General features: G+C 42.5%; 1 protein-coding gene across 1 annotated transcript; it reads right to left on the bottom strand.

Annotated features, from left to right (window-relative positions):
• Positions 1-15,257: 15,257 nt before the first annotated feature.
• PAH (phenylalanine hydroxylase) lies at positions 15,258-68,167 on the bottom strand. The gene is made up of 13 exons (XM_059681821.1): positions 68,009-68,167; positions 61,105-61,212; positions 49,678-49,861; positions 36,969-37,057; positions 28,938-29,005; positions 25,949-26,145; positions 23,908-24,043; positions 22,770-22,839; positions 20,543-20,599; positions 19,662-19,757; positions 19,008-19,141; positions 16,971-17,086; positions 15,258-15,868 (listed from the first exon to the last, which is right to left on the bottom strand). The coding sequence occupies exons 1-13, from the start codon at positions 68,069-68,071 to the stop codon at positions 15,825-15,827; spliced, it is 1,362 nt and encodes a 453-aa protein (XP_059537804.1). The 5' UTR covers positions 68,072-68,167; the 3' UTR covers positions 15,258-15,824.
• Positions 68,168-72,089: the final 3,922 nt, after the last annotated feature.

Below are 72,089 nucleotides of genomic sequence, written 5' to 3'. Positions count from 1 at the left end.
GCTCCCCAGAGGGAGAGCTCGAGCTGGGCCCATTGTCTTGAGGCTTTTATCTGTCTCTTGTAGGCGGGAATCTTATGGGAAGACTCAGGGGAGGGTTTCAACAGAATATTCATCAGTAGTTTTCTAAGTGTGCTCCTTCAGGGTCCAGGTCTTTAATGATTGGTCAGTTCAGGGTTGGGAGTTGTTATTCATTACAGCTGATCCTGGTGGCACCCACCTGGTATTGCTGCTTTTCTGGGCCTGGAGCTGAAATACAATTGAGGCCTAGATGTTATCTCTAGGGAGGTGACCTTCTGTATCTGCTGTAAATGTATTTAGCTATTTGTCTCCATTTCCCTATTCCACTTGTCCTGGCCTACTGGCCTGTCTCACTCAGAGCTGGTAGAGCTTAGGATGGTGGGGGAGTGGGCTTTATGTGAGGGAAGCAGATGATCTGATTCAAGTGAGGCTTGGGAATGACTAATCCCCAGACCTAGAGAGATGAAGAGCGCCAAGCTACAGTCACCCTCCAGCTCTGCCACATAATTTGCTGTGTGCCACTGGATACATCACTTAACCTCTCTGAACCTCAGTTTTCTCAAATGTCAGCAAATACACCTGTCTCATGTTTTATGGACGGATTCAGCAAATATTTACAATGTCTGGTAAGACACATAGCAGCAAGCCCCTGCCAAATATTTGGCCAGACTATTGCTTTGGAGAATGTTATTTCATTAGTTATCGCCCTAGGCCACAGCTTCTTTTCATTTAAGTTTCTGCTCAAATATCACCTCAGACAAGAAGTCTTCCCTGCTCCGCCTTGTAAAAATCAGTATTTTTTTCTCTTTATTCTTTACCCCCTCTTTATCATCCCTTTTTTTCCATAGCACTTATTGTTATCTGAAATTCTTCCATATATATCTTTTTATGTAATTAGCTTGTTCTTATTTTCTGTCTCCCCTAACTAGAATGTATGTACCATAAGAGCAAAATGGTTTTGCTCATCATTGTATCCGCAGTGCCCACAATGATGCCAAGCACATAGCAGTTGCTCAATATATATTAGTTAAATCAACTAATATAAGTATTCTTAAATATTATTATCATTCCCTATATGTAGCCCAGAGTATGTATTCTGGACTAATTTAGTAATGGGATCTGAGGTTAAACCTAAATGTTCATAAAAATGCTCCCATAAGAATTTGCCAGAATAGGTTAGACTTGTAATTAGAAGAATGCATATTCTCCCTTAATTGCCAGGGCCGACCAGCAGACCCTGAGCACAGATGAATGAATTACTCTGACACAATGTTTGCCGTGAAAGAGAGGGCTAAGGGACTGCCTGGCTAAAGGAACCAGACAGCCTCGATTGCCTGCCTCATTGGGCTTTTATTGTAGCAGCAGTTTGAGATAAAGTTTATCTTTTAGATACAATCAGTAGGGTAAGTAATATTGGGAGGACACATGTGTTTGTAATGTCCTTTAAGCAAGGACACCCAGAGATGAAGTATGAGGATTTCAGTAAACACTGGGGGGTCTGCACGTGCACAGACTTGTTTGGAAAGGTCAAGGAATAATTAGGGGCACTACCTTCGGCACTTCCCTAAGTCAGAATTCCGATAAACAGGGCAGGCTGGCTTCTGCACACTTCTCTTTTCTCGGAATGTCCTCCTTACAAACTTTCCAACTAAGTCTCATTGTGCTCCCCAACACTTAATGTCCACAAATGTCACTGTCTTTCCGCAGGCACCATTCTATCTCTATCCCACTAGTGTACCGCCATAGTTTGTTTTAGCCCTGGGGCAGTTTTGGAAGTGACTATTTTTAAAAATATATTTTTATTGATCTCAGAGAGAGGATGGGGGAGGGAGGGTTAGAAACATCAATGATGAGAGAGAATCATTGACTGGCTTTCTCCTACCTGCCCCCTACTGGGGATCAAGCCCACAACCCTGTCATGATCCCTGACCAGGAATTGAACCATGACCTCCTGATTCCTAGGTCAATGTTCAATCACTGAGCCACACAGCTGACTGGAAGTGAATCTTTTTACTCTGGGAATATGTTTTTTCTTTGTATGGGCTGGTAGCACTGCAGAGGGACACCCTGCCCTCACCCCTGTAAAAGCCCTTAAAAAAAGGTTGCAGTGGTCTGCTCAGCTCCCTGGAGGCTCTGCTGGAGCCATCACATCCATGAGGTCATAGATGTTACCCTCTCACATAGCCAGATCACATGAGAGCTAACTTGAAGAGAAAATTTCGAGAAAGGGCTGATGTAATTGGCCCCAGAGGTCCCTGGGTGGGGCCATGTGAAGACAACCTTTTCACTGGTCTGGCATAGCCTAGCTCCGAATTACACAAGAATTGACTGGTAGAAAGACAGGGGCACAAGCACCAATGAAATATCAATGTAGATGGTACCCCACCACTCTCTAAGACCCTTGGTGCTTCTAGAGGGGCTGTGCTTAACTAGCAGTTAAAATAAGAAAATAGAAATCCAGAGAGGTGAACTGCCTTACCCAAGGTCACACAGCTTGTTAGTGGCAGCGCTGGAATTAAATTCTTGTTTACCCTGTTCTGAGCTAAACCTTGAGCATATTTAGGACAAGGACTGTCTGATTTTCTCACCGTGGATTCCTCAGCACCTAGGACAGTGCCTGGTGCTTAGTATTTGGAACATACTATATATTTTACACCCACTATTTTGGATTAATGTATTTAGGGGGAAAAAGAAGTTCATAAGGCAAAGAAACCAAAAGGTTGTGTGAACGAAAAAAGAGGTTCTATGGAAAATAACCTCACAGATAATCTGATCATAAATTCCTATCAGGGCAGGTCATGGTGAGTCATTACACCCCAGGCTATTTTTTGTCAGATTAGCAAAAAAAAATCAAATATGTTGTGGTGTGCCAATTGTAGTAATTAGCTTATGTGTGCATGAGATGAAAAAGTTTGAAAATCACTGGTCCAGCACATAAAATTGACCAGTATCACTGAGGTATACAACTGGCTCTCTTTGATCACTTAAGATTATCCATTTGTGATAGAGAGTAAATATTTTATTAGATTCAAGCCTTGGCTTCCCTATTCAGTTGCTGTTAAAAATGCCAAGGGAATTATAGAGCAACAAATTCCCTAAACCTGCATGGCTTCATCAACAAAAAGTTATACCAAAAATACATCAACAAAAAGTAATACAAAAAAAATACCTCCATGATGATTTTAAAAGTCTCTTCACAAATTTCAAGAGGGGAGGAAGGAAGGAAGGAAGGAAGGAAGGAAGGAAGGAAGGAAGGAAGGAAGGAAGGAAGGAAGGAAGGAAAGAAGGAAGGAAGGGAGGGAGGAAGGAAGGGAGAAAGGGAGGGAGGGAATTAGATCACCAACTTAAGATCTCCTGGGGTATGTAATCCACTCTTAGAAAGGGGTCATATCTTGGAAAGCAAGAGAAGAGAGAAAACACATTTTGCAAATAGATTCTCACTTTCTGGTTTAGACTGGTTTCTTCCCACATGGTTACTAGAGTTAAGTATACATGTGTAAGGATTTCTATGTACCTTAGTTTCTGGATTACTGAGCAATGTTCTCATGAGGCTGTTTTCTCACTGATAAAGCTTTACAACACCAACAAGCCTTACCCAGCTGGAATCTGAGCATGAAGGCAGAAACCATGTCCACCTTATTTAGCTCAGCATCTCCAGGATCCTGCCAAGAGTAGGCTTTCAAATACTTTTTCAAATGAATTAACTCGAGTTGCTTTCGCAATTTTTTTTACTGGTAGCAAATGATAATAAAGATAATAATAGAATATAAACCTATTAGAAAATCTGAAAATGACATTACTGAGTGGGACAGGTATGTGATTTTGACAATATCAGGTTAGCTTTTGTTCTATCTATTTGAGGTCCAGAGAGAAAATAATGCAAAATGTATACATTATTCAGGTAAAGTTATGGTTATGCTATTAGCTGATTTGCATGTGACTATCATTGCTCATGCTTTGGGCTTGGGCTATGGCAATTCCAATTCAATAGCTACCTGTTATATATAGAGAGATATAGAACTTTTCCATCATCATAGAAAATTCTATTGTATGCTGTTGCTACAGAGAATGTCTCTTGTTGTTATCAAATAATCTGCTGGTTCATAGGTTGTTGGAACAAATTTAATCATTTGTGTTTCAATTTCTGTGTCACACCCCAATACGGAAGGATGTTTGGTGCCATGGGTAATCTATGAATTGATGAAGTGGGCTTTGAGTGTATTAATATATTGTTAACTTGTTAGAATAAAAGGTAAGTTTTTAATCGTTCAGAATTGATTTCTAAAGAATCACAAAACTGCCATTTAAATTGCCATAAATAAAATATTCCACAAATGACCATTCCTTTGGTTTGACAATTTATATCAAACATATTTGAAATTTTTATTGAAGTTATTAGAACTAAGAAAAAGATCATCTGTTTATTAAATTAAAGTAGATAATCACTGTATTTTTAAAAAAGAACTGATGTTTTTATTATTTTAGTTGATTTTTTTAATCCTCATCCCATGATATTTTCAAATTGATTTTAGAGAGAGAAGAAGGGAGAGAGACAGAAACATTGATGTGAGAGAGAATCAATCAATTGCCTCCTGTGTTCACCTCAATGGGGGATTGAACTGGCAACCTAGGTATGTGCCCTGATCAGGAATCGAAGCTGCAACCTTTAGGTGTATGAGACAATGCTCCAGCCCACTGAACAACCAGTCAGGGTGAACAACTGATGTTTTTAGAACAAGTTATGAAAAGACCTTGAAATTGTTCCTCAAGGAAGTGATACATATATTTCATCTCTTACTGTTAATATTATTTTTCAAATTTATTTCCAAGTTCTTTAACTCAGTCTCAATTCTGCCATTTTCTTTTTTCACAAGACTGGCATGTTTTTATCATTTAGAAAAACATTTCCAAAGAATGGTACACATACTAGTTTTAGGTGGAACACAGACAATGATTTCTTTACTTTAAAATTTATAATTAGAAAAATTATCTCTTCTCAACCATAACTTCTCAGATATTAAGCTTTTAAAAATAAATTTATACAAATGTGTAAGACAATTTATAGGGAATAATAGATAAATAATAGCAGTGTTATCTTGATAGGAAAAAAGTCATGCAGTTAGTATATAAATGATTAAAGTTTTAAAAATCCTGCTTAAAATAACCACCAGACTTATGGCATCTGACCTCTTGGAAGATGATCCCTTAGCTGCTTGAACTTTAATCTAAAAAAAATCCTTGAGTTGGCCAGAGGCACCACTCTTATTTCAGTCTAATTCTTCAACATTATTTAGAATCTCAGTCTTATTTTTGGATTCTCATGAAGAGGTGAGCATTTCTGTATTTTTCCAGGACATTCCACACTATATTTAGCTTCCCTGTGGAAGCCTGTGGATTTTTAGTCTTACTTCTCTACTGCATACGTGTATGTTTCCTTCCTTCCTTCCTTCCTTCCTTCCTTCCTTTCATTAAAAATCAATGGAAAAATGTCCTCAGGTGAGGATTAACAACAACAACAACAACAACAACAAACACTAAAAAATAAAAAGGGATGACATTTGTCATCACATTATAGAAGTATTTCACACAATGTGCTCTATTAAACGCTGGTCTTCTGTGTCAACCGGAAAACCAAAAGAGCTCCAAAGCCAAATATATTTGGGGAACACTGACTATTAAAATCCCCTCTTGGAGTCTCACGTGGCAAAACATTACAGTGGAATGGTCAGATATGCAAGTTCTGTGGTTGCATGGCCTAAGTTTGAGACTGAGCTCTGTGCCTGTTTCTTCATCCGTGAGCTGGAGAATAGTAACAGGCCTACCTCATGGGGTTTTTGTGAAGATTAACTTGTAGGTAATACACCCAGCACGGGCCCGGGCACAGTGTGAGCAGACCCTAATGTTGGTTTTGTATCATGAAAGCATATTACAGATTCTGAGAAGTCCTGCAGGAAGGACACTTCTAACTTGGCTTAAGCCCGAGTTCTCCAAACTTATTTGAATGTGGAATTCTTTCTTCAAGTATAATATTTTAGTATTAATATTCATGGCGTCAACCATTTGGGAAACACTACTCCCAAAGCTTATGTTTGAAAGTCCGAAGCTTGAAAAGCCAGTTGTTCCCATTGAGGTGCTTCTGTAGGTAAGGATCTGCTGCCCCCAGGTGGACAGAAGGGTCTTGATCACAAACCTAGACTCTAAGAGCCAAGCTCTCCACAGGTGTAGTTGCGTGTGTGGAGGAGGGAAGTGGGAGGAAAACAGGGAACATCTGTAATACTGTCAACAATAAAAACTAAACTTAAAAAAAGAGTAACTAAACATATTAGCCTCACATGCTCATGTGAGCGCGAGAAAGCAACTCACAAATAAGGTCAGGGCCATTATTTCTTCTATTTTAAGGCCAATGGTTTTCTTCTTTACCCAAAAATACCAGAAAGACACAGCAACTTTTATTAAATTTCCTTAATTTAAACCTCTCTTAATTTAATGTGGAAGAAAAATTCCATGTCTGTTGTCTTAATAAACCTTGTGAGAAATTATTTTAGATTACTGTGATAGCACATTATTGTACAAGTAAAAATCTTATTTAAATACAAAAAAGAGTAAATTAACATACAAAGAAATAATTTTTCTGTTAAGATGTGTTTCTTTTTTTTGGGGGGGGGGGGAGTGGGTAATGTTTTCTTTTCTTTTCATTTTTTTAGTTTTTATTTTTTTTTAAATATATTTTATTGATTTTTTACAGAGAGGAAGGGAGAGAGATAGAGAGTTAGAAACATCGATGAGAGAGAAACATCGATCAGCCGCCTCCTGCACATCTCCTACTGGAGATGTGTCCGCAACCCAGGTACATGCCCTTGACCGGAATCGAACCTGGGACCCCTCAGTCCGCAGGCCGACGCTCTATCCACTGAGCCAAACCGGTTTTGGCAGTTTTTATTTTTCAGTTACAGTTTACATGCAATATTATTTTGTATTAGCATTATTTACACTAGCCAAGATATAAAAGCAACCCAAGTGCCCATCAAAAAATTATTGGATAAAGAAAATGTTGTACATACCTACAAAGGAATTTGTCTCAGCCATAAACAGAATAAAATCTTACCATCTGCAACAACATGGATGGATCTAGAGTATATTATGTTAATATGCTTTAAAATGATTTGCAGAAGAGCTCTATTAAATACTAAGTATAAAATAGATACTACCAGGGAGAGTGAGCAGCAAGAACTAAGGCTCTGCACCCATGAAAAGACAGTCTTTTCACTTTATATGCCTTGAGGAGACCACTGCTCAGCAGACACACCACCACCTGCTGGACAATTCAGGTCTGGAGTATGGATGTCTGTGCTGGCTTTAGGCTGGGGCAGTGTTTCTGGATCCAGAACTTTCCCTGGAAAGAGAATGATCTCCTCATGGAAATTTTTTTTTTTATCCTGCAAAATGAGGTAGCAGGTATTGTTGTTTTGGGGAAAGAACGGCCAAATCTGCATTGAATGCTCTTCTGAGGACTCACTCTCATTGTGTTCAGCAGTAGGAGGTGATTAGCAGTGGAGAGCTGTTCACATTTCATATCTAAGATGTTAATGTGAGTTGATTTATAACTACTAAGAACCTGCTTCTTACCTGCCACCGGGCAGGGCAGCAAAGTCATTGTGATCCCCTTTCCTTGCCTCTCTCCTCCCCCCCGCCAGTGCCCCAGTGGGGACATTGGGCCAACATGAGTGTTTCCTGAACGTCTGTATTCTAAATCTGTGTTTTCAGAGAAAAAAATAAATTAGTTAATGAGGATCCATCCCTGGGACATGGCCCCATTTGTTCAGCAAGGATTTTGTTTTCTCTTTCTCCAAGAGAAGCAGTTACGTCAGCCCCAACACTGAGGAGTGTCGTTAAGGACAGGCAGCATGGCCCAGTTGACCAAACATGAGCCCTGAAGCCAGAGAGTCCCAGTTTGAACCCTAACTCAGTCAGATATTAGCTGGAATATCTTAGGAAAGTTATTCATCATTTATGGGCCAAAGGATCCCCATCATTAAAGTGTGTGTGGGTGGGTGTTTTCTATTTTCATCAGCAAAGTAAATAATCGGCTTGATTCTTAGGGGGATTAAGTGAAGAGAAGCTGTAAAGTGCCTAACACGGTGCCTGGCACACTCAATAAAGACTGGCTTTTATTGGTTGAAATAGTAGTAGTTTTCTACTTGTTAATGTCATTGTCTTTCCTGTAGGGTGATTCCAAACCATCTCACAGACCCATAGAATCCGAGCTGGAAGGGGCCAAAGGTCCAGCTCCTCGAACTTGTTCATCTCCTCATCCCCATGCCAAAGAGAACTCTACACAGCCAAGTGAGCAGAATGTAGGGAGACTTCCCATTGGCTGAAAGTTACACAAATAATAGTCCACATTTATTGAGAGTTCACTCTGTGCTGGGCACTATATTAAGACCTTTATAGGCATGAAGTTAATTCTAAGTTAATCTTCAATACAATCTATGTTGTAATTCCTATCATTGCCCCCATTTTACAGATCATGAAACTATTCATCAAAAGGGTTAAGTGACTTTCCCCAAATCACATAACCCACGAGTGGACTCAGAACTTGACCCCATCAGCCTGACCTCAGAGCCCCATTTCTAACCCTTCCATTGTGCTGCTCAATATCTGGTTGAAAGACACAGCAAAACAAAGCCACAGGCTCCACATGCCAGGATGGCTATTTGGATTGAACTGTTGAGTTAATCAGCAAAGCAAATGATCCGCTTGATTTCAGCATGCTGCATCCATCAGCGATGTAAGTATTTTACAAGCCAGAGATTCTCAACCCTGGTGGAATATTAGAGTTGCTTGGGAAGATTTTCAAAAGTACCCATGCCTAGACCTCACTGAACATTTTTTTAATTGCTATGGAGTGAAGTCTGGATGTAGAGGGTTTTTTTTGTTTTGTTTTGTTTTGTTTTAAAAAAAAGAGCTCCCCCACGTAGTTTTAATGTGCAGCCAGTATGGAGAACCACAGGGGTAGATTCTCTCTGCTGTGGATGGTGCCACTTAGAGAGCTTCTTGAAGTCCTTTCGGGATTGTATTTGTTTATCTTGACATTTAGTTCAGAACTAATTAGCGATCCTCATCCATTAGGCAATAATACCTTGTGTAAACTCTGACTGAGGATACCACTTTGCATAGAAATATGAGACTTTCCAAGGAGAACATTTTTCTTAATTACTACATGTAGTCAAGTTTTCTTTGGAAAATGGCAACATCCAAATCTTTTCCTACTAATCATGTATTACAAAAAAAATTTGCCTTGAAACATTGCAAGGCAGCCAACACGATTCAGTAAATTACACCACATAACCGGCTTAGGCCTCATTAGGCTGTTCTCTTTGGCTTTGTCAAGGGAACAGCCACTTCCCTTTGCAATCCCTCAAGGGGATGGATTTCTTCACTCTTCCCTGAAAGATCTGGACACCCCCCTTTCCCTGAATCCTTCATCAAGTGGTGGCAGCTCAGCCCTGTGTTATCTTCTTGTGCAGCTCCCTTGAGGATGGATTGGATTTTACTTACAAATAAGAGATGTCTGCAACTTTAGATCATTTGAAGAAGAAACAGAACACTTTTCTTTTGAATGAGGATACTGGGAGTGCATCTTGTTAGGTACCTATCCAGCATTCCTTTCCTCTTTCCCACCAGGACACCATCTTGTTTAGATATCACTCCTCTCCCCTGTGCAGCCCAGGCATGACACTGTTTCATTTGCTTCACCAAATGAGGTGTGACACTCTTCATTTGCTTTCTTTTTCTGCACCCTGCCCCAGGCCTGGGTGTCTGACCTGGGGCTGGGGGGATACCAATGGCATTAATAACTCCCTTCCTCTGTGGTTTTCAGCAAGTGATAGAAAAGTATGGCTGGGGCAGGGGGGGTGGGGGCTGTTTTTCTGGTTTCCTTCATTGCTAAGTAGCTGCAGTTGCCAGCAGCTCTCTGGGAATGGTCAGAGATCGTCTGGGGCAGCACTCTCCCTCCCATGCCCTGTGCACACCTTCTCAGAGAAGCTCCCCGGTCCTCACAGTGAGGATGGTAATAATGGCTCCTTGTTGTTTCTACCTCTAGCCTGCACAGTCCCTTGTTGAGTTACCCAAACTCTGCCCACAACTTTATAGTCCCTTTAGTAAATTCTCTTCATGTGTTTAGGTTTGTTGTTTTTTTTTTAATGTATATTTTTATTGATTTCAGGGGAAGGGAGAGAAAGATAGAACATCAATGATGAGAGAATCATTGATCAGCTGCCTCCTGCACACCCCACACTGGTGATCAAGCCCAAAACCCGGGCATGTGCCCTGACCCCGAAGACCTCCTGCTTCATAGGTCGAAACTCAACCCCTGAGCTACATTGGCCAGGCTATTTAACTAGTTTTAATATGTCATCTGCTTCATGCTGAGACCCTAAGATAGCATGGGACTCACTCCCAAGTTTCAGGGCCTAGATCTTTGTTGTTGTTGTTGTTAATCCTCACCTGAGGATATTTTTCCATTGACTCTTTTTGTAGAGAGTGGAAGGGAAAGGAAGAGACAGAGAGAGAAACATTGATGTGAGACACATTGATTGGTTGCCTCCTGCATTTGCCCTGACCAGGGCCAGGGATTGAGGGATTGAGCCTGCAACCGAGGTACGTGCCTTTGACTGGAATCAAACCCGGAACCCCTCAGTCTGATACTCTATCCACTGAGCCAAACCTGCTAGGGCAGGGCCTTGATCTTGATTACTCTAAACTAGTCACAATATTGCATTTGCCAATAATCAGTTCAGACACCCAGGGTGAAGGCAATCTGCGTGGTATTTCCTTAAGCAATGTTTATGATACAGAGATGGGCACCTGACTTAAGATGACCAATTAGATGGAAGATATCTTAGTCTGTTTGGGCTGCCATAACATAATACCACAGACCGGGTACCTTGTACCCAACAGTGATGGAGGCTGGGAAGGTAAAGATCAAGGTATCAGCATGGTCAAGGTGAGGGTTTCAACATATGAATTTGGGGGGGGCGTCAACATTCAGACTACAGCAAAAGGGCAACACCTGGCTTCAGCTCCTGCCAGTAGCCATCCCATGAGCACGAGGGAAGTCACTGTGAAGACAAAGACAGCACACTCTTAGGACACAGCCCAGAGTAATGGCACTGGAGCCCTGATTCTGACATCTATGGACTTACTGTTATGGGCAATAATAAATCTCTTCATAGGTTAAGCTCATTTTATTGAAGTTTTTTGTGGGGGTTTTTGGGGGGAGGGGGCGTAGTTTGCTGGTGAAAGAATCATAACCAATATAGTTTTATCAGTATTTTTTATTTGTGTAGCAGCCAGAGGGTTTAAAGCATTTCTAATGCTTTTAATGTTCTCAACAACAGTTATAGCTAAGGTAGTAGTGATAATAGCTATGTGTCAGACACTATTGAAAGCACTTTATTTGTAAATATTAACTTGGTTAACCATCACAACAACTATTCAGTAGGTACTATTATTCCTATTATGTAAGTATCAGATGACAAACAGAAGGCACAGAGAAATAAAAATTATTAGCTGGTCCAAGGCAGAGCTGGAATTTGAACCCAGAGCCTGTGTTCTTCAGCTCTATATTCTACCACACTGTGAATTGGATAGGGCAGGTTTTCTTTGCTCATGTTTCAGGTGGGGCCACTATGGTTCAGCGAGCCAAAGAGCTAGTTCAGAGGGAACTCAGAACTCACATGAGATCTAGTGCTATTTCCATTGTGCTGCATTTCCGTCCCAGTGAGCTTCTGATCCAGGGCCTTTCTAGTAATTTATGGAACAATCAATGCAAATGACAGCTCTCCACTTCTCCAAATTGTTCAAGTAAAACTGGAGCAATGTGTGAGAAGGGACTTCCTGTAGGGGGCACTAAATACAGTGCAGCCTATAGTACACACCTACTATCCAAACTTTTTTCATACCCATCCTGTAAGAATTTTATAAAACTATACACCCCTCATATATTTGTAAGTTACCATCTGAAAATTTTTATCATATGTTGCAAATAATTTAAGTTCTGGTGTATTAAAATATTGACATTTTATATAAAACTGTAGCTCATTCTATAGGTTTCCAAAGAAGTCTGAATTTCATTACAACTTGAGATTCATCATTATCCATTCAAAATATGTGAATAAGCACATACTATTATATTCTCAACTTACTGATGAAGGAACAGAAGCAGAAGGTGGTAAATAAATTGCTTGAGGCCATAAATTGCTTAAGGCCATATATTCAGGGAATGGGAAACTTGGGATTCAATCCAACTTCAACTTCTTTGATTAATCACCATGTTCTGTTGTCTCCTTCATCAGAAAATTCTTCCAAGGACAAAGTTTTGAAGATTCTGTGGCATTTAACTATTCCAAAAACTGCCTTAAAATGAGACGAGGTTAGGGCACCCAACTAATCCAGGGAAATGACAGAACTTCATCTCTATGCAGTTTTGATTCAGAAGAAATAGGAGAATACAACTATAAGCCTCTTTCTTCTGAGCGAATATGTATATCTCTGAGCTTTTGTTCTAAGGCGTCAATAAACAGGCTGACACTGGACTTGGGAAGGTCATATTCATGTAAATTTCTACTTGGGACCAAGTACCCTTGGTCTTGGGAGCAGGTTTGGGTACCTGGCTCAAGGCAGGACTCCAGGCTCTTAACAAGACACCTGGGAGGATGGAGAGAGCAGAGCAAGAGGAGGCCTATCTGGGGAGCCACACTCCAGGTCATCTCCAGTGGAACTGGAGACCGTCCAGGGCCTGGAGGGGCAGAACTGGGGCGGGAGCTGTCCGTGGTTCTGGCTGAAGTCAACTCGTGGATATTGAAGGTCAAGAGCAGCCAGCCCATCTTCCCCTAAAGTGGATGGAGGAGTCTGAGGTTTGGGGGGCAGGAGTTGGTTTTAATTAACCTGCTGGCTGAGAAGGAAATGGAAGAACCCCATTTCCACACCCTCCAGAGCGTATGTCATTGCCTAAGCGAATCTGACAGTTTCTTTTCATGTTCCCCCTCAGTGTCACCTCCTGTTTTAGACTTAAAGACTTTAGCTATTTTGATGCCTCTCACCCTTCCCTCTGCCAGAGTCTCTTTCTCCTCCAGCTCCCTCCTCTGCCCCACCTCCAGATGTAGGTGGAAAAGCACCAGGTGAGGGCTTCGTAGGCACATGGCCATTTTAATTTTTACTCCTGGTAAATCCAGGACAGGCTAATACTGGGATTGGCTGAAAACCCACTGCCATGGCCTGTATGTCCAGGAGATGGAGCTTTTAATTTCACTAAATAGAAACTGGATCTTTGGAATGCTGAGGTTTGAGTCTCTTAAATGGATCTTGTGTTTGTGGTTCCATCTGAGCAAATTCTGAGCCAGGACTGAAAAATGGAAGACTCTCCGTTTTAGTTCAGAGAGCCCCAGGGTGGAAGAGGAAAGGAGGTCCAGGAGTGGGACGGTGCATAGATGGAAACAAGGACCTGCTGAAACAAGGCGCTGCCCCACAGCCCACCAGGTAACCATGTTAATGAGCCTGGTCCCATTAATGAACTGGCAAGGAAATAGCTGGTCAAATAAATATTTGTTGTTTTACTGAGCATTCAAGAAAGTGCAATAAACTGCATTGTTACGCATTGTATATTAGTTGATTCTTACTTCTACAGTTAATGACTAATTTTGGTGGCATTTATTTGACAATCCTTTAATGAGTAGGTACTATTCCATTCACATATTTTGAATGGAATGAGTGGTGACAGAGCATTACTCTTAAAAGAACAGGATGCTTTCTTATCACATCCATAGTTGAGGGACTAATTTGTCCTGCTTGGTTTTTCAAGAATTATTTCTAAGGTTGGCATTGGAATGCGGTGTTCAGAGCAGGAAATGACATTGATCATGGTATCAATGACTTATTTTATTTAAAAATGTTTTTATTGATTTTAAAGAGAGGAAGGGAGAGAGGGAGAGACAAAGAGAAATACCTATGTGACAGAGAAACATTGATTGGTTGCTTCTTGCATGCACCCCGACCGGGAATCAAACCTATATCCTGGGCATGTGCCCTGACTGGGAATCCAACTGGTGACCTTTTGGTGCCTAGAGTGATGCTCGACCAACTGAGCAACACCAGCCAGCATAATTACCTTTATTTTAAAAATTGGTCTCGACTTCCTGCCCCTAGAAAGACAAAAAGTTTGACCACTTGGGCAGGAAAGTCTTAAAGTTGTGCAGGAAAGCGAAGTCATGTTTTCTTGTGTTGAACCCTCAGTAAAACAACATGTCTGGAGAATGATGATGTTTAAATCAATTTCCTTTATGTTAACTATTTCATAAAATGAGCACAACACAATATTTCCAGATGAAAAAAAAAAACAACTGTCATTAGCAGCAGAGTGTTGACTTTTTGGAGCTTGTGATTTAAAACCGGTAATGCTACAGCTCTAGAAGGAAAAGGAAGCTTCAAAATGGTGTGCAACTGTCAGAAATGGGAACAGAGGAATGAAGGTCTACTGCCTTCTGCTTAAAAGAAGAAATTTCCATTTCAATCTCCAAAGTTATGTTTTTCAAGATACAGGTTTAGCTTTATGTTGATGAACATGTCATTATTTTATTGCTTACATTAATTTGCATGTATATATAGATTTGGACTGTGTTGAAAGGTTTAAATTCTGTGGTGTGAGAATTATTTCAAAGCACAGTTTTTAAGGCATTATAAACCTCCCCACTTTTCCTCAGATATCCAGTGTTCATGTGAAACGTACAATCCACAAAAGTCTAAGTCTATTGACTATCCATCCAGATATGACATAGATGATCACAATGAGCCCCTGCAATGGATTGGAAATCAGATTCTTTGACCGTTGTTTCATGTCACAAGATTATCCAGCTAATATATTTCTAAGGCAGTGAGAGAAATATTTCATTCCAAGAAACACTTGAAAATGGAAAATTTTGTAACCACTAAATATTTTTATCATAATTAAAAATTCTCATTTGCTCTTTAATAATGTATTTCCTTATTCATTCAATGACTATTTACTAAATATCTACCAACTAGGCTTTTAGTTAACATCTAATAAATCTTAAGTGTCTTCAAAATATCTCCCAAAACAAACTTTGCAATGATTGGAAGATGATGCTGCAAGTTGGAGTCAGGTGGGGAGTTGTATATCTTCCACAGCAGTATTTATGGTTACAATAAAACATACAGAAATGTTTTGATATTATACTATGAATTTTAATGTTTCTAACCATTTTAATAAGGTTCTGAATTAAAGAAAATGTTCATAGGCAATACAATAAAGAAGTTATTAGAATCATAGTTCAATGAAATAGAAGATGACTTTTGTAGGCTAAGATTTATATTAAACCCCAAAGTTCAATTCTGATCACAGGCTTGTGTTTTACATTGAGTGATACATACTCCTTTAGGAATTCTCTATGGTAAATATGAAGCTTGAATGAAGCAGGTCACAGATTAATTAACTTAGATGAAAAGTGACATTATTCATTTTAACTCAGTTGAGAGTATGCGATTGTCATCTCAAAATCAAAAGATGACCCCAAAAGATCCACCATTATGCTTTGGGGTATGTATTAATAGGCTGTCATTTCAGATTATTTAGACTTATTTGTTGCTCCTTCACCTTGTTCAAAAAAGTGATTTAAGGCTGTCATTTCTAATTAAGGTTTGATTTTCAGACTTTCTCAGATAAAATAAAAGAAGTAGTTGGATTTCTATCAACAGATTCTCAGTTGACAGACCCATTTCTGTCCATGGCTTCACTTTATTTTCTGGAGGGCACTGCAGAGGATTCCAACTTCACCTAGAAAAAAAATAGATGAGCCACTCATATCATGAACACACACCCTTCAAGTGTCCACAATGTGTAAAGTATGGGGAAATCATCGGGATGCACCCCAACCCTCAAGGAGCTCACAGTGATAGAATCTGGGCAATCATGGCTTAGGTCAGTGGTTCTCAACCTTCCTAATGCCTCGACCCTTTAATACAGTTCCTTATATTGTGGTGACCCCCAATTTCATTGTTACAAATTGAACATAATTAAAGCATAATGATTAATCACAAAAACAATATGTAATTATATATGTGTTTTCTGATGGTCTTAGGCGACCCCTGTGAAAGAGTCGTTCGACCCCCAAAGGGATCGGGACCCACAGGTTGAGAGCCACTGGCTTAGGTAGTTTCAAGTTTTAGGAAGTGAGAGAGCTATTAATATAATTGGCTTCCTCTTTCCATAGACTGCTTCTCAGGAGAGGAGTTAACAGTTTTCTCCCCCGGGGAAAATCACCAGCTGTTCTGTTTCTCTTTTACATGACCATCCATTGATGCTTGCAAGAAGCTAAGCCATTGAACCTAAAAGTGTGGTTCATACAAACCTCCTGTGTCAGAATCACCTGGGACCTTATTACAAATACAAACTCCCAAGCCTCAACACATATTTTGTGAATGTAGTCTGGGGCTATGACCCATGACTACTCATTTTTAACTATCACCCCAAGTGATTCTGATGCACACTAGGTTTGAGAATGCACAGTCTAAGTAGATAACTCAGCCTAGACCACTGGACTAAGAAGGTCTGATGGAGCCACTCCCATTTATGCCATGTTCTTACCAAGCTCTGAGATGCTTGGCAATCAGTGCAAGGAGGGGAATACAGCTCTCAAGAATTGAAGAAAATACTACATTATGAGTAAAATTTAGCATGGCTCCCGTGCCTCCCCTGTACCAAGAACTATGTTAAGTTCTTACTGTTCTATAGTCTGTATAGTTCTCATTCCTATTTTAATCTTCATAAGAACGTGGCAAGAAATTTAATAAATTTCTTACTGTTTCTATCGTGAAGATACAAAAACACAGCTCTCTATTTCTGGGAAAGAGAGTAGCCTCAAAGGTATGTTACTTACTGTTGATGGAGTCAGCCAAAATCTTAAGTTGCTGGGTATTGTCCAAGACCTCAATCCTTTGGGTGTATGGGTCATAACGAACTGAGAAGGGCCGTGGGATTGTAGCAGCGAAGTTCCTGAAACCAAAACCATAGATCTGCGTGAAGGGCATCATTTGGGGAAAAGGTAATTCTGAAAGATTTCTCAATGGCCTTTCACTTGGCTATTAGTAACACAGAAAACGCTAGACCAGGAGGTTTAGACACAAGGCTAAGAAGTGTAATGGAGTTTTAGTGAGGTCCTCTTGGGAACCCTTTGTTGTTTGTGTGTCTATGTGACTATATAAACACATGTATGCACATATTTATTTGGTCACCTACTTCCAAAAAGAACAGAGGAAGCTTACAGTAAAAACCCAGGTTACAATAAAGCCAAAATTCTCATGGATTAAATAAAATAAAATAAAATAAAATAAAATAAAATAAAATAAAATAAAATAAAATAAAATAAAATAAAATAAAATAAAATAAAATAAAATAAAATAAAAAGAGTAAATAGAGCCCTAACTGGTTTGGCTCAGTGGATAGAGTGTCTGCCTGTGGACTGAAGGGTCCCAGGTTTGATTCTGGTCAAGGACATGTACCTTAGTTGCAGGCACATCCCAGGAGGGGGTGAACAGGAGGCAGCTGATCAATTTTCTCTCTCATCGATGTTTCTAACTCTCTACCCCTTTCCCTTCCTCTCTGTAAAAAAATCAATAAAATATATTTTTTTTAAAAAGAGTAAGTAGAATCCAGCTACAGAGTGTTATAGAAAAAAATAAGCTCTGAGATGGTTGGCAATCAATGCAAGGAGGGAATACAGCTCTCAAGAGTTGAAGAAAACACTACATTATGAGTGAAATTTAGCATAGCTCTAGTGCTTCCCCTGTACCAAGAACTATGTTAAGTTCTTACTGTTCTATAGTCTTTATAATTCTCAATCCTATTTTAATATTAATAAGAACTCTAGCAGGAAGGTACTATTATTTTCCCCATTTTACAGTTGAGAAAACTGAGGCTTGGAGCAGCTAAGTGTCTACCAAGGCCATACTGGCAATATATTGTGAAGCTGGGAAGACGAAGGTAGTCTGACTACCTTCATTAGTCCTAGGTCTGGGAGGAATGCACATTAAGCAATGTAATTAACAAGATATTAAAAATGATCTATAATATGCAAAGGTATCACAAATGATATTTCTAAGTTGGCTTCTGGTGAAAGTACAAGCTGCCATAATGAGAAGACAATTATAAGGGAAGCTAGTAGGGCTCTCCAAGTTTATCGAGTCTGGTGGAGTATAGTGGCTGGATACCCAAGTTCCAGAGTTGGAACTCCTGGGCTCACTCACATCCTGAGATTGGTGCATTTGCTAATTACTTGTTGAGTGCCTACTATGTGTCATGCAATGTTCTAAGGGCTGGGGGAAGAGTAGAAAACAGAAATGATAAAATGTCTATCCTCATGGATCTTACATCCTACAATATAGTAGACATTAATAAGTAGAAAACAGAAAAATAAGTCATAGAAGGGGGTAAGTAGTGCTGGGGTCAGGCTGAGTAGTGATTTTAAATAAGTTGGTTAGAGAAAGACGCACAAAGAAGGTTAAATGTGGGTAAAGATGTGAAGGAGATCAGGGAGTGAGTTCTGTAGGTGTCTAGGAGAATAAAGTGAACATAGGTTATAAGATTTCAAGGACTGATTTGGTGGAGGGACTTCTGTGTCTACTCTTCACACAGGAAGGTTCAATCTATGGATTTGGTGGCTGTATTGAACAAGGATCAGGTGGCTAGGTAGTCTGGAGGGATTGGCATGTGAGGACACTAGCTATGAAATAGGGTCTCACGAAGGAACCCCTCCCAACAGAGAGTGGGAAGGGACAAGGGTGGGAGGCTCTATCTGCTGCACACTATTGCTGTGGGCACTGGAGTCCACCTCCTGGCCAACCACCCACAGATCAGTGGCAACAGAGCAAGTAAGGAGGTCCCAAGAGCTGCTGACTTGCCTTAGTTGCCACCTCACCTTACTTTCTCCTTGGCATCATTAAAACTCTCAGCCACGTAATACAGGGGCTGGAACTCTGTGATCGTGTACTCCTGGATGGCTGTCTTCTCCAGCTCCAGCGGGAGGAGCATGGGCTTGTCCGACAAGCAGTACTGCAAACACCAAGTGGAAAAACTTCACAGTTAAATCAGGGCCAATGGTCCCTGCTGCCTCCCACAGGCCATTTGTGTGCCTTCTCCCATCTCACCAGGATTCCTTCCACACACCCCAGCCCAAATGAAGTAAACTGAATTATTTTACATCTGCTACATTCTACCCTTTATAGCTCATCTAAAACCTACAGTCAAGATAGAAAGAAGTAATGCACTGCAAACATTTTCAAATAAGGTGATCAACAGATGAGGGAGCCAACCACATTTGCTGGCCCGTGTTTTCATACATCTGTATTCACAGGAAGCCCCTCTGTCCTGGAGACCTGTGAACTTATAGTTCAATTAACACCCACTCATGATCAGATCATAACTGCTAAGGCAGCAATCTCTTAAGGTTAATCCCCTGGGTTGAATCACAAAATGAATGTCAATGGGGTTTCCATAGCACCAAGAAAAAAAAAGAATGGTCAGCTATTTCCACCACTTTCAAATCTACTGTTAGTTCCTGTTAGAGTCATACCTGTAATTCACCAAAGGATGACAGGAGCCCAGCGCCATATGCCTTTATGGAGTCTCCTTGTTTGCAGAGCCCAAACTCCACAGTAAACCAGTAAATCTGGAATGGAAAGTCAAGTTGAGAGCACACCACAAGGGAGGTAAAGGCAGCAGATGCCCCATGATCAAGGACAGGACTGCCCAGGTAAGAGTTTGTGCAGGTTTGTTCTCTGAATCAGCATGACCTGAGGTCAACTCTCTGTCTCTTGTGTCTCACCCTAACCAATCATCTGTTGAATCAAGAGTTGACTGAATGCAAGGTGAGACAGGAAGCAGTGACAGTGGGGGAGAATATTGAGGGTCCCCTCAAAGTATACCCTTAACAAATTGTTCTCTCTAGAACAGGAACTCCTCCACCACTTTTGCTTTCTTCTTCATGGAATCAACTAGAGTGAGATGTTCCCTTTATGTTGTTTGAACTTACCAAACAATCCCATCAGGCTCAGCAGTGGGAGGCAGGAGATTGGAGGGTGATAGAATCAATGAAGGGCCATCCCCTCATCTGTGCTAAACTTGGAATTTCTGAATGACCCCCCTATCAATCATTGCTTCCACATACACACATACTTTATGCTGGAGAAATCTCAAGGGCAATTATTACAGCTTATTGATATTTTCAAGGCACTCTGTTTAGAATCATATGTAAACATCTGCATGCAACTGATTTCAAAATCCAACCACTAAGGAGAAATCCAAGTGAAAAATTATACTTGTGCAAATGTAACCCAGTGCATTCTGGTTTTCTTTCCAAATGACCTGGCTTTCAGGGGAAGAACAAAGCTTCAGAGACCTGAGGGCTGTAACCCATAACACTCCCACTACCCACCACAGAAAGACAGAATTTACCGTGGCGAGTTTCTCGATGTACTCATCAGGTGCACCCAAAGAGGCAAGGCCAATTTCCTGTAATTATGAAAAAAACAGAGTCATTGGCATGACAGGGTCTGCCTATTTTCAACCTTTATCCTCAGTTAAAGATAAAGGTACTTGATCACAGAAGGTGATGGTTGGCTAGATGTCTTCAGAAGAGCTCAGAGAGACCCTAATTGTTCTGTCAAGTCTTCCTTAAGCACACATCATAGAATCACAGATCTCTAGAGTCGGGGGAAACTGTTCCCTAGCTGGTCAATCACCTGTTGAATCAAGAGTTGGCTGAATGAAAGTGTTGGCTTGATTCAACAGGTGTATTTTTTTACAGAGGAGAAAACTGTGGCACAGAAAAGGGAGATGATATGCTCAAGGTTACACAGCACTTTGTGTCTAAAGCTTCATCTCTTGATTCCAATTTAGTAATTATTCTTCTACACCAGAAGGGGAACATTTCTGGGGTACTAGATAAGTCTTAATTATATGCCCTGAAGAAACCACAGAAGTGCTTGACATCCATCCAGGTATATATAGTTGGAGAGTCTGAAATGTCATGAACCACTTCTCATCACAGCTTCAACTGCGAAATTTCTCTAGCTGTATTTTTGTCTCTCTTGCAGCATTTGCTTCAGTCTGCCTTGTATCAGTGTGTGTGTGTGTGTGTGTGTGTGTGTGTGTGTGTGTGTGTGTGTTTGTCTTTCCTACTGTATGCAAAAACATTGCGTTCTTCTGGAAACATACAAAATTGAAAATTTCCTTTATCTCATGGTTTTTACTTTTGAGTAGGTAATTCAGTTGGTTCAAGAAATAGAGAGGGGCCAGTGTGCTTAAAGCAGAGTGAGAGGATGGGGGGGAGTGACAGATGATATCAAACAGGAATCTGGAGCCCCATCATGTAGGACCTTTTTGGTTATTTGGGGCTTAAGATTGTCCTCTCAGTGAAATGGGGAGACATTACAGGGTTTTGAGCAGAGAAGTGGCAAGATCTGATTTACGTCTTCAAAGATTCACTCTGGCTTCTCTGTGAGAATAGACTGTAGGGGGTCAAGAGTAGAGGAGGGGAGACCAGTTACGAGGCTACTGCAGTCACCAGGGTGAGGAATGCTAGTGGTTAACACCAGGTTGTAGCAGTGAATATGATGGGAAATGACAAGATTCTACATATATTTTGAAAGTAAGCCCTTAGAATTTTCTGAAAGATATGGTTGTAGGTATGTAAGAAAGAAAAGTCAATGATGTCCCCCAAGTGCTTTTGGCTTGAGAAACTGGAAGGATGGAATTGCCATGAACTAATATAGGGGGCTGTGGGTGAAGAAGGTTTGAACAGGAAGATAAAGAATTCAGTTTTGGACAGGATGAATAAAGATGTCTATTAGACATCCAAGTGGAGATATTGAATAGGTGGTTGGATATTTAAGTCTAAGTTTTAGGATTAAAGTCTGGGTGGAGATATAAATGTGTTTATTATCAGGTTAGAGCTTGTATTTAAAGCCATGAAATTGGGTGATATAACCAAGAAATTAACGTAGATAGAGAGAAGGACTAAGAATTGGGCCCATAATGAAGCAAGAAGTTACATGGTCTTCATCCCTGTATTCCTGTCTAGGCCAAATGCAGCACCTGGCCCAGATTACATACTGAGAAAACGCTGTCCAGTGGCTTGGTAGGGCCTATGCATGCATTGTCATTCAACAATCTCATGATCCAATGATGGTCCTAGGCCACCTCTCAAAGCCTGGAGAGCATTAGTAGAATTCTTTCACTGATCCCCAAAACATTTTTTGAACATGGTCACCACTGTTATAGATTAATCAAGATCTAGCCTGCTATTTTGATAATAGTGAAAAAACATTAGGCTTATTATTTTTTGCCAACTCTGAGTAGGGCTATTGGTATTGGATTCTTGGCAAATGTCATCTTACTTAGTGAAAACATATACCAAATGACTGCTTGACAAGGTAAAGTCACTTCTACATGGAACCAGAGAGGTTTTTCATGGATGAAAGGCTAATATACCACCCCTGGTAGGACAAGTGAGATTAGAAAATTCAACAATTTAATTCAGAGGATGAGGAATTCACAAATCAAATGTTGTGGTCTCTAGAATGGGTATCTCCATAGGACCATACACCCATCTCAGGTGGTGGCACAGAACCGTACCTTCCAGAGACATGAGGCTAGAAGGCTAAAGATATGCATTCCTCACCTGGGAAAACTGGGCAAAACTGCGATCTGAAAACAAGGGCACGTGTCCCAACAGCTCATGGCAGATGTCACTGAAAGAGAGAACACAGAGTTTGGGGGTGAATAAGGGTTACAAGCAAGCCCGACTCAGTCTTACTACATAAGGAGTGGGTGGGAAGAAAGGAAGTAATTCCTTTAGGCTTATGCCCTCACTTCCAAGAATAAGTGGTATACAAACCTTGGGATCAGGTGAGGCAGAGTACAAGAGAAAAGGAAGAGCGGAAAGAAAAGTAAGGGACAGGGCAGGACACAGCAGCCAGGGGGTCTTAGGTGTATGCCCAGTGGGGTGCAGAAGAGCCAATATTTCTGTTGGCATTCCCCCAGACACTTGAGTGAGCTGTGGATCATGAACACTTCCCATCCCAAGTCCTCACCTTGGCATTGACATTGCTGGGCAGATACAATGTGCTCAGTTATTCTCCACAGGAAATAAAAAATAATTTTTAATAGAACTGTTCCTCTCTTATTCTAGAGTGGGCAGCAGTCAGTCAAGAAAGAAAACTTACATTGATTTAACATTATGTGCCAGGTCCATTACGTATGGGTCTTTTCTGATTTATAATAATAAACTTTGTAGGTAGGGAAAGACCATTTTGGGTGTCCTGCTGAATTTTTGTATAAATTTCTTAAGTCCTAGCTGCCTAAGGAGATAGCTAAATGCAAAAGTAAGCAGCATAGTAGCCAGCCATTTTCTACTTTCAGTCAAAACACAATCTAGGCAGAGAAAGCTTAGAGTCATGTAGTCATGTATTTATGTATTTAGGAGGTGTTGAGATAGCTTGCCATCTCTTTTTCCTGTTCCCATTTGGAACTTTATAGCTCTGACTCCTACAATCCCTTTGGAATTTGAATGTGACCTCTCATTCCCATTGTCAGGGAAGGTCTGAATCTTTTATTCAAAAGATCCCCATATCTCCAATTAGTATGGTCTATTTGAACAGAGAAAATCCCCAGAAGCGATGAGTTTTTCTCTTAGCATCAAACAATCCAGGCACCTTGTTCTATGGATGAGTCCACAAATAAACCAAACCTCATTCCTGGATTAAAGAGAGGTGGCATACACTGTTGCTGGCAACTGGTGGAGGGGGGATAATACTTACGGTTCGGGTGTATACATGGGCTTGGACCCATGTCTGATGTACTGGGTGCAGTGGAAGACTCGGAAGGCCAGGCCACCCAGGAAATCCCGAGAGGAAAGCAGGCCAGCCACAGGTCGGAGGCGGAAGCCAGTGCAACCTAGGAATCAAGAGAGGAAGAAAACTCAAAGCCCATCACAGCAGAGCCAGAGGGCTCTGAAGACTTTTAGGTAGGGAAGCAATATACCCTGCTGTCCAGGAGATGGGTGCTGATGCCAGATAGACTTATCATCTTCAAATATCTACCCCAATACTTTCTAGCTGGGTGATATGGGACAAATAAGTTCAAGTCCCTGAGACTCAGTTTCCTCACCTGTAACATGGGGATAAATACTTCTTAGGATCATTCTGAAAATCAAAAGAGCTAACTAAGTACAGTGGGGCCTTGACTTACGAGTTTAATTCATTCCGTGACGGAGCTCGTAACTCAAATTACTCGTATGTCAAATCATAAAGTGAACGAGTGAGACACGTGATGCTGGGCTGATGTTGAGGCGTTCACTGTGACATTCGCTGTGCCAACTAGCGGTGGGGTATCTGAAGCTGGCTTGTAACCCGAATTTTAGCTCTCAACTCAAAGCAAAAAATTGGCCGAGAGATGGCTCGTATCTTGAAAAACTCGTTAGTCGGGACGCTCTTAAGTCAAGGCCCCACTTTACTTTCACAGAGCCTAGCACTTTGGAAACATCCAATAAATTTACCTTCTATTATTATTTGTTAGGTTTAAATGCTTATTCCCTACTCCTTGTCTTTCCAGAGTACAGATAAAATTTTCACGGCACTTCCCAGGAAGGAAAAGATGAAAGGAGCACTCTGGTTTCTCTATTGCACCTCACAGAGTCCACCCCATGAAGACCAGTGACTTCCCTGATTCGAGCCTTTGGGAAGAGGAATGAATATTCTCAATTTCACACTTTCTTCCCTTTCTCTCTTGACTGTTGGTCCATAGAGGAGCACACTCTGGTCTGCTCTTGGCCATGGAATGGACTACACACTGTGCCAATGAATTGGCAAGGAAGTCCATGGTGGCTACACATCTCTACCGCATTCTCTAAGTAGCTTTTATTAGTAATAAAGGTGACATTTTGTTCTCCATCTCTTTGGTTCCTCTATTTTCTTCTCAATTTGTTTCAGACTTAGGAGGAGAATAATAACAGTGGGCATCTAATGCTATACATTACATACTATATGTCAGACACTGTTCTAAGTACTTAATACATACTAACTAATCCTCACAATCCCCCTATGAGGTAGATGTTTTTACTATCCCTACTTTACAAATGGGGAAGTAGGTGTTTACTATGGGTTAGTTGATTGTTTTAGTTTGGTTTTGCTGAATTAACACCACCTCCTGGCAAAGAGGAAAACCCTTATCTCCTTGGAAGTGATGTCACCCCAATGATGTGGCTCCCCACTAAGATACTGAGTCCAAGTTAGCCAAATGCACTGAGCATCTACTGTATATGTATCACTATGCTGGTGATTTCGCATGCAGCATCTTATTTCATTCTCACAACTGCCCTCTGAGAAAGGCTAACATGCTGACACAGACTCCACTGGACAGATGACAAAAGTTAGGTAGGTTCACCCAACTAGAGAAAGTCCAAAGCAAGATTCATACCAGATGGGTGTATAGACTTGGAGTTCAGGCTTTCTTAGCACTGCCCACAAATAATACATTTCTTACACACAGGCACACTGCTGCCATCTCATAACATAGCAGAGCTGCAAGGAAAACCACGACTGGGCAACCTGGGCCTTGAGTATGAAAAAAACAACGATTCAGGGGCATTGATAGGCAAAACGCATGCCTTGTGCCTTTAAGGGGGGAGACGATGAGAGTAGATTAACAGCGGAGGCTGGAAGTGAGGCAGAGCTCAGCAGTGACATTCCATTTTTCCTGGGAGAATCAACCTGCACGCATTGCCATCGGCACACTCACACTGGCCTCCATTTATTGCCCTCTCCTCCTGTCCTTTTACCTTTGACCCTGATGTGCACTTACTCTGCAGAAACTGAGACACCTCCTCCAGCTGGGGAATGTTATCTTCACGGAAGCCACAATACTTTTCCAGAAGTGGGAAGATGTGGTTGTGCTCATAGCAAGCGTGGGTTTTATACAAGGACTTCAGGGTCTTGAACACCGTGCCCCAGGTTTTCTTTTCCTCCTCCGTGTATTCCACTCGAGGAATGGGTTGCCCACTAGAACACAGGCATGAGATATTTGTCTCTGGCAGGGCCAGTGCATGAAGGAGTGTTAGCAGAGGTGCCACCACCTGGACTCCAGTGGATTATGTAAGTTATTTGAAAGAGGAAAATTCCACTTCTCGATGTAGGAAACATTCAACTGAATTGGTTAAGCAATGATACAAGGTCTCACCTCATCAACTGCCCCAATGATTTGCAGTCACATTGGGAAATCACTTGGCCTTTCTGCTCTCTTATCTCTCCAATTGTTTACGTAAGGTGGAAATTCACTTACCTTCAGGGGCCAGGCAGGTAATGTAAATATATAAAGTAGCAGGTATAGGCAATAGGAGGGTGGGGTTGAGACAACTGAAGAATGCATTCTCTTTCTAAACAATGGCATCCAAGTTCAATTAAAGCACCAGAGTTCAATTAAAGTTTTGTATTATGTCAAATAAAGCAATTGTGGGCTAAAGTGGATTGAATATGTGCACCATGAGTTTAAGACCCTTGTTTAGTGGGGATGCACTTGCTGGATTTGATATTTGGGTCCCTGGGAAGTTCCAGAGGTATTTAAATGCATGCTAGGTACAAGATCTGCTTATCTAGCATCTTCCGCTATGGCATAACAGAACTACAGGGAGCTTGTGGGCCCTGCCCTGTAGATCCGGAATCAGTGGGGAGGGAGGGCCCAGGCATCTAGATTCCTATAAGTTCTCAGATGACATGCTATAGTTCAAGAGTCATTAGTTTGAATAGTCCTTTTGAAAACTATCTAAGAATGAGCTGTGTTATGAATAGTGAAATAAAAGAAAACCAAAGAAAGCCTGATTTCGAAGACCCGTGACTGTTCTGTGGGCTGTAGGCCTATTTCCTAACAGGATACACAGTGTCTGGGACAAGGCAAGACTGTTTATCTCAGAATAATGGCTCATCATCAGGCTCCAAACTAGGTCACTCCTGCCTTTTCAGAAGTGTAGCTCACAGGAAAGCACTGCGATGGCCTACAGGTGGGCAGGGATGAGGGGGCAGAGACTGATTTTTGCTTAAGTATTGAAAGCAAGACAAGCTCGGGGGTTCTGTAATGGCCAGCAGTGATTGTGGAAAGGACATCAGGTGGACTCCCACCTAAGGCTGCACCATTATTTCAGGGCTAAGTGCTGATGAAGGGAAATAACAGGTTTTTGAAACAGAGTTGGGTTCAATACTTGGCTGCGTCAGTTCATAGCTAAATGGCCTTGGGCAATTTAGTAAACCTCTCTGAGCCTGTGCAGCTATTACATGGGCTATTTGGAGACACATTTTATCAACTGATCACTATACTGGGACTATGATTCATGGTGCCTAAGTTTGATCCCCATGTGGAACAATTATTGAGAAGGTGCTAGAGACCCGAATGTGGGGGCTGTTTGCATGGAGGGTGGCAGAAGCCAAGGAAGGGGTCCAAAGTTGAGTCCTGAAAGATGTTACAATTTCTGGGGTGGGAGGAATTGGCCAGAGGAGACTGAGAAGAAACCTCAGAAAGGGAGGAGAGAAACCAGCAGGAAGTGAAATCTATGGAGAAGTACAGTCTCCTGACTCTGAGAGTCCCCAGACACCCATGTGAGTGACTGAGAATGACTTTGGAGCTAAACAAGTCTAAGTTCAAAATCAGAGCATGCCACCTGCTAATATATGACTTTGGCAAGTTACTTGTTTCAAGCTGTAGTTTTTCCATCAGGAAAATGGGGAGTCACTATAAAGACTAAATGAAATAATGTGCATAAAGCATTGAGCAAAGCCCCAGACAGAGCAGGGAGATAACACAGGTAAATGAGACCTATTCTTATTGATCAGCTAAAGAAGGACTCCTGTCAATATCTGATTTGATGGTGTCCACCTGACCATATTGGGGCAACGGTAAGGACAGGAGAGAGAGATCATGTTCTGTGATTCCCGCTTGCCACCAGCCAAAACCCACATGTGCTAGGCCAAGGTCAGCACGGTTCTGGATCTCTCTATTACCAGGAGTCATTCAGAGAAGGAACCTTCCTCATTTGAAAGGTGACTTTGTCTTCTGAATACAGAGCCCTACCATCTCCTTTATCTCCCTCAAAGTTGTTAAAGAACCATTACTCAGAGTTCTGGTGAATTGCTAAGTTTCTTCTTGTAGACGCCTTTTCTCATGCCCTTAACTCAGGAACGGAGCTCAGACCTCCAGACACTGTTTCCCATGGGAACATCTGAAGTTCCTGGGGACTCACAATAGCTCACCAGTTCTCCTCCAAATAACATATTTAATATTTGCATTTTCTTTTGGCTAAAAGAAGTCAGAAGAGGAGCATAGAATCCCAGACGGGGGAAAAAGACACTCATCTGAAAATTGCCCTTTGCAGCTGGGTCAGATGGGATGAAAGAAGAACGCTGAGGCTGGCGCGCCTGAAACCTCAGATTCATTATTTCAGCAAAGCAGCCAACTCCTGAATGTAAATGATGCTCTTTCTCCTTCCATGTTTAATGTGGAGAATACCAGAGGCTCTTTTATTCAGCACTGAGGCCTTTTATAATTACTTCAGACATCACGGCGTAATTACACAACAAAGCCTGATGAGAGCTGGGCCCTGGCGCAGTGGGTAATTTTGTTTTGTCTAGTAGCATTTTTTAAAACAGGTGTTATTAAAGGGGGGTCGAGCACACACACACACACACGCGTGCGCACACACACACACGCACCAGGCAGGACTCTTCATGCTGGTTTTTTCCAAACTTAGGCAAGGAAGAGGCAGTCTAGGAGTGTGCTCCTCCCCCCAACAATCAAGCAGACTTACTGTCGGTAGTTGTAGGCTATGTCAGCAAAATACTTCCGTCTTGCTCGGTACACAGGATCTTTAAAGCCCTAGGAGAAAGGAGACACTTGGTATCTCAAAGCTTTGAGTGAGAGCCTTGAGCACCTTCCCTTGATTATACCCTGAAAATAAAGTCTCAGCTTTAAACCAAGGGTAAGCTCTCCCACCAATATGAGCGATGCATCATAAGCAATACCCTCAATTTACTGAGCCCCTGTGCGATGGGATTCCAAAGTGCAAATAGTGTACAGGTTTTAAAGAAATCTCATTCATAGCATTTCTAACTTGTAAACTTGCTAAATTAGATCAAGCTGGTAGGATTGATATCTATGATGAAGATATACAATATCCACTAAATGTTTGACTAATGATAAGTATCTAGCATTGCCTCCTAACTTCTTGATAGACAAACAATACATGCTTACTGCCACTGCAATTTTAAAAAATACCATTTATTGATTGCCTACTATGTGCCAGTCTGTGCTAGAAACTTATTTTATGTATAACTCTCACAACACATTTGTGAGGTACATTATTTTGAAGAAAATATGCACCCTCATGTTAATTGTAGCATAATTCTCAATAGCCAAAAAATGGAAACAACCTAAGGATTCATTGATGAGTGAATGAATAATATTCCATTGCCTATATGCATTTATTCAGCCATAAAACAGAAGAGAAAAACCTTCTGACAATATGGATGAACTTTGACAGCATTGTGCTAAGGGAAATAAGTCAGACAGTGAAAACAAATACTGTATGGTCTTACTTATATGTATATGATTTGAAAAATAGAGTAATCCAGATGTTTCACCCTGGAAAAGTAAAGTAAAATCACCAGACATTTTTTTTCATTCCAAACCTAACTTCCAGATAAGTTAAGTAATTATTAATTTAGAAAAATTCTATGATGTGATTATTACAAAAAATAACTTGTTTTCCCTAGAGCAATGCATGGTTTTGCATCATTAATTTCTATAGAAAAGCTAGGACTCTGAAAAATTAGAACTACCACTGAGTCTACTTCTTCTGGGAGAAGATGAGTTGATGTGATAGGAAAATTGGGCACCATGATTTTATTTCCAAGCAGCACTAATATACTCTTTCATGAAGCCATCTACGGGGCTAAAAGAAGAGCACATCTCCATACTGAGAACTCAAAATATAAATTTAATGGGTGTCAATCATTAAGGCTTGATCGTGGCTGTCATCCTTACCTCTCAGTCTTATTTAACAATCAGTAGTAAATGGCTTTAAACATCCCCTAAGTATGAAGTGTAGACCTCTGCACTTTCCAGGTGCCTTGAAGAATATCTATTTCTACATTTTGATCTAGATATGAGGAAGGTGAAGCTCAGAGAACCATCTGCCCAAGAACCCTCAACTAAAGAACCAGGATCTCCACTCAGGTTTTCTGGTCCTAACCAGGCTGATGAGTAGAGGTTTGAGGGTTGAAGCTAAAAACCAGGGAGACAAGAGAAGAATATCCTTAACCCATAGATTTCCACCTCATCATGTCGCCTCCAGAAAAGGGGTGTCCAAGACAATTTATCTTCCCCTTTGGGCTCTCTGTCTTTAATCTGTGATGTACTTTGTCTAGGTAGTTTAAATATTTTTCCATCAGTGAAAAAAAAAAGCTTGAAATAAAATCATGTATCCAGTGGGATGGTTTCTAACCACAGTTCTTTTTAACTCAAAGTCACTAAAAAGTTCATTATTAGCCTGCAAGGGGACCCCACGAACTAGGCTACATGGACTTTTGCTCTCCCTATTACCAGTGAAAGGGAGCTATAACCTGGAAGTCTATCTCTCAGGGAGCTAGCCTTCCATCCTTTGGGCTTCCGGGCGACCACAGGGCCTCCACACCACATGGAATACACTCTGAATGAAGCTACAGTCGGCGGTGACTAATCATCCTGTCTCAATTTAGTCTAACAGCAGCAATGTCAGAAACACTGCATGTAATTTATTTATAATCACCCTGTCTCAATTAGGCTAATAGCAGCAATTTGGGTTGCACTGCGGGTAACCAAGTATGTTTTGACAGGAAAATATATTGCTGGTGAAGAAGTGATGAGGGGAAGGGGGAGAGGGGAGGACAGATGGAAGAAAGTACAGAGAATTCTACAGGGTGCAAAGTCTACACACAATCACTTTTCTTATTCTCAGGATTTTTGTTTCCTGAGGGTGTTGAAGCATGTGATTTTGTTTTTCTGGGGCTTTGGGGGAAAGGGTAGCTATATAAAAAAGTTCTGAGTATCCTTCTAGACAGAGATCTTACGTCATTATTTCTTGATAACATGGCTAAGCTTAAACCTCAGAAATGCCATCTTTAGTCACACAGGCTGGAACTAATAAAGTAACATTAATGTCCACTGTAATTGGAAAAAAAGTAAAATAACTAAAGGTAAATTTTAACCTAAAACAAAAAAGTTAGACAGGCTGGGTTGAATTATTGGATTATTAACCCATTCAATCACTAGGAGAATGGCCTGGGGTTGGCCAGTTCACCTCTCACAGCCTTAGTTTCTTCATCAGTAAAATGAGACAGTTAATGGAAGCTACCTCACAGGGTGGGGTGGATTAGATCAAGTAAAATTCTGAGTATAATGGAGTCACTCAAAAAATGATGCTTTGGGGCACAATGGTGGAAAAAACCCAAAGCTGAGAAATCTGGCTTTGAACATAAAAAGGATATACTCTCTGGAATGGTCACTGAGTCCATCACCCATCCTTGGGCTTCTTAAACCGCATCTATAGAATTCTTACCTTGCTATTTATTTATAGTTCATCTAGGCCAATAGTAAGAGCCTTTTTGCATCCTATTGGTCCCAAGCCAACTGGAGGAAGGATGATACACAGGAGACAAGATTTTCAAAGTGGCATTTTTTTAAAATATCTACCATTGCCATCCTCTAGGTATGGGCCAAAGATGTGTAAGCCAAGAGACAAGGGCAGTGCGAGCATGCCCCCCACCCTTGTCCACTGTATGTTGTCAGCCATGGTCCCCACCAATAATGCCAAGAAGCCTGTTCTAGAAAGGATTTGGACACCTGGTTGCCCAGGCCGAGAAGTCATTGTTTTACTTCTCTCCTCCTCTCTTACTTTCACATTCAATAATCAATTTTTGTCCATTTTTCCTTTCAAATATCTTGAATCTGTCCTTTTTTACTTTATTCTCACTGCTACAACTTAATTCAGGCCGCCATCTTTCCTTGCCTGGACTACTGTAACTGCTTTCTTTGTCTCCTCCCCCAAGCCATCTCTCTTCACTTTAGTCCATGTAGATTTAACAAAATGCAAATCTGGTGGGGGTGCTCCCCTCCTTAGAAACTTTCAATGGCTTCTCATCACTTTTGGGATACAGTCTAAAATCCTGAACATAGTCCACAGGGCTTTATGTGATCCTGCCCTACCTATATTTCCAACTCTGTGCAGAACTACATATTATATATCCAAATTTGTCCAGGTTGCTCTTATTTTAATTCTTTAAACACACCATGCTTTTCCTCCCACATGGAGGCCTTCATACATTCTGCTCCCTCTGATTGGAATACTCTTCCTCACTTTCTCAGACCAATAAGCTACTGCTCAGTCTTTCCATCTTGGTTTACATCACACCATCCTTGATTTTTCCAGTTTATTGGTTTTCTTCTACAATACACTCCCTCAGCAAACTGAGTGTTTTTCCTTTTGGACAATCATTATACTTTTTTAAAAAATATATTTTTATTGATTTCAGAGAGGAAGGGAGAGGGAGAGAAAGATAGAAACATTGATAAGAGAGAATCATTGATTGGCTGCCTCCTGTATGCCCACTACTGAGGATGGAGCCCAAAACCCAGGCATGTGCTCTGACTAGGAATTGAACAGTGACCTCCTGGTTCATAGGTTGATGCTCAACCACTGAACCACACCGGCATGGCACAATCATTATACTTGTTAATAATTATTTAATTCAGGAATGTGTTTGTCTTACTTATCACTGGATTTTCTGAGCCTGGCATATTTGGCACACTCCTGAGTAAGACCTATTAAAAATTATGCAAACCTTAAGCAAAACAAATGTTACGGTGTGCCTTTTCAAAGTCCTATCAGATCACTATTTAACAAGCTCACTGTGTGCTCCAGGGGCATGGACATTTGCTTGAAGTGCAATTTACAACTTAGTAAGGCCCCAACACTTCAAAGTTGGACGCTAAGTAATATTTATTCAAAGTTCCAAAATATTTATTTTATGATCCTGTTGCAAATTATTTCTGTCCAGTCGAAAAGAGAACACCCGCAGTTATGGCTTTCCCGCCTTCTGGGACATTGGTAATTTGTATAACCATCTTTGCGATCTTATTCCAGATCTCTATTTTTCAATGACCAGACATACTTTGGTCTCTTGTGTCTTCCTTTGCACCATCTTTATCATCTTGCTGGGTTCCCCATTCCTGAGTCCATGGATCTTTGACACATGTTCACTATATATACCTGTATAACAGTGTTGTTTCTAACTTTTTAAAAAATTACACTTTGTCAGAGCAACTTAGTTGGAATGCAACAAGTCATTGATGATGACTCAACTGGTTGACTTTTAGGATAGGTTCTGACAGGCCCTCAGGTAGGTGAGCAGAAGGAAGAGAAAAGGAGACAAGTATTGGAAATATAGTCCTGGTCTTGGGGAAGAGCAGGCTCTTATTGGCGAGTAGGAAAAGTTAATGCCTGTACCATGAAAGATTGAAAAGCAGTTTGAGAGACTTGGATCAAGAACAGAAATAAACACAGAACAGGTGCGTTTGCTCACATTTTCCCCACTGAAAGCTCCCTCCAGTGTGGGTCTTCATCTAGACACAGAGGCAGGTGTGAGGGAAACTGAAAGAGAGAGCTCTGAGGTTGGGGTCTGTGTGGTAGGGGCTGCTGGTATCCCCTTCATTATCTCTGAGAACATTGCTAAACTACTTTTCTCTGCATCCTTACTAAGTTAGTTGTGGGCCTGTGACTGAGCTGTAGTCAGTGGAATTTGAGTGAAGAGATGTGAGTCACCTTCCATCCTGGCCCATATGAACCTCCCAGGAGCCATTCTCTGTCTTTTTCATGCATGGGCACCATACTGAGGCTCCAAGGACTTGGAGGAGGGTACAGCCCTTAGTTGGAAGGAGACTTGATCTCTGCAAGACTGTGTGGAGCGATTTCCCTATTGATTAAACTGGAAATAAACTTTCCTTGGGTTAAGCCATGGAGGTTTAGGGGCTGTTTGATAAGTAAGCAGTTAGCCTACCCTGGTTGGGAACTCCTCCCTAACCATTCTGCCCACAGTGACATTCAAACTGATAGCATAGCAGTAAACCTGGTGTTTACTCATATACATTTTTGCTTTATGATTTAGCCAAATATTACCCAAACTGTATTCCACGGAACACTACCATTCAAGATAATGTTGGTAAGGGTCAATAAGGGGTTCCATGGGTAAATAAGTTTGAGAACCATTAGGTGAAATGAGTTTCATTTTTTCAGGACTTTCCAAAACCTCTAATGAGACCATGGAACTTGTAAATGCTGAAAATGGGGTTCTAGAACACAGCATTTCCCCCCTTGATCGTGAGATCTTTTTCATAGACTCTAGTTCAGGTCACATGCATATGTCTCACTTGCATATATCTTATGGCTCCTGTGAGGTTATTATAAGTCATGACATGGTGAATTTATTTTGACCTGATACTCTGTGCTCAAAGTATAAATCACAGGGACACAGCTCTACAGCATGAGTGTGGGAACCACTGGGCCTGGAGACCAGCTGGATGGGAGGCTCTAGGGAGGCCAAGATATATGAGTTGGGCCTTAAAAGTAAATAGAGGACTTCCAGCAAGGAAAGGGCAGCTGGGGGGTAAGGAAAAGCATCGCTGGCAAAGGAAGCAATGTGGACCCGAGCACAGAGGCTGAGAACAGTTGGAGAAAGGAGAATTGCTTTTAGAAATGGAAATCAAACAAACCACTTGGATTCTGCTTGCCAGGCTTAGGATTGCACCCTCAACCCCACTGTCATCCCTTTGGGAACAATAGCCACTCTCCCTTCTTCTCTCAACCTTACAACTGAAGGCTCCTGGAAAGAAGATATCCTGTTTCATTAATCAGTTCAGCCCCCTTCCCTGCACATGGCCTGGGACATGGCTCACGGACACAGGAGCCCACACAGCCCTCTCCGGCTGAGATTTCTCATCGGAAAATGAGAAAGTACAACCTTCCCACAGGTTAAAACTTTTAAGTTTTTAAAATGCAGGGAAAGCATTTAGCACAGTGCCTGGTACACAATCCATGCTCAAGAAATGTGCTTAATAAGCACAAGTGGAAGGCAGACAGAGGACAGGGATGAAGAGATGGCAGGATGCAGGAGCTGATACAGCTAGCCTATTTCATTCCTCTTCATCTCTGTTTTGGGAACAATCCTTCCCTGGCTCATTTTCCAGCGCGGCTGTGTTGGAGGCCCTGGTGTGGGCTATTGGGTCAAACCTCAGTGCCTACTGCCAAGAGCAGGGGTCAGGGTGAGGCGCGCTCCTCCTGAGCCTGTGGGACAGAGAGGAACAGAGGGTCCTCTCCGAGGAACACCTCTGCCCACACCCTGGAGGGCCTGTTCTGTTCTTGGCCCATCTCTTCCCAGATCGGATGAGAAGCCACAGGAAGGAACAGGGAGAGCCTGGCCTCTCCTCAGGAGGACAGTGTACCTGATAAATTGTATTTTTACGATAAAGTGCATGTCACTGAGAGGCCAGGGAGCCAAAGATGTGGGCTGGGCCTGTAAGGAGAAATTAACTCCAGAGTTTTAAGATCAACCCCATCTGCCTCTCAGAAGACAGACACCAGGAGAGAGGTGGGGAGATGGCCATGTCTATGGACTGGCCTCTGCTCTCACATCCCCAAATGACAGGGGGTGTGCCCAATGGAAAGGACGTGGGGCAGGGAAGGGGTACTGGAGGTTGGTAAGAGGAGAAAGGCCATGATGGGCCAACCCCATTGGCTGGATCAAAGGTCATCAGACGGCTTTGCAGAGAAACCATATCTTTGAAGATGCTTTGCTCTCAGGGCCCCCAGCCAAGAGGTCCCAGAGACATGTCAAAGGGGGGGCCATTCACAACTTACTCAACTGTAAGGACCCGCGTGACGTGAAGAGAAATTAGACTGTGAGTAAAACACAGACAGTCCCTTAGTGTTAGACTAACCCACTGCAAATGGAAACAACCTTCAAGTCATTTAAAGACGAATGGAGCAACTTGCCTGGGCAGACAGTAAAGGACAGTCAACATGATCATGGTTGCACCTCTTGCCTATAGAGGCTGCTACAACTGGCTCTGAGCCAGGCTGGGCTGCTCCATCCCAGGACCCCTGACCCCACAGAAAATGGGGATAAACTCGCCTCACCCTGGTCCTCTAACCAGAAGCCATTAAAGGACCCACCCCCCTGCCCACAGGTCATGGAACACAGTCTGATTTCTCTGTCTGGTACGTCAGATCTTTTAAAACCTGACCTTCATACCTACCACACCAACCAGTCCTTCTAAAATATTCCAGGTACTTTCAGGACCCTGAACCTTCGCATGTACTGTTCCCTCAGATGGTACTGCCTCCTGTCTCCTTGTTTGACTAGCATCTTCCACTCAGTTTTCAAGATCTAGTTCAATGTCACCACTCCCCACGCCCCATAGATCTGGCAGAGTTGTTAGTAGACTTTTCTGTCTCCCAAGCACTTGAATTAAACCTCTGTGATTGTAGAAAGTCAGAAAAATAAAGATTACTTACATATCTGAGTGTGTGTGTGTGCACACACTTACATGCATATGTTATATATAAACAATGGTTTCTAGATATAACCCATATTTGATCCAACAATAATAATGGCTATGATGATGATTATGATGAGTGAGTAGGCACTCAATAAACAACTGCTGTACAAGAAAACAAATAAAGACACATTGCTCCAGAATAGGATGGGGAGGAACCAAAAGCATCTCATGGGCAGGGCCATGGACTCACGGGGTGGTCTGCATCCAGTTCCGCTCCATAGCTGAGGATCTGGTTGGCAAATCTGTCCAGATCTTGAATGGTCCTTGGGAACCAGGGCACTGCAACACAGAAAGAGCAAAGTCCTGAGTGGCAGATTGGCAGGACACAGTCAAGGTCAGAAGTCAGAAGTATGCAATCGGCCCCAATTAGTCAAGTCAATGGTGGTGAAAGTGGAGTTCCAGACAGCCACCAAATTACTGATTCAAACACTATATCCCATTTCCCTCAAAACCTTTTTTTTTAATTTCAGCTTTGTTTAAGTATAAGTGACAAAATGCTAAGATATTTGAAGGGTACATGACTGTGATTTGATATATGTATACATTGAAAGGATGCCAGCACACGTTTTAATTAGCACATCCATCACCTCACACATATTTATCTTCTTTTGGAGGGGTATGAACATTTAAGTTCCACTCTCTTAGGTAATTGCGAGTATACAATACAGTATTACCAACTATATCACTGTTTTATATATTAGATCCTCGAACCTTATTCACCTTATAGCTGAAAATTTGTAGCCTTTTACCATCTCCTATTTCCTCCACCCTCAGCTCCTGGCAACTACTTACCTACTCTCTGTTTCTATGAGTTTAACTTATTTTTTAGGGTCTATATATAAGTGATACCATGCAGTATTTGTCTTTCTCCCTCTGCCTATTTCAATTAGCATCTTGGAAACTAATTTTAAGACACATTCCCAAACATTTTCTCTTTCCTGGAGATTTTCTCTGAATTATCTCAAAATTCATCTCCCTCCCACCCATCATAGTAGAGTGGAACAGTTTTTGATGTTTTTCTTTAGCAGCAGAATATATATGCAACCCCAGAATGTAACCCAGATTAAACCAGAGCTGTTCTATTGTCAGCAAGGATGAGCCCGTGAGACCCCATCTGCCTATCACAGGTCTCCCTCCCAACGGCCCCCAGGCATCCTGGCAGACTCTTTGGATGCCAAAGCCATTTGGAAACCCCTGGCGAAGCAGAATGAATGGAGCCAGGTGGCAGGATTTGAGGATGCTCAGCAGAATCCAGGGAATCCACGGGCTTGCGTGTGTTGGGAGCAGCATAATGGGAAAGAAGATGGGGTCTGAGCTGTGTGGCCTGCAGACATTGGTCATGCAGAGAGAGGGGCCCCAGGAAAAAGAGTAGGTGGTGGCACCCAAATCGCTGTGGCCTACAGGAAAGAAGGCATCCTAGGAGTGGCATTGTCCCAGGAATGAACAGAGACTAGGACATTTTGGATTGTAAGGTCCATGAGGGTAGGAACTATGAGTGCACCGTAGTTCCAGGTGCATAGGAGGAAAAGAGGGAGGAAAGGAAGAAAAAAAGGGGAAAAGAGAGGAAGGAGAAAAGGAAGGAAGGAAGGAAGGGAGGAAGGAAGGAAGGAAGGAAGGAAGGAAGGAAGGAAGGAAGGAAGGAAGGAAGGAAGGAAAGGAAGGAAAGGAGGGAGGAAGGAAGGAAAGAAGTCTGGTCATGTTAACATGTAAGGCATTAATAATAGTAACCATCATGCATGGAGTGTTAACTGTGGTTTAGTTGCTATTTCTGAAGTGTCTCCAACATTGGGAAGGTATTATGACTCCTATTGTTCAGATGAGAAACTGAGGCTCTGAAAAGCCTAAATAACTTTTATAATCACACAGGAGTAAGAAAGTGGTGGACCCCGAAAATAAGTAGAGGACATAAGAAGACATGGTGGACAGACAGTGAAGTGAGCCCAAGGCACCCCTCATTCCCCTGAAATGAGATTTAGGGGAAAGGATGATGAACTTGCAGTCAGCCTGGCCTGTGTTTGAATCCAGGCTCCAACTACCTACTTATCCTCCCTGTGCTTCAGTCCTAGCTATAAAAATGGGGATAACAGCAACAATTTTGGGAAGAACAGCAAACATTTTTTGAGGCCTTACCATGTACCAGGTGCTTGCTTAGCATTTTGGTTGGAATGCCTCTTTTAATATGAGGATTGCTGTGAGAAGTAAATAAGAATGTAGGCAAGGCGTGCAGCCCAGTGTCAGGCCCATAAAAGGTAGCTTTCCGTCTGGGGCAAGTTATTTCTGATTCTGCTCAAAGGCTCAGGTTGTGCAGGAAAGAACATGTATGCCATCTAGTGGTCAGACTGGGGAAATGTCATCCATGATCTACACAGTCCACCAAAACAAGAGGCTTTTCTCAGCAGCATTAATAAAGGTTCATTTTTTTAAAATTTTTAAAAATAGAGGTTCATTTAGACTAGACGCAGTGGTCGGCAAACTGTGGCTCACGAGCCACATGCAGCTCTTTGGCCTGTTGAGTGTGGCCACGAAGTTTCAATCGCACTGTACATGCGTGCCAGCACGTGGTATTTTGTGGAAGAGCCACACTCAAGGGGCCGCAGTTTGCCGACCACTGGGTCACCAGAGCCTTGTTTCCATAGGTCTGAGGTGCTATGCGAGTAATAAAAAGTAACATTGGGTGCCATTCTAAGTATTTGACCTATGAGGTGGGTGCTATTGGTCTCCCCATATTACAATGAGGAAGCTCAGGTACAGAGAGGTTGAGGGGCAAACCCCAACACACACTGTGAGAAAAAAATGGTCAGAATTCTAACTCAGGCCCGGCTATTCCGCCGTCTCAGGCCTTAACCATGAATCCACCCCACCACAGGGGCTGGGGGCAGAGCACACTGGTTTGGACAGCTGCCTGCCTGATTGTCTTTGCAGCTTCCCACCTGGGGTTTCCATGGCCTCAAAGCCCAGCGCTTATCTCCCAATCAGCTCCCTGTGATGATAAAACAACAGGAACAGAGTTGGACAGTTGGGGCTGGAACACAGTCTCTGTGCTGACTATCTGTGGCACCCAGAACTTCTTTGTGCCTCAGTCTTTGTAGCAATAAAATGGGGATAATAATAGTGCTATAAAGTACTACTTTAGAGGAACAATATGAGGGTAAATGAGTTAATATATGTGACTTGCTAAGAACAGTACCAGCACATCATAAATACAGTTGACCCTTGCGCAACACAGGTTTGAACTGCACAGGTCCACCTGTACATGGATTTTTTTCAATATGTATTCATCGATCGTTTGTTATCAGTAAAGCGTTTGGTCAACAGCAGGCTGTTAGTGGTTAGTTAAGTTTTGGGGGAGTTAAGTGATACTTGGGTTTTTGACACAGTACAGGGGTCAGTGCCCCTAACCTTCTGTTGTTCAAGGGTCAACCGCACTATTATTGCTCAGCTACAAACTTCAGGGAATTATTTTTACTCTGCCCTTAGCTCAACATAGCAGAGGACAAAAGAGAAAGCCTTCCATCAAAGCTAGAAGGTCTGCCACTTATTTTTTGTATAATTGAGCAAGCATTTTACCTCTCGGAGCCTTAGTTTCTTTATCCACAAAATGGACAAAAACTATCTGTCTTATTGCATGAATTAAATTAGCCAATGTGACAATCCCAGCACAGTGACTGACCCAACATAAGGGCTCAGGGTTAACCATTAGGATGACAACGATCTTAATGATGATAATATTTAGAGGTGGGGGGAGGAGGAGGGGGAGGAGGGAAAAGATGGGGGAGAAGCAAGACTAGAATCGGGAAGCTGGTGGTCAACCCAGCTCTGATATTAACAGGCTTTCTAATCCTGGGCCTCAGTTCCCTTCTCCATAAAATGTGAGTGTTTGGATTCACTTGCTGCTGCAATCCCTTTTGGGTTTCAGATTCCCAGACCTATGGGATGCCTGTGCCGGGCTGAGGCTGGCCTAGACACCTGAAAACACACTTCTGGTTCAATCTGTGTGCAACCTCGCTTGTTTCTGGAAGTATCGTCACTACATGTGTTCCGCTCCCAAAATGCATAGCCCCTACCATTTCTGTTTCTCCTCTCACCAAAGAAACAAAGATCTCTATCCCACAAATAGAAGCCTTTGGGCCCCCACCTTAATTCACAGCTGTGCATGCTGGCAGTTTCTCAACTGAACGCCAGAGGGCAGCAGAACCAGAATATTTTCAGCTCTGGGTGGCTGTGTGTGTGTGTGTGTGTGTGTGTGTGTGTGTGTGTGTGTGTGTCCTCCAAAGGGAAAACACTAGTTGAGCCACATAACTTCGTTCAGAACCCTTGGTGGAGAAAAGTGGCAAATTTGGGAAGTTTGCAAAGACTCAAAGGATTGAAGTCTTGGTGAAGCTAAATACAGCCTATGTATTGTCTGGGCAGAAAGAGGACCCAGCCAGGCCTCCTGACGAGGAGTTGACCAGCTCTCCCCTTGGAGAGCAGAAACAAGGCTGAAGGAAATGAGACCCAGGAGAGGCAGTTCGAGGTGTTGGGAATATAGGAGCAAGGTCCCAACAGGCCTCGATTTCTGGGGAAGAGGCCAACCGGAGCAGGGCTGTGAAGCAGGCAGTGTGGGGACACCACGGGCTCCAGGGACAGAGACTGCAGAGGACCCCAGACAAAGTCAGGACCAAGCCTTTACATTTGTGCCTGACCTTTATACTGCTCAAAGGGTGTGCACACCCTGGACTGGAAGCCAGCAGGCCTGCGTTCAAGATTTCTCTCTCCCGCCCCAAACTGCATGACTCTGAGCATGTCACTGGATGCCTGAGCCTCTGGCTTCTCATCTGTGAAATGGGTGAGGCAGCCAATCCCTCACTGGCCTCCTGGGTTGGGGTGAGAAGCAACTGACCTTGCAGGAGGGCAATCTGTGTCTTCATTACACAGAGACACTTATCTAGTGAAGTAAGGTGATGCTGGCCACTGGTGGCAGGGCTGGATCCAGTCCTGTGTCTCCATCCTCTGCAATGGGGCTCTTCCAAGTTTCCCAGCCAAAAAATTATAGCTACTGTTTTTTTCTTTAAAGTTACATTTCTTTTGAGAGCTTACAGTGCACCAAATCCTGTGCTAAACGCTTTCCTTTCATTATCTGCTTAAATTCTCAGAGCCATCTGAGGTGGTACCATTATTATTTCTGCTTTACTGATGAGCAAACTGAGGCCCAGAGAGATGAACAGACTTGCTCACACTCCCTGGGCTCCCTGGGCTGGAATTAGAACTCTGCAGCTTGTGGACTCCACTGCTGTGCTGGGCTGGCTCAGAATAAGGTAGGCGGTGCACGGGTCCTTGGTTTTAGATTCCCGTCCTCTCTCCAGGAGAGGGAAAGGTGACCAACCTGAACAGGAATCTAAAGGCTCTTGAAGATAATCCCCAGAACAGCCTGGGGCCCTCCCACCTTTCATCCCAAGCCTCTCTGGATTTAGAGGTAGTGACTTTTTAATACCTAAGTTCTCAGCGCCTCCCACACATTTTCTCTTCTTCAGTGAAGGTCACAGGCCTCCCCACCACCCGGTCTCACTCACAATGCTGGGAATGGAGACTGACCCCCACGACCCAGGCCTCTGTTTTGAAAAGTTAAATCAGATTAGTTCATTAATGACCTTTGCAAATACCTCGGTGGTGGGCTGGCCTCTGTGAGCCCCTCCATGGCCTCGCGGACTGCCGGGCTTTGGTGGTTAATGAATGACTTAGGCAGCCTGGTGCAACAGAGGCCCTCTGTGAAGCCAGAGGCACACAGGGAGGGGCAGATCATTAATGAATATTGATTTGGTTCCAAGGGAAGCAGCCCGCGGGGGAGCTGGCCCTGGACACCCACGTCGTGGTCTCATTAAGTTGGGGTCAACTGCTCAGCTCAGACACCAAGAGGAGACTGGCTTGGGAGGGTTCCTGAGCCAAAGGGCCCCATGGGCCGGCTGGAGCCTGCTTCCTGGCCAGCGGGTCAGACCAGGCCCCTTAAATTTATAGCAATTCAAGGTGCAGGCTGAATCCCATCTAACCCCCTCCCTCCACCAGACTTTCACCAGCCCCAGGGTTTAGCCAAGGAGGCACCCAGGCTTGCCCCAGACTTCTGCCTCCAGCCTGTCTCAGTGAAAGCAATAAATCCTCCATTTCTTAGGCCCAAAATAGAAGGATGCTCCCCACCCCCTCCTCCCTGGCTCCTGGGTGTCTCTCCTCCAAGGCAATGGCCTCCAGCCCCCAAGAAAAGCAGTCCCTGTGCTAATCACAACATCTCCCCCTGAGAGAGGAGGGTGGTTCACCAACATCCAGCAGCATGAAGACTTTCAATGTGTTGTTGTTTTTTCTCTTTGAAGGAGCATCTACTTGCTTTCTAGAGAAGGAACACTCTTTAGGAAAGCCTTGGTAAGGAGTGAGCCAAATGTTGGCTGGTGGTGCCAGTCTCTTTCCCTGTCCCTCCTGGACAGGGCAGTGGCCAGGCATGGTGGGTTCAGAGCCCGCTTCTATAATTGACATGGTAGGCAAAGCATTTGCTCTCTCTCTCTGTCCATATGTTAAAATGAGAATGAGAACTGGATGGATGAAAGGGATCTAGCCATGAAACAAAGAGTAAAAATGTGTTGAAATAAATAAATGGATGGAATGAGTAAATGGTTACGAATGAAATAATAAATACATTTTTTAAATGGCCTGCAAGGTGCCCAGCTGGTGTGGCTCAGCTGGCAGGTCACATGCACCAGGCAGTCACCTGTTCAATTCCTGGTCAGGGCACAACCCAGGTTGCAGGCTTGATCCCCAATAGGGGGCATGCAGGAGGCAGCCAATAGGTGTTGCTGTCCCATCAATGTTTCCATCTCTCTCTTCTTCTCACTTTCTCTCTCTGAAATCAATAATATATATATTTTAATGACCTGTAAGCTCATTATTCCACTCACCAATCTAAATGAGAACTGTCCTCCCAAATCCTTTATAAGATGCCAATATCTCATAAACATGTTTTTTTGCAGGTTGCCCACTCTATCCCCAAATACCGAATTCTGTTTTCTGAGCATTCTCATTGCCCTGAGATCTGATTACCTATCACTTACAACTGGAGTTATGGTCAAGCTACATCCTATCTAATAATAGACAAAGAATGAAATTGACCATACCTTCGCTATGCCTCCCATTGGCTAATCAGCGAGATATGCAAATTAACCACCAACAAAGATGGCGATTAATTTGCATATGTAGGTGCAAAGTGGCAGAGCAAAGACTGAAGGCAGCTCCCGCCGCTGGAGCCACGAGAGGCTTGAAGGCGCATCCGGCCACTGAAGGCGCCTCCAGCCACCAGAGCCACAAGAGGCTTGGAGGCGGCTCCGGTGGGAGCGAAGGCCTGGGTCCCGGGTGCCGGAGGAAAACCGGTGCCGGCAGCCAGGGGAAGGGAAGGCCTATTGCACGAATCTTTTTGTGCAACAGGCCTCTAGTTGGATGATAAAAAAGAATCTGAAGACTCTTCCATAGAATGTCCATCATCCCCCAGGAGCCCTTCCCCGACGCCCCTTGCTTCAGAGGACTCAGGCCAGGCCTAAGGATTTAGACAAGGACGTCACCAGCTGTCACCTTGGAGATCCGGGACAAGGTTTAAGGAAGTAAGACCTGGGAGAAGCAAGTTCTGGGTGTTGGGGAAGATGGGATATGTTGAAACAGAAGTCCCATTTCCAGCCACCAGGACGTATGGCAACATCAACACATCCAGCAAGCATCCAGGTAGACTGCAAATGGCCATCAATCTGTGCGTTTTCACAAACATGCAAATACATGGTCTCCTGCAGACCCAGGACCACAAGCATCTACAGCCCAGAGAGGCACCCCTGGGCCAAGTGAAAGGCATGGGAGGAGGTTGGGAACTGAGAAGGGGACAAGGAGAAGGAGGGAACGCAGAACAGAGGAGCAGAGGAAGGGAGAGAAGAAAGGCAGGCACGGGTGACGGGAATGGGAAAACGCCTAACCATCTGGACCTCCCTCCAGCCTTAACCAAGTTCTCCCTAAAGATCCTTATCATCTCTTTGAGAGTTAAGATACCTTTGAAAAATCTTGTCTCTTAAAAAATATCACACACACACACACACACACACACACACACACACACGTGTGTGTACCATTATGCCCCAAATTCAGGGTCTTTTCAGATTCCTCCAAGGAAACCCTATCCTTCTCCCGACAAGTGATCTGAAACTTTAGCCTCATCGTGGCACTGCTATTTGGGGCAGCGATATTGAAGCAGAAAAGAGAAAACTCCAGAGGGCTGGGAGGGGCAGAGATGTATGAGAGGAAAGGAATGAGTATAATGCTTTAGGTCTTCTTGCAGAGATTTTCCCCCTTAAATCATTGCTTCATGAATTGATACAAATAAAAAAGAAATAAAATCCTAATTGCCCCCAGGCTAGATAGATAGATAAATAGATAAATAAATAAAATAAATAGCCCTCTACCCCCCGCCCCCCCCCCACACACACACGCACACACACACAAGCACACACACGAGCAATCTGGACTCCTTTTGCTTCCACACTAGGATCTTCATAATCACCACAGCTTGAACAAAATCCACTAAATGTCCATTTTCTTTTGGAAAATAATTCCCAACAGATACTTTTCTCCAAAGGCGATGATCCTCTACTTCCGTCTAGCCCAAACATTTGGTCCGTCTGCTTTTGCTGCCTGCAATCTGTCTCCACGTAGGAATTTCCCACCCCCCTCCAAACGCAATGTCATGCAGACGACTCAAAGGCAAAGGTAAAAGGATTAGGAGATGGGCCGATGGAAGATATTAACGCTCTTTTATGTTGGGTTGAAGAAGGATTTGAAGTCATCAGCAGAGAGGGTAGCAGGGGAATAGACCTCAAGTATTCAAAAGACTCCCTGGATTAAAATCCTATTAAACTCACATCAGCTTCTCCAGGAGGTATTTGAGAAGGTAGGGGTTTCTTTAACTTGTCACCATAATTAACCTTCTCTTAAGCTCTTTTGGGTGGGGAACGTTTAGCAACTAAGAAACTGAAAAGTTTCATTTTCTATCACCCACATGGCCTTTTGAATGGTTTAAACACTAGAATGGAAAGTGGTTTAGCCTAATTGATTTGAGGGGTTCAGATCTCCCACTTCAACTTGCTGTCAGACTTGCCCCTATGGTCTGAGCCCTTCCCTAGACAGGGCATTTTGTCAAGTGAAAAGAATCAAAGGTTCAGATCTACCATGATGCTTTTCTTTCTCTCATCATCCTCCCACTGAGCTCTGCAGAAAGAGCAACTTTGCAAAGGGATGGCTGTTTCCCCTAAAAAAAATCTGCTTCTGGGCCCAGGTTTCACTTCACAAGAACTACCCCCAGAAGCCCAAAGGGCCCGTCTCTCTCCACAGGTGCAAGCTTACCAAGTTTCAGCATCACCTGTGTCCCTAGCATCTGTTCTGTTACAAGGATGTGAAGGCCAGGAAACCCTGACAGGTAGGGGCAGCCAGTATGGGATGGGGCGGGCAAGCATCTGAAGAAATGAGGGTCACAAAACATGTGCTTTTTTAAAGGCTTAGTCTTCAGAGTTTTTCTCCACCAGGTAGAATGTCAACCCAATTTTAAATCTCAGCACTCCGTTAGGGAATCAAAACTGTGCTATGTTCAGCCCCTGTCCCTCGATGGTATCCACCTGGGTGTCTCATTGCCTCCGTCAGCCTGTGAGCTCCTTAAGGACAGGCAGTGTGGCCCTCTGTCACTCCAGCTCCTAGCACAGTGCCTGGCACAAAGCATCACTCAACACACGCTTACCCACGACTGCACCGGATCCCCTCTGTGCCTTAAGGCAAGTCACGGCCTCTGTTTTGTACCATGAAAAATTAAGGAGTCTGTTGGGCTGCATGACCTCAGAGGTCATTTGCTAGTTCTCAGAATCTCTGAAAAAGGAGCTGTGTGTGGGCTGGCTTTTCGTGGCTCCTGTGCTCGGGCCATTATTTATAGCAACCGTGATCCTGGTATAGAGAACATCTATTAAGCCCTTGAACCCACTCTGCACTGCTCTCGATGCTCCACCGCTGTTATTTCATTAATCCTACAAAACAGAGATTCTTGTTGTTCCCAGGTGATACAGTGGGAGATCGTAAAGGCCAGTGATTTGCCCAAAGTTCTATTAAGCGTGGTGTCCCCTGGTTTCGAAGTCTGGGCTCCTAACTCTTCTTCCACGGCCGTCAAGAGCCTCCTTTCTGAGCCTCCAGTTCAGGCTGCCAGCCCTTCATCTGATCTACATACATCTTCCCTGGCTCCCCAAGGGGCCGTGTGCCTGCCTGTCAATCGCTTTGATTTCCTACCCCAGGGCCGCAGCTGGCCAGGCCTCCACCTGCTCCAAGCAGAGGCAGAGCTTGGCCCCGGGTCCAGCAGGGCCTTTGTCCTGAGAGCTTGCACTCCTGTTGGGAGCAGGTGGCCGGAAAAGCAAAAAGAGATGATCATCAGGGAAGCAGCTTGGAAGGTGGAAGGGGGAGGCAGGCAGACAGGGTGGATCCGAGGAAGAATTCCAAGTGCCCTCCCCCCGTGACCTGAGCCCATGAGCATGATGACCACCCTCGGCAAGGGCAGAGCCCTGGATGGACTTGCTTGTGTGATAGCCACAGGAGGACGAGGGCAGAGAAGGAGTAGAGATCTCCTAGGAACGCCTTGGAGGCATCTTACAGAAACTGAGTTGATGGCCTGTGCTAAGAGGCAGGTCTTGTTTCATTTTAAAGCATCTCTGCCTATTAAAATGCTATTTTCAGTGACAGAGCCCGAAATCCTCTTGACTTAAACTCTTCAGTGTTTTGACAAAAAACTTTTGATTGTACAATAGAATTTTTTTTTAGTTATTTAGAAAAACTAGTTCTTCTCAGCAATTGTACTCCTACGTATTTACCCAAATGAACTGAGAACTTAGGTCCACATAAAAACCTGCCTATGAATGTTTATAACAGCTTTATTAATAATCATCACAACTCGGATGCAACCAAAGTGTCCTTCGATTGGTGAATGGATAAACCAAATATGGTACATCCATACAATGGAACATTATTCAGCACTAAAATGAAATGAGCCATTGAGTCACAAACAGATATAAAGAAATTAAATATATGTTGCTGAGTGAAAGAAACCACTACATACTATATGATTCCAACTATATGCCATTCTAGAAGAGTCAGCATCACAGAGACAGTAAAAGATCAGTTGTTTCCAAAGGGACCAAGTGAAGAAGTAGAGAAGAATCAGTGGAGCATGGGGTATTGGGGGGCAGTTAAATCAACTGCATGAACCTGGAATGATGGATACATGACACTATCCACCATTGTTGATCGCCATGTCATTATCTGCATCTGTCAAAACCCAAAGAGCTGTACAATACACAGCATGATCTCTAACATAAACTATGGACTTCAGTTATTAATATTGTATCACTACAGCTCATCAATCATTACAAATTTAGCACACTAATGCAAGATGTTAATAACAGGAGAAACTGAGGTGGGGGGGGGGAGAAAGAGAACATGTGAGAACTCTCTGTACTTCCTAATTTTCCTGTAAGCATGAACCTGCTCTAAAAAATAAAACATTATTATTAAACACTAGAGGCCCAATGCATGAAAATTCATGCACTTGGGAGGGGGGGTCCCTCAGCCAAGCCTGCACCCTCTTGCAGTCTGGGACCCCTCAGGGGATTCCACCTGCTGGCTTAGGCCCACTCCCCATCAGTTGGACATACTTAGCACTGCTGAGGAGGTGGGAGAGGCTCCCACCACCACTGCTGCGCTTGCAGCCATCAGCCCAGCTTGTGGCTGAGCGGAGCTCCCCCTGTGGGAGCACACTGACTACCAGGGGGCAGTTCCTGCATTGATCGTCTGCCCCCTGGTGGTCAGTGCGCATCATAGTGACCAGTTGTTCCCAGTCGTTCCTCCATTAGAGTCAATTTGCTTATTACCCTTTTATTATATAGGATAGTTTATCTGAACATGTTTTGTATCCTGAAAGCAATCACATTGTTCCTCTGTATTCCTTTTAGGATACACATAATGGTAACAACAACCACATACTATCATTCACCAGACAGGCAGTACATGTATGATCTCATTTAACCCTCATAGAAACCCCCTAAAAAATTGAGGTCAGAGCAGTGAAAGGGACTCGCCAGGGGTCTCAAAGTCTTTAAGTGGAAGAGGTAGGACTTGAACTGAATACTGTTCAAGCCCAACTTTATAGCCCTACTTTGTTGACTTATTGTTCAGAGGTCATCAATGGGCAGCACTTCAACAAGTCAATAAGGAGACAGGGCAAGTCTTGACAACTCCTGGGTTTAATCATTCACTCCCAAATATTTGCTCAGCACTTGTGTTCTAAGCACTGGGCTAAATTCATAGAATATAAATATTTTTTAAAAAAATACTCCCTCAGCCTATAGGAAGCTCATAATCTAGAGAAAAAGACAGATAAAGAAATGAAAGCCCTAGGACAAGGGCAGGCAGTTGCCAGCTACAGAATCTACATACTTTGACAAGGATGTGGGGACAGCCCTCTGGTGGGAATGGAGATGACCATGGAATTTGTCTTGAAGTTGTGTTTACATAAAAAGCACCCTCGACACCCTAACCATCCTCCCTCTAGAGATAGGAGATGGAGAGCATGACAACCCAACTCAAGAATGAAAAATATATAAAAATTTCAGCAGCAGAAAGAAAACAATTAATATAAAAAATAGCTCTCTGGAGGAAGGGGGGAAAGAACTAACATTTACTAAATGTCCAAAATATGCTAGGCTCTTGTCTAGATCCCTAGCCTACATCCTCTCGCTTAAACCCCAATAGCCTTCTAGTGTAGATATGATTATAAACAGGATATTGAGTAACTGGGGCTTCAAAATTCCTCCCTTTCTTACCTGTGTCTTTCTTCTTCTCTCGGGAAAGCTCATGCACAGTGGCACCAATTTCATGCTTCAAGATCCTAATGATGTTGGCCAGAGTAGGCATGCTGCTCTTGTCCAGACTGGTGAAGATTTCATACTCATCTTTCTTTAAGCGCGAAGGTCTGGATTCAATGTGGGTCAGATTTATTTCATTCTCCTAGAAAACAGAATTGGGCATGTGAAGAGGACAGTTGTCATGAACGCAGACCAAACACACCAAACCAGAGCAGAACACACCACACAAGGAAATGCAGACAGATGGTGAATAGGATTTTCCAAATCAGAGTAGAAGAAAGTCCTTGAAGTTTCACAAGTTGTCTATTTTCTTTTTTTTTTCAAAACCCAATAACAAATGGCAAGAGGTGAGGATATAGTTCCAATACTGCAGAATTTAACCACATGGAAATCTGCTCGAGGCCTAGAGTTGCAACTATAGATGTTGATTTGGTTCGAATGTCTAGGACAGTGTTTGCCAAAAATATTTAGATAGGAAAATTCCTTTTCCCAAATGAAATCCCATGGAATCTCAATAATAATATCTCAATAAATAGATAATACAGAAGCAACATTTTTCTGCTTGAACATGGTCCATAGGAGTCAAGCTAATTGGGTTTAAATCCAACTTCTCAATTATATTGGCTATGAGACCTGAAACAATTTACTTTATGTTTCCAATCTTCAGTTTCCACATCTGTAATTTGGTGATAAAAGTGACACCTGCTCCATATATTTATTGGGAACATTGGATGAAATGATACATGTACACTGCCAGGTACATGGTAAATGCTCAGTAAAAATTATTTAGTATAATTACTGCTCACATGTTTATTCAAATATACAACAAATGTGTAGGCAGTGTCTACCAACACCCATTACTCTTCTAGGTGGTTAGGCTATATCAGTGAACAAAACAAAGATACTTCTCTTTATAAAAGCTCCCATTCAGGTTATAGGGAGATAAACACAAACATAATGCAGTATTTAACAGGACAGGACAGGACAGGACACATGAGGCTTTTTGAGAAGGGGAGAGGCTGCTTGTATTAAATGCCACAAAAATAGTAATTGCTTGATATACCTACTCAAATTCAATGTCTTTAGCTGGTGAGATTTCGCTATTATGAATTTGTAATTAAAAAGTTACTTAAATTGGTGTGAAATTTTAATGCATGGCAAGTTATCTGCTACTTGTTCAGAAAGTCTGTGATTTCATTGAGAGTGCTGCTCATTATAAAGACAACAAAGGGGCACCCTCTACCCTTTATTAAAATAGCCCAGCCAGTGTGGCTCAGTGGTGGAGTGTCGACCTACGAACCATGAGGTCACAGTTCGATTCCCAGTCAGGGCACATGCCTGAATTGAGGGCTCTATCCCCAGTAGGAGGCATGCAGGAGGCAGCTGATCTATGATTCTCTCTCATCATTGATGTTTCTATCTCTCTCCCTCTCCCTTCCTCTCTGAAATCAATAAAATTGTTTTTTAAAAAGAAGCAAATAACTGGGGTTACCCCAAACGTTTAAATAGACAGAATATACCCGAAAAAATAATGTTTAACTTGAATAACTCAACAACTTCAAAACACAAAATTAATCAACTTTGTCATTCAATAAGTATTTTTCTCCCTTGATGGTTAATAGCAGGTAAAGAGAACATGAGTAATTACAATATGAATACATTTTTCACTTTGAATATCACTTCACACGTTAGAATTATTTTCTGTGATTGTCCCCACAACCCTTTGAGAAGGTTAAAGGAGAAGTAGAGAGTGAAGTCAGAGATGAAGGGGTTTTGCCAAAAGTGGTAGGTAGGAGACAGGGGCCCATTTTTTCTAACTTTAGAGTCACGGTGATGGGGTGGTTCTTTGTGGGCACCAGCTGCAGAGGATACAGCCCCAATGTGACCCCAGGTTACCCAATGAGAGGACATGGACCAGAGAGAGAGAAGGTGGAGGAGGGAAGGCCAGAGAGATAGCTGTTGCTTTGAAGCTTTCTAAGCAAACAGAGGTAACTTCCTAAACAAAGAAAAGAATATTGTCATCCTTCTTGGCTCAGAAAGAAAGAGAGTGGGTGAGTTCCACTGGCTATTTACGTAAGTTGAAACTTCAAAAGGAAGAAAGAACCAATCCCTGACATTTGGAGAGCAGAGAACACCGCAACACCAATAGCCAGGACAGGCCACACCTCTGGCAAGCTTACCTGCTGACTCAGGAGGACAGAGGTGGGGGTGGGGGGTGGCATTTAGGGGGAGGAAGGGCTGAAAGGCTGATCATAGGCTGTTAGTACTCACCACCCACACCACACCCCTGGCAACAGCACTGCCTCTGGGAAGAGCCATAAAACAATTTGTACCCCAAATTCAGTTTGTGCTATTCTAGAGACTTCACTTATGGGGACATACTTTACCTAAGTGTGTAAACTAACTAAATTCCCACAATAGGGGAATGGGTAGGTAGACTATAATGTAATCACTCAGTAGAGATGACACAACTATTAAAAAGCAAGTCACAACAACATCTTATATAAAAGAAAGTGTCAGTGGCCATTGCATGACATGGGAATACTGGTGGTCTTCAGATCATGGGCCTATAGGTGATTTTGTTTCCTTCTTTCTATTTTCATTTTTATCATAGTTCAACTTTTCTAAAACAATGTTTCTGACTTTTATAATGAAAAATTCACTTTATTTCTTATAAGGTTATAATGACAACCCCTTGGGAAAATACTTATGATGGATATAGGTATGTGATAATTAACAATTTTTTTAAAAAAATGATGCCCAGGCCAACAAAAGACTAGAATGAAATGCATCAAGCTTTTGTTTGATCATATTTGAAATAAATATAATAATGTTACCTGACAGCTTAGTAAGAATTAGAAAGAGAGAAAGTAGTATTATGTTGGCTGCCTTCATGGGTATTCAGTAAGAACTCATTGTATTCTGCCTGTCCCATCGTGGTAGGATACACATTTCCCTGGACATCAAAACACATTCTGTTTCAGCTCCTTCCTCGGCTCCTTTCCCTGGAACATGTTTCAAAAAAGAGAAGGAAGAGCTGAGCATGTTTTCAGAGGAGACCAGACTGCAAGCAAGAACTTCTTGGACCACACTACCTGCTGCTGCCTTATACACGTAAGTGAAGTTATGCCCTGCCTACCTCAGAGGTCACATCAAAAGACATTCACAAAGAATGTCCCAAGTCATTGGTCTCAAGCAAACAAATGGAAACTTCTGATAGCTCATCCAGTCAAATACTTTCCATGGGCCAAACATTGGGGTACAACAGGGAACAGAGCAGGAAGAATCCCTGCCCTCCTGAAGCTGACATTCTTGAAGGAAGAGACAAATAATAACTGTCATAAATAACTAAAAATCATCTTCAGATGGGATGGGGGAAAATAAAGCAGAAAAGAGAGATAAGTTATCCCAGGGGTGCAATGGAGGTGCCATTTTAAACAGGGTGGTCAGGAAGTCCTCAAAATATAAACAGGTGAGATGTAACATTGACCTGAGGTCAGCGAGGGAGCAAGGCAGAGGGAACAGTAACTGTAAAGGCCCTGGCGTAAGATAATGTCCAATATGACTGAGAGCCATCAAGGAGGCCAGTGCTGCCTAGGGCAGAGTGCGCAAGAGGGAGGGCGCTAGGAAATGAGGAAGAGAAGTCACAGGGAATAGGCCACGTATGGCATTTTTGGCCATTACCTGAAGTTTGGTTTTCACTCCAAGTGATGGAAGAAGCTAAGGGAGGTAATCTGGAAGAGGAGACATCCTTTGACTCATGTTTTAAAAGGAACATTCTGGCAACTGTTTTATGAATAGGCTGTAATGGGGCAAGGGCAGGAACAATCCAGAGGCTCTGACAATATTTGGGGTGAGAAATGATAGTTATAAAGATTGAGAAGAAATTGCATGGAGGTGCACGCAGGGCTTCTTATGTATTTCACTGGTCTCCTCTTGTGAGAAGGCCCACAACAGCCCCGATTGATCAAGAGTCTAGAAATTCAACCCACTGGGATTAACACGAAACCGAAAACATCCAGAAAAATATAAGCACAATTCATTTCTAGAGGGAGTTCAAGATGACTCCCCCCACTCCCCACCCCACACACACTCTGCCTTGGAGGAGAGCTCCTGAGCAGATTCGTGCTGGACTTTCCGTAGGATTCACACCCCAGAGACTATCTTTTGGGATTCTACTCTTGCTTCCTTTGGAAGTGTCCCTTGAAATCTTTTGGCCTTTTCTTCCCTGAGTCTTCACCCTTTTTGTTAGATTGTTTCTTCCCCACCTTCCCCTCCATGTAATTGAGGTTGTGTCCAACTTGGAGGAGACCCCTTCCTGGGGAGAGCTGGGGTAGCAGTTTCATCCAGGATCTTCTCAAGGCTTTAGAGAAAAAGGCCTTTCTTTTTCTTACATTCCTCTTTCTATACCTTTTCTTGCCACCAGAGTGATCTGATCAAAAAGGCACCATGGTCTGTTACAGTCCAGGCCACCGAAAAGCAATCATGTATATGCTGTCAATGAGCCACCATGCTGTCTAAACTAAGTTCATAACTAAACTGGGAAAAGTAAGCTCTCTGTTGCTATTTCTCAAGTGTGTCCAGTTCTGAACTGTTCAGCAGCTAAAAGCAGTGCCAGTTTTCCATTTGAGGCTCTTCCCTTCAATAAACAGGACATCAGACCTGCACGAAATGTTTAGTGCAGCACCATTTGTGTGGACAAACCATGGAAGCCACCTAGGTATCCATCAACAGGAAATGGATAAATATAGCCACACGAAAGAATAGATAGAGGGGAAAGGAATGAGCAAGAACTGTGTGAGCAAATCTCCAAAACAATGCTCACCACCCTCTCCTCAAAGAGAGCTGCAGGAGAGTTACAATGTTATGAAGATTAAAGCTTGCAAAAACAATGCCATGCATCACTAATGCTTATCTATATAGAACAAAGTATAAAACATGCCTGGGGTTCATATGCATAAAATTCCGATTCACAGCTACCTCTCAGGAGGGAGTGCAGGAGGAAGGGGTACCCAAGGACATTAGTCATTCATACAGTGTTTTATTTCTTAGGCAGGAAGTGAGTTACATGGGTGTTCTTTATATCATTGCCTATATTTGGGGATTTAAATAAAATGAAAATGTCATCTGGATTCTAAAAACTTTTCTCCTCCAGTGGGACTCAAAGTTCTTATTTTTATTAAAGAAGAAATGTTTCCCATAAGCATTTTCCTGTTCACAACTGCCCTGGATCTAAGGTCAGGGTGGGGTTAAAGCAACCCTCGTGATTTACTCTCCATCCTGTCCAGCTCACCAGGCCCAGGGGTCACGGGCAGGCCTCAAAGTCCAAACTGTAGAGTAATAAACATTGCCTGTCTGGATGCCTCCTGCCACCCAGCCTTTGTCCCCAGGAATATGAGTTGGGCAAAGGGCCAAGGATTTGAGGATTTCATGACCAGATCCCCTGTTTATTCTCTTACTTCAAGTCATTTGTTTCTTTGTTTTGGAATTTACTTCCCTCTGCCTCTCCCCTGGCCCACCCCGCTTCATGTTTCAGCTTAAACATTATGCCTGCAAGAAGCCTCCCCTGACCAACTCTATCTCAAGTCTGGGTTAAGGAAGCTTGTGGAACCCCAAGCTCTTCCAAGGTCTATAGCGACAGAGAATGTCTGTCTGGCTCATCCCAGTCTCCACAGCGCCTATATAGGGTCTGGAAACAGGAGCTGCATATATATAAGCTGAATGCATACAGGAGAGAGTATGAGCCCACTGAATATCTGATGAGGGGAAATTGTGGGTCGTCTGGGCAGAGGTAGATAGTGTGGGAAGTGAATGTGACAAACATAGATTGTGCCTTTCCCATTTGTTTCCAAAAGACCAGTCTACAGTGAAAAAGGAGGGGGAAGTCTGAAGCAATGTTTAGCTTCCAGTGTCTAGCACTGGGCAGCTTGCTTCGCCTGAGCCTCTGTGTCTCCATCAATTACATGATGCTAATGGGGCATACCCGTCACTTAAGAGCTCTGCATATCTGCTGATTTGCTTGTTCCCTTCCCTAGGGAATACACAGTGCGGTGATTAGCAGAGGGCTAGTGGGGGGGGGGGGGAATGAGGGGAGAGACTGCTTCTGTGCAGCTTCCCCAAGGAGCCTGCTTCTAATTTTATAGCCCATTAACCACTTGCAGTAAAGTCTCGCAGGAGACTTTTTTTTGTTGTTGTTAAGAAGGTATGGGACATGAAGTAGTAGAGGCTGAAAAAATAGAGAGCTAGGGAAAATGTTTAAAATAAATGCATAAAGAATTGGCAGAACAAATCCCTGAGGACAATGGGGCATTGGTAGGTTAGCAGGGACAGGTTTTGGTATATTCCTAGTCTTGTGGCCCCAATTCACTAAAACATTTGCTTCTTTGCTCCCAACACCCACCCAGCACATGCAAACACAGCACCTGTGTGTCTCCATTATAAACATCAAAGGCGTTGTGTTGCATTCTGATGTTACTAGCTGAGGTCTACAAAGCCACAGGCCCATGGGCAGGCAACAGCATCTCTTCATGGGATGGTGGCTTTGGTGCTAATCACCTAAGGAAAAGATGAGCTCTCAGAAGGGAATGAAGCCTCGCCATGCTGGGAGAAGTCTGCCCTCCCCTGCAGACCTCGATTTTTGTTTGAGGAGCTAGGATGCCTCGTATGTGCTCCTGGTGAATTGGGGCTAAGAAAGCTTCCACCGCATGGAGTACATATTAAGAGCTTAAAGGTTATATCTCAAAAGCACTGCATTCAGAAAAAAACTATATAGCAATTCTTACTGAACACTTAATATGTAACTGCTCTGAGGGTTTTACAGGCATAAATATTTAATCCTCACAACTACCCTTAAAAGAAGACACTATCCTATTCCCATTTTACAGGTAAGGAACTGAAGCACAGGAAAACCAAACAGCTCTCCCAAAGCCACAGCACCGTCTCCCAGAGTCCACGCTCTTGACCACTCGACTGAACTGACACAAAGAGGTTGCAGAGCAATGTGCAAAGCATGGTGCCTGTCAATATCAATAAAGCTTTTTAAAGGACTGGAAGGACATATGCTAAACTAATAAGAATGTTGCCTAGCCCAGCCGTTGTGGCTCAGTGGTTGTGTCAACCCAGGAACCAAGAAGTCACCAATTCGATTCCAGGTCAGGGCATATGCCCGGGTTGCGGGCTCAATCCCCAGTACGGGGAGTGCAGGAGGCAGCCAATTGATGATGTTCTTCTCTCATCAATGTTTTAATCTCTCTTTCCCTTCCCCTTTCTCTCTCTCTAAAAATCAATAAAGACATATTTAAAAATTATAATAATAATGCTGTGGCCTGGACATTTGCAGGATGGCACGATTGAGGGACTATAGAAAGAACTATAGCTATATCTTGAATGTTCTTTATTTTTAAAGAACAATATGTCAATTTGTAATTTTGGAAACCATAATCATACATGAGAAAAAGTGAAAGTGAATATGTCCATATGCTGACAGTGGTTTATTGTAGATGGTCGAATCATGGACAATTATTTTTCTTGTATTTTGACACATTTTTCAATTTGGAAAGAAAGAATACCTGTAACAGATCCTCCTGCCCCCAGAGAATAGGAGGATGGGGCCAGAATATTCGCACGTTTGAAAAACTCCATAGATGCTTCAGATGTACAGGGAGAGCTGTATTTGGCAGTTCAGAGAGAGCTTGTGGGCCTTGGAACCTGAGCTCAGCCCCATCTCTACCACACCTTAGCTGTGTGGTTGCCTCACAGAATGTCAGTTTCCTCATTCATAAAATGGAGTAATACCTTCTCCACCAAGTTGAATGAGGACCAAATCAAGCCTGGCTTACCACCTAATGTGGTTCCACACCCGCTAGAATGAGATTTTCCTCCTTGCCTTGGCACTTTGAATAATTATAACTTAACTCTGCATTTTGCCAGCTGGTAAGGAGAAGCAGAAGGTATGCTGGCTTATACAATGTTTAGGGCAGTTTCTGAAATACATCTGGGAAAAAAATCAATACATAGTAACACCAACCCTTTTACTAATCACCCAGGACAGTAACCTCTGTGACCTCCTCTGTAAATGGGTCTAATAACATCACTTCTTGAATAGGGCAATTAAAATCTGGGGATAATGCTTTCAAAAGTTCACCCAAATGGTGAGCACACAATGCAATGCACAGACGATGTATTGTGGAATAGCATATTTGAGGCTTATGTAATGTTAGTAACCTATGTCACCCAATGAATTTAATTTTAAAATTTACCCAGAGTACACACACATACACACACACACACCTTAGGTACATTTCATCCAGTCTGGGTAATTTAGTTACTTGTGGTTTATTTATTAAGTTGAAAACATCCTATTAATTTACTATTATTTAATTTATTAACTCTACTGCCTGACCTCTCAAGGGGAAAATGCTGATTTGATTGACTGAATAATACAAGGGCTAAATTATTACAAAGGAGAATTTTACAGATACATTATTTTTATAAACTGTTTGTCATTCAGAAAGTTCCCTGCCTCTCTTCTCCAACCATTGCTTGAGAACCGACATTTCCCATCTGTGGGAAACTGTTTATTGCCTTCACTATCTGATAAGCATAGACAGAGAACCCCCTTCCCCCCCCTCCCCACAAGGCTGGGTGCCTTTGAAGCCCTAGCAAAGGTCGGAGCTAGGCGCCACCTCTGTTTGTCCAGACAGTGGTAGCTGAAACTACTCCCCCATTTAATATTATGTAAATCCTTGCTGATGGGCTAGTCTGCCTGTTACTGGGGGGTCGCCTGCCTAAGGGCTATGCTATGGGTGCATCCCAGATCAATAAAAGCTTGGTGAGGCCTGAGCACGGGGGGAAGTCCTTCCCCCTTTTTTTTTTTTTTTTTTTTTTTTTCCAAAATTTATTTATTTTATTTTTTTATTTTTTTTTTAAATTAAATCTTTATTGTTCAGATTATTACATTTGTTCCTTTCCCCCCCCCCCATAACTCCCCTCCTCCCAGTTCCCGCCCCACCCTCCGCCCTCACTCCCCACCCACTGTCCTCATCCATAGGTGCACAATTTTTGTCCAGTCTCTTCCCACATCTCCCACACCCCTTTCCCCCCCAAGAATAGTCAGTCCATTCCCTTTCTATGTCCCTGATTCTATTATAATCAACAGTTCATTCTGTTCATCAGATTATTTATTCACTTGATTCTTAGATTCACTTGTTGATAGATGCATATTTGTTGTTCATAATTTGTATCTTTACCTTTTTCTTCCTCTTCCTCTTCTTAAAGGATACCTTTCAGCATTTCATATAATCCTGGTTTGGTGGTGATGAACTCCTTTAGCTTTTCCTTATCTGTGAAGCTCTTTATCTGACCTTCAATTCTGAATGATAGCTTTGCTGGATAAAGTAATCTTGGTTGTAGGTTCTTGGTATTCATCACTTTGAATATTTCTTGCCACTCCCTTCTGGCCTGAAGTCCTTCCCCTTGAGTTGGACTTGCTCGCCTGGTCCCCCAATATTCCCAAATTATCTCTTGTCTTTTCATTTTCATTTGTGTGCGGCTCTGCTTCCAGTTCCTGAACCCTGACCCACGCAGGACGTGGGAAGGAAACACTCAATACCCATCCCACCCCTCTTTTTGCACAGCCAAGTTTAATTTTTTAATAAACTATTTTTAGATAAATTTCAGATTGACAGAAAAACTGAGAGAAGACTACTGAAAATCCCAACATACTCTACACCCAGTTTCCCTATTGTTAACCTCTTACATTGGTGGTGAAACATTAATAAACCAATATTAGTGTATTGTCATAAACTAAAGATATTACTGCATTTGGATTTCTTTAGTTTACATCTAATGTCTTTTTTCTGTTCTAGGATCCCATTCAGACCACTATATTACATATAGTCAGAATGTCCCTTAAGGTTCCTCTTGGCTATAACAATTTCTCAGTTATTTCTTGTTTTTTATGACCTTGAGTTTTAAGGAGTTATGGATCAGGTGTTTTATATATTGTCCATTCACTAAAATTTGTCAGATGTTTTTCTCATGGTTAGACTGTGGTTATGGGTTTGGGGGAGGAAGACTGCAGAGGCAAAGTGTCATTCTCATCATTATCAATATGACTTGTCACCATTGATTTTGACCTTGATCACCTGGCTGAGCTACTCCTTGTTGGGTTCTCCACAGAAAAGTTACTCTTCCCTCATCTCATATTATTTTCGATGGAAGAAAGTCACTCTGTGCCACCCACACTGAAGAAGGGGAAGGGGATGGTTTTTGTCTCTGAGTAGAATATCTACTTAAATTATTTGGAATTCTTCTCCATGGGAGTTTTGTCTCTTCTCCATTTATATACGTATTCAATCACCAGATTTCATTTTATTAAAGAACTCAGGGTAAAACTTAATTGGTTCAAAAATATTCCTTCTTAAAATCCAGGGCAAAGAGTAAAAGAAAAGTCTGATTTCCTTTGCTTATATTTAAATTTAATTTCATTCTTAATGAATCACTTAACATATTAAAATATAGGTGTGTAGAGGATATAAGATGACTAAGCCAAGGTTCCCTGCCTGAAGAAACCATCCTCAGGGCCAGAGAGAAATGTATACCCTGAAGGCAAACAAGTGCTACTGTTAAAAGCAAAAACATTGAGCCCTAACTGGTTTGGCTCAGTGGGTAGAGCGTCGGCCTGCGGACTCAAGGGCCCCAGGTTCGATTCCAGTCAAGGGCATGTACCTTGGTTGCAGGCACATCCCCAGTAGGGGGTGTGTAGGTGGCAGCTGATCAATGTTTCTCTCTCATCAATGTTTCTAACTCTCTATCTCTCTCCCTTCCTCTCTGTAAAAAAAATCAATAAAAACGCTGAAACCGGTTTGGATCAGTGGATAGAGTGTCGGCCTGTGGACTGAAAGGTCCCAGTTTCGATTCCGGTCAAGGGCATGTACCTGGGTTGTGGGCACATTCCCAGTAGGAGATGTGCAGGAGGCAGCTGATCGATGTTTCTAACTATCTCTCTCCCTTCCTATCTGTAAAAAATCAATAAAATATATTTTTTAAGAAATTAATAAAATATATTTTAAAAATTATTTAAAAAAGCAAAAACATTGAGAAGATGGTAATTAATTCAAGAAAAGTTTGATAAAAAGAAGTCTAAGGCCAGGACTGGTTTCCTTGATGTGCAACCAGGATTCTGAATGATTCTGACTATGAATACAGAAGCTGAGGCTCAGAGAGAAGAACAACTTAATTAAAGTCACACAGTTGGTTAATGCAAAAGCCTAAGCTGAAAAGCAAGTCTGCCAGATTCTATCCTATGTTCACTGCATCCAACTAGAAAATTACACAGAAGTCAGCTATGCCACTATCCCAGGCAGAAATGAATAATGCTCTTACCTCAAATAAGCGCAAGACTTTGGCCAGTGCGCCAACTTCTTCTTTGAGTGAGAAAATCAGTGATATGGCATCATTTTCACTGGAGTTGTTTTCAATATAGCTTGTTTCCTGCAGAATTAAACATACTTGGTTAAAATGTTTTCCATGGCTTAGCAACTCATTTCTGTGAAACCTCCAGGGAGGAGACCATCAGGAACTCTTTTATCTAGTTAAACCTTGGAATGCATAGATTCTATAGAGAAGTATATAATGTGGTGGGAAATAAGTCAAGATCAGTGATATTTTCAATAATACTCCTAGGTCAGATCTCAACTTTAGAAGCTTCAGTTATTCACTGGTGTCACCAGTCACCCTGTAGATCCAGTACCTTTTAATGAGCACCCACCAAGTGCCAGGTAATAGGGCTCAGAGATTCAAAGATGAAGAAGCTTAAAATTTGGTTGAATAGACAACAAACCAAATAACTAAAAAAAAAATTTAAAAAATAAATCCTTAGAGGTGGTTCAAAAAGTGTCCCAGGAAAACATTGAAAAATATAGGGTGGAAAGTCCTAAAAACAGAACACACAGAATTTTGAGTCTGAAGATGTGGGTTAGGATTCTCTCAGCTGAACTACTTTGGGCTAATCATTTAGCCTTCATAGTTTCTTCATCTGTAAAATTATGCTAATAACAAGCCCTGTCTAAACAGTGTTCAGATGATGAAAAAAGAAAAGATAAAGTAGTTCGAATAGAATATTAAGGGGAGTCTATAAAAATAATGATCACATTGTAAATACATGAGAATGACTTTTTGGACTTTAGAAAAGCTCTCAGGGAAGCATTAACTTGTTCTTGTATACTAGGATCTTCGATATACAACTATAGAAAAAGTTACAGGATACATAAAAGTACACAAAAAACCCACTGGAAGGTGGATGTCTTAAACAAAACAGCAAAGCATGTCAAGGATCTAGCACTTTCTACATGCATGTGACAGCAAATTAGGGTGGGATTAGGATTGGCAGCCCAGAAAGTGCTGAAATTTTTTACATTGGTTTTATAATCCTATATAATAAAGAACTAATATGCTAATTAGACTGAACAGCCAGACGTCCTTCCAGATGACCTTCTGGACGAAGCTGGGGTGGTGATGGCCGGCCAGGGCTACGCAGGCCATCCAAGGCAGCTGGGGCTGCGAGGGACAAGCCCCTTGCATGAATTTCATGCATCGGGCCTCTAGTAATATATAAAGTTCCATGTGTGCCCACAAATAAATAGCATGTACCTAAAACTAGGAAAAAATGTACAGAAAATTACTCTCTTATAAGCAGATTAAAGAAATTAGTGGAATGGATGTTACATTATCTCAATGGATAGACCCTGTGGTGGACAGGGTCTATCAATGACTTGGTGTAATAAGCCCTGCATAGACACCAATGACCCTTAGGACAAACTTCTTTTAATTCAGAAAATAGATTTCCCCAGAACCTTATCTGAAACACACAAGTGTGATTAGGAGTTTCAAATGAATTAGAAGACTGAACTGTCATATATCTTTATATGGAGCATAATGTAGTCTTTCTTAAAAATTTTTAATCCATCATTTATTAAGATCCTCTAATGTCACAGGCATTTAGATGATCTCATTTAATTCTTGTAACAATCTAGAACAAGCATGTCAAACTCACGGTCCTCGGGTCACATGCGGGCCACAACAAATATTTTTGTGACCCAGCCAATATAACTGTATGTAAGAAACATTTTAATAAAAATTTTGTAACTTAATTTTTACAATATTTTGTTATACATAATTATTAATAACAAACTACAATGTTCTCTAATGACTATTACTATAATCATGTTGCATTCATTTCCATTACCCGCCTTATGCTCATGTGCACGATTTCTTTCTACTAATACTAGCAGCATATATTTTAGCAGCTGATTGCCACATCATTAGTCTTGGGCTGACTTGTTTGGTGTGCACAACAGGAAATATTTTGCTTTCGGAGAACAAGAAAAATAGGTTTATTTGCATTGCGCTTATTAATTTATGCAGTTATTCAGTTTCTGGTAAGTTAATGTTCCAGAAAAAATATTAATTTTTATTAAAATGTTCTATTATTTTATGTTAACTATTACTCATTTATTTCAGCCCTTTGTATTCAGCATGTCTCTATCGAAATAAACCTATGTTTCTATGAAAATTGAAGCTTTTGTTTTTTTTGCGGCTCACATCAATGTAAACTTGTTTATTTGGCCCGTGTTAGCCTTTGGGTTTGACATGCTTGATCTAGAAGGTAGGTTTACTAATTTCCAAGTGCCTCCTTTTACTGAGGGCAAAATTAAGGCTTAGAGAAATTAAGTAATTTACCCATTGTTATGTAACCCAGAATACTATCTATGAATCCGGATTTACAGAAGATTCTATCCCGCCTTCTCCCTCCTCTAAGCCCTGCCAAAGATCTGCAGATGAGTTTCTGACAGCAGTCTTCTTCCCACCAGAGAACACTGAGCCCTTAGTCCTTTCTGATTTCCCTGAAATGACAAAGGGTGTCTCTGTTTCTAGTTCCCTTGGCAACATTCTCTTATCCTGTTGGCCTCCAAGAAAAGGGCCATATAACTGACCCATCTCCACAGATGTCACCTCTCAATTCAGACATGTATGTACCATGCTCAAAATTCCAGCACCAACCCCTTCCCACTCCTGTGCATGTTCAGCCAACCACCAAGACCAATCTGACCTTCTGCAGACATAGCTCTCAGGGCCAGGTTCTTCTTTTGTTCCTACTGCCAGCACTCTAATCCAGCTCTTAGTGATCCTCACAGATCCAACCCAAATAATTTTGCTCATGTCCTTTTCCTACTCAGTTCTTTAGAGCCCCCTCATGGCCAGTGGGATAAAATACTTCCTTCTGAGAGTCAAGGGCCTCCTAAGGCTCACCCACAAGAACCTCCCCACCATCCAACTGGTTTCCTCCTTGCCCTTTCAACTCCTCGTTGGGGTAAATCCACTGCACTCCGCTCTCTCCCTCTTTCAAACAGCTCACCCTTCCCCAAAAGCCCTCTTGGGTCTCACTTCTCTTAGAAACAATCCCTCTTCGTTCTGTGATTGCTTTGGCTTCTGATGCCCATGCGGAACTTGAATTTTGACTCACAGAGCTAGACTTGGCTTTGGAGTTCATCTAGTTCAAACCCTCATTTTTCCGATAGAGAAACTAGGGGCTAAAGGAAGTGACTCACCTGAGGTCACACAGGTAGTGGTCCCAGGTCGACAACTCAGGATCCTAATTATCAGTCATTCTATGCAATTCCCTCTGCTATGAGCATAAGGTCCATCTTAAGACCTAGGTTTCTTACAAAGAGCTCCTCTCTGATCTAATCACCAGTTACTCAATACCACTCCTTACCTGTTCCTGTGCCTCTTTTACTTTCCCCATTCTCCCCACACAATTTCTAAATCAGGGCTTCTCAGTGAGTGTTCCTTGGATCTCCACTCCAAAATTACCTGGTGATTCCTTATTCAAATGCAGTTCCCTGGGTCCCTCCCAAACCAATCAAAAAGGATATCTTGGGTAGGATCTTAGAATCTGCATTTTCAAAAGCATCGCAGATTGATACTTAACCATGAAATATTTTAAAATCATTGATAAAAATATACAGCCGATTTTTTAAAAAAATGATGACTTTTATCAAATGTGTCTGCAAATTTACATTTGCCATACGATAAGTCACTACTCTTTAGTGTTAGTAAAATTAATATTGACTGAGTTCCCACTGTGTGCCAGGAGCCATACTTGGTACTTCTCACAGTTAAGAGGCTTCAGCAGCAGCAGCAACTAGCACTATTCTAAGAGTTTACATGTTTCCACAGTAGCCCCATGAAGTAGTTTTGCAAATGAGGAAATAAACTCAGCAAGGTTAAGTGGCCTGTCCAAGTCACCCAGCTCATAAGTAGCAAAGTCTGGACTTGAACTCGGGGCCAACAACTCCAAAGTTCTTATTCTGCCTCCTAATGGCAGACTCAACTGGGACTACAGCTCCTCTTTTCAAAGCCTGAGAGACTTTAAATGAAAGGAAGCTCACGAAAGTTTGTGAAATGGTGTGGTCTTGGGTAGACACTAATTTCAACATTGCTACATTGACCCAGCATGGGACCTTGGCCAAATCTCTTCCAGAATATGTTTTTATTGGCTCAGAATCCAACCCTTATTTGTTTCCAATAGCCATGTGAGTTGACTTAGAAACAAAGGTACCTCCAAGATGGATAAAAGCAGACAAGAGAAGCTCAGAAACTAAGTAGGAAGAAATAGGGCTGGGAGAAAGAACTTTACTAAGAACCAGAAAGAAAAGTATTTTGATCATTGAGCAATACATTTAACAATAGAAATATATTGTGTTGGGTTGTGTCTAACAAATACATTCATTGTATATGGAAAAAAGAACACTTTCCCAAATTACAAGCAATAATACTCTTTGGCAAGGATATTCCAGGGGCATTGCTTTACATTCTTAGTGCTATTGAGGGGCCATAGTAAGAGGTGCATAATTGCCTGAGTGGTTAAACACACATGTATCTACCATGTAAGACAACTGAAAGAAAGATGCAAGCATCCTGCCATGTACACACTATACCTCTATATTCCAGCATTTGTCTATAGGAGAAAGCAGTGAGGTAGAGGAGCATGCAGGGGAGAGGGAAAGCTCGGAGTCAAATCTGGTTTTGAACACTGGTTTCACCATTCTTAGTTGTGATTTCTGAGTTCCCTTCATCTTCTATTCCATTCCCTGCACTATTTTTCTTCACAGCACTTATTTCTGCAAGAAATTATATGTTCATTTGGTTAACTTTTTTATTGTCTGTCTCCTACAGTACAATGTAAGTTTCTCCAGGATAGAAGCTCTGTTGTGCCTGACACATAGTAGGTGTTCAATAAGTCTTTGTTGGGTGAACGAGTGAGTCAGCGTCTCTTGCAGAATTGTTCTGCTTGTTGCATGTGTGGAGTGCTTGCCATACCGTATGCCTTCCAACCTTATGTCAGAATTACGTCCAGTGTATGGTCTTTATCTGAGCTGATAGCTTCACGAAGGCATAAACTGTATCTTTTTCACAGACTGTCAGACTTGGATGAAATCCTTAAGTCTATTCCAGTTCAAACACTCCTCCTCCCCAATTTCACAGTCACAGAACTGGGCCTCTTCCCACCCCAATTACATTGCTTTCCCAATACATAGCTTCACTAACCCAAAGATGAGATCCCAGGTCTCCTGACTTCATGCTCAGCATTGCTCCCTGACAAAGTTATACCAGTCACTATACCTGACTCAGTGATGGTCCCTCCTGCCAATGTTCCAGACACATTTTGTTGAACAATTAAGCCCATTCCAGCTATACACCACTGGCACTTTCCTATGTTTCAGGAACTGTGCTAAGAGCTTTATAGACATCACTTCATTTCATCCTCACACCAACCCTAGGATGTGGGTACTTTTATTCAAATTTTTCAAATGAATAAAGGTGAGGCTCACAAAGTTAAATACCCTGCTTTCAATGTGCAGGGGGTACCAGGGCATGTTCTAAACCCTGCTATTTACCTCTAGTCATTAAGAGTGCTGATTTGTGGGTCTCAATCTTATTCTCAGTGCTTTATAAACAAAGCTTTATTCTCCAGGTCGCTGCCCCTAACTTCTTCTCATGATTGTGGAGGTCTGTGGCCAGAAACACAGAAACTAAAGGGCGACAAGTCAGGATCTATTCTGGGACCTGTCTCACTCCCACACCATCCCTCTTCAATCCCAAGCTCTCCTGTCTTCCAAGCATCGCATACATTTTCAAAGGAAGTCTTCCACTCAGAACTCGAAATAAACGTGAGTGAAAAGTTCTACAGCTTCTCTGGTTATCCTAAAACATCAACCACTCATACCCTCCCCTCCACCTTCCTTGTTCTCTAGGTGGTTCTCACTAACCCTATTGACGAAAGGTGTCTGCAGAGTCAGGTTTGCTCCCTGAGCTGGTCTTTAGTTCTGAACCAGAGAGTCCAGGAGTGTGGTAAGTCATAAAAGAATGCAAATTGTTCACCTCAAGAGAAAGGCAGCAAATCCCGGAGAACCAGACACCTTATCCCCAAATCACATTTAGGGCTCTCCCACATTCCAAGTCCAAGGCTAACTCGTTCACTCTCCTCTCTGTTTAATTTTCTCCTTCCCCAGGTCTGAGTAAGTCTGAGACTTTCTTCATGCCCCATTTTCTCCCAAAGATAAAAAATGGATGCAATTTCTCACAATTTTGCCACTTCAATAGATGCCTGCGAGCATTTTATAAACATCAGAGAAGAGCAGATGGAGAAGGACCCCATCTCCCATTCCAGACTGTTCAGGACCAGCCCCTTCCATGTATAGAAGAAAAAGCAGGCAATAGAAAGGGAAGGTGACCTGTCTAAAGACACACAGCTAGCCCTAAGCGGTTTGGCTCAGTGGATAGAGCCTCGGCCTGCGGACCAAGTGGTCCTGGGTTTGATTCAGGTCAAGGGCATGTACCTTGGTTGCGGGCACATCCCCAGTAGGAGGTGTGCAGGAGGCAGCTGATCGATGTTTCTCTCTCATCGATGTTTCTAACTCTCTATCTCTCTCCCTTCCTCTCTGTAAAAAAAAATCAATAAAATATAATAAAATAAATAAATAAATAAAGATACACAGCTAGTTGGTGGCTATTAAAAGCCAGATCCCTAACTCCTAAAGTAGTGCTCTTTCCCTCTGAAAGCCACGCAAGGCTGATGTCCTGCCCCGCAAACAATTGTTGAGGACTTATGTTATCTGATGACTTCCTGGACAATTTCATCATCTTCAAATGGAAACAGACATCGCGGTGAGCTTATGGAAGTAGGAAACACCAGCATCCCCCTCCCTGTGCGGCTGAGGCTCACCTGGCCAAAGTCTGAGAGTTTCCTGGTCAGGCCTCTTCGGTTCTCCAGGACCACAGCTGACATGCTGGCTCCGGCAAGTGGGGTCTCTGGCTCTAGGCTGTCAGTCACAGGCAGGTTTGTCAGCAGCACGTGGTGCTGAGGTTTTTAACCTGACATCAGGGAGAAGAGGGCGGTTTGCAAAGGTGTCTCCTGCAGAGCTCCAGCCACGGTACCGCCCCCCGGGGGGTGTGTTCTGACGCAGAGAGCTTCAGGCCACCGCCTGGCGCTGGAGGGTGTGAGGAGGCCAGACTTGGCTGCCGGCCCTGGGTGGAGGAGCCTGCCTGGGAGGAGCCCAGAGCCACATGTGAGCTGGAGATTAGTCAGATTTGGCTTTTCCAGGACTCACAGAAGCAAGGGGAGCAGGTTCTCTGCATTGGAGTAAGCCTGAGACCACTGATGATTCTAATGATACAATTATAAGAAATAATCCTTTGTCCCGCCTTCTGCTCACAGAAGCAGAGTCAGGATCCCTAACTGACATTTTTTTTTAAAAAATCTTTTCTATTAACCACTGAACAAACTGCCTTTCTGAGCTTTGACTTCAGAAAACTACATACAAGATCACACTGGGAACGCTGAGCCCAGTTGCTAAAGAGCAAAGGTAAAAGGGAGAGAGAACTGGATTGAAATCCAGCCACGTGTCCTGAAGGTATTTACCTAACTTTGCCCCAAGAGCATGGCAGAGCCCCCTTGCCAGGGTGTTTCAAGAATATGCGTAATAAGAGTAATGAGGTAGCGCATTAAACAGTTAGTACAGTTCTTGCCATATAGTTAAACACTTAGTAAATGGAAGCTAGCATTTCAAAGTTTGTCACTCAGCATAATACTCCCCAGGCCCATCCATGCTGCTGTAAAGGGTAAGACTTCCTTCATTTTCTTTTTTAAAATATATTTTTACTGATTTCAGAGATGAAGGGAGAGGGAGAGAGAGATAGAAACATCAATGATGAGAGAGAATCCTCGATTGGCTGCCTCCTGCATACCCTCCTACTGGGGATCAAGCCCGCAACCTGGGCATGTTGGAATTGAACCCAGGACCCTTTAGTCCACAGGGCGGCGCTCTATACGCTGAGCCCAACCTGCTAGGGCAAGACTTCCCTCATTTTTACAGCCGAGTAGTATTCCATTGTGTAAATGTACCACAGCTTTTCTTTATCCACTCACTCATCTACTGGTGGGCACCTGGAGTGCTTCCAAATCTTGGCTATTGTAAATAATGTTGCAATGAGCATAGGGGAGCATATGTTCTTTTGAGTTAGTGTTCCAGGTTTCTTTGGATATATTCCCAGAAGTGGAATTGCTGGATCATAAAACGGTTCCACTTTCTTCATGCTGCCAAGTGAAATAAGCTAGTCAGAGGAAGACAAGTACCATATAATTTCATCGCTATGTGGAATCTAATGAACAAAATAAACTAACAAACTAAAAACAGACTCAAAGAACAGACTTCCACCTGTAAGAGGGGAGGGGAATTACAGAGCTGGATGAAAAAGGTGAAGGGATTAAGTAAAAAACTAATAGACACAGATAACAGTATGATGATTACCAGAGGAAAATGGGGGTGAGAGGAGGTAGAAGATAATAAAGGGGGCGTAAATGGTAATGGAAGCAGACTTGACTTGGGGTGGTGAGCACACAATGCAGATACAGATGATGTACTATAGAATTGTACACTAGAAATCTATATAATTTCATTAACCAATGTTACTCCAATAGATTCAATTAAAATAATAAATAAATAGCCCTAGCTGGTTTGGCTCAGTGGATAGAGTGTCTGCTTTCGGACTGAAGGGTCCCAGGTTCAATTTTGGTCCAGGGCACATGCCCAGGTTGCAGATTCGATCCCCAGTAAGGGGCATGCAGGAGGCAGCTGATCAATGATTCTCTCATCATTGATGTTTTCCTCTCTCCTCCTCTCTGAAATCAATAAAAAATATATTTAAAATAATAATAAATAAAAAGTATGTGACCACAAATAATTATTGAGGATCTGTACTGCATTCCAGTAGGTAGGGGGGATACAACATTGAATGATACAATCAGTGAACAGAGGACCCTGCCTCCCCCACCATGCTGCCGTTCTAGAAGGGGTGGAGAAGACAGAAAATAAATAAGGGTAGGCGGAGATAAGCCTCCTAAGAAAATAAGGGATGAGCTAGGAGTAAGTTGGTGGCTGTTGGAGAGTGGACTCTTTCAAGTGGGCAGGAATATGTCATTCACCCCATTTTTTTCGGATCAAGAAACTGAGATGAGGCATTTGTTGCCAATAGGAGCAAAACAACATATAAAAGAACACTGCAAACTCAGAGGTTCAGGAAGGATCTGAAAAGTCAGTGGCATCAAGGCCTTGAGTGGCTGTCTAATATTTACCCAGGAGGGGGTAATGGACTGAGAGAAAACAAGCCAATACTAGAGTTTTCTAAAAATCCACCCTCTCACCTCTCACAATTATTTGATGGAATGACCAAGCATCTGCCCCCCCCCCCCAAAAAAAAAAAGTCCCAGATTTGAGATTCAAGACAAATGGATTCTACCACTGATTAGCTGTGTACCTTTGGTCAAGTCCATGCCTCATCTTCTTTGCCTTTACAATGAGAGTTTTACTCAGGCTTCAGACTTTGCTGAAATCTCTCAAGCAAGCAGCATCTGGCAGCAGCATGCCCCAAACCTATTAGTAAAAGGCCTGAGACTCAGCAATATCATCAGCCTGCCTTGCTTCACAGCTGGGCCTCACCTGACACTTCCAAGCTTGATACAAATAGCAGCCATCTGCAGACCTCTCTATAGCTCCTGTTGGGTGGCCCCAGGCTGATTTTGCAATTCCCAGGAGGCCCCAGAGCCAGTGCACCTGGTGGACAGCTTTAGACCATTCCAGATTACAACTCTACATATCCACAAGTGACACGCTCAAGGGGCAGGCTCAGTAAGCACCAAAGCCCCACTGAAACGAGTCCTATTAAATAGGGCTGTCTCCTGCAAAACAGTTCTTCTACTGTAGTCACAGCTAGTCCTTACAGCCAATTGGCCTGGAGGTTAATTCCTCCCAGTAATACCAACAGTAGTCAAGGCTCAACTACAACAAGAATATGCACACAGCCCACACAAGGATACACCTAGAGTGCCCAGCTCAGGTGACTGGGGAGGATAAGCCACTGGATCCTGCCGGACACCTACCACACAAGGCCATTCCAGGAGACAAAACAGCTCTACCTAATGCACAGAAACAAACACAAGAAAGCAGCCAAAATGTGGAGACAAAGAAACATGTCACAAATAAGAGAACAGAAGACATCTGCAGAAAAAGAACTAAATGAAATGGAAGCAAGCAAACTACTAGATACAGAGTTCAAAACAATGGTTATATAAGTTTGCTCAAGGGTCCTAATGAGAGCTTCAAGGGACTTGGTGAGACTTTCAAGGATCTTAGTGAGAATTTCAAAAACCTTAGTGAGAACACCAAAGACATGAAAAAGGACCAGTCAGAAATTAAATATACACTAACTGAAATAAAGAATAATTTACAGGGATTCAACAGTAGAGTAGTGGATGCCAAGAATCAAATCAATGATTTGGAATATGAGGAAGCAAAAAACACCCAATCAGAAGAGCAAAAGGAATAAAGAATCCAAAAATATGAAGATAGTGTAAGGAGCCTCTGGGACAACATCATGCATACCAACATTCGCATAATGGGGGAACCAGAAGGAGAAGAGAGTGAGCAAGATATTGAAAACCTATTTGAAGAAATAATGGCAGAAAACGTTCCTTACCTGGTAAAAGAAATCGACTTAGACGTCAGGAAGCACAGAGAATCCCAAACAAGAAGAACCCACACCAATACACATGATAATTAAAATGCCAATGTCTAAAAACAAAGAGAGAATCTAAAAAGCAGCAAGAGAAAAGCAGTTAGTTACCTACAAGGGAGCACCCATATTAATGTCAGCTGTTTTCTCAACAGAAACTGTGCAGGCCAGAGGGAGTGGCAAGAAACATTCAAAATGATGAATAGCAAGGACCTACAACCAAGATTACTCTACCC

The sequence above is a fragment of the Myotis daubentonii genome, chromosome 2, assembly GCF_963259705.1.
Source record: "Myotis daubentonii chromosome 2, mMyoDau2.1, whole genome shotgun sequence".
NCBI classification, from domain to species: domain Eukaryota; kingdom Metazoa; phylum Chordata; class Mammalia; order Chiroptera; family Vespertilionidae; genus Myotis; species Myotis daubentonii.
The sequence above is the reverse complement of the archived record's forward strand: the minus strand, read 5'-3'. Positions and strand labels throughout refer to the sequence as shown.

What these genes read in the sequence shown, in the direction of transcription:
- PAH (XM_059681821.1), bottom strand. Translation starts at nt 68,071, where the DNA reads ATGTCAGCTGTGGTCCTGGAGAACCGAAGAGGCCTGACCAGGAAACTC. An exon ending in AACTCTCAGACTTTGGCCAG is followed by an intron (nt 61,213 to 68,008) that starts GTGAGCCTCAGC and finishes TTAATTCTGCAG; the next exon opens with GAAACAAGCTATATTGAAAA. An exon ending in GGTGTCTCAGTTTCTGCAGA is followed by an intron (nt 24,044 to 25,948) that starts GTAAGTGCACAT and finishes CTTGATTCCTAG; the next exon opens with GTTGCACTGGCTTCCGCCTC.